We start from the raw sequence: 71,103 nt of genomic DNA on the forward strand, positions 1-71,103 counted from the left end.
GCAAGGCAACACATTGGAGGTTTTCCTTCTGTTGTAAAGGAGAACAAATGAAATCTGGATTAGGCCTCTAGATTAAGTAATGGTGCCATACCAGCATTGAGTTCTTGGTTTTTATAATTACTCTGTGGTTATAAAAGAGAAAGTCATTGTGCTTTAGGAAAAACACACTAAATATTTATGGGTAAAGAGACATCACGTCTGCAACTTCCTCTCAAACAGCTTGGAAAACAATGTACAATATGTGGGCGTGGGAGGGGAGAAGGGAGTGAACATACCAAGACCAAAGCAGTAAAATGTTAGCACTTGGAAAATCTGGGTGAAGAGGCCTCAGCCTCCCAAAGTGCTGGGATTACAGCCATGAGCCACCATGCCTGGCTAACTTTTGTTTTTTGAGATGAGGTCTTACTATGTTGCCCAGTCTGTTCTCAAACTCCCAGGCTCAAACAATCCCCCTGCCTCGGCTTCCCAGTGTGCTGAGATTATAGGCATGAGCAACCATGTCTGCCCCAGAAATACTCCTAAGAACCAATTTAACTAGATTTTAGAATTATGAGTAGGGTAACACAAAATTGTTTTCAATAAATGCTGTTTGGAATACTCTTTTTGGTTAAGATACTACAATTCTATATACCTGCTAGCCATTTGGGTGATCTGTTTTGATGAAGTGCCTCTTCCGCTATCTAATTCCCACATTTATTGGTAAAGTAAATGAAGTCTTTAATACCTTTGGAAGCATAATTCCATCCTGTGGTCAGTTGAAACACCTGACTTTTAGGGGAATTGGGAAGACACAGATTCAGGGAAAGAAAAATGGAGAAAGGCCAGATGCAGTGGCTTTTGCCTGTCATCCTATCACTTTGGGATGAGGCGAGCCGATCTCTTGAACTCGGGAGTTTGAGACCAGCCTGGCAACATGGCAAAACCCCATCTCTACTAAAAATATAAAAATTAGCCAGATGTGGTGGTGCACGCGTGCCTGTAGTCCCAGCTACTTGGGGAGGTGAGGTAGGAGAATTGCTTGAGCCCAGGAGGTCGAGGCTGTAGGGAACCATGATTCTACCACTGCACTATAGCGTGGGCAACAGAGGGAGACCCTGTCTCAAAAACAAAAAAGAAAAAACAAAAAACAAACAACAACAACAACAACAAAACAAGAAACAGAACTTTGCCAGCACCCTTCTAATTATTACCCTCCCCAAGAGAAACCATGATTCTGATTTCAAACAGCAGGGAGAAGTTGTGTCTCCTTTTTTCCTGTAATTATAAAAACAATCATATGGTGTGATCTCTCGTGTCTGGGTTATTTTGCTCAACACTATGAGTTTCATCCATATTGTTTTGCGTAGTTGTAGATTTTTCATACCTATTACTGTTGGTATTTTACGGTACTGTGAACGCCACAACTTATTTGTTTGTTGATAGGTAACTGAGTTTTTTCCATTTTGGGGCTACTATGACTAAACATTCTTAAGCATGTCTTTTGGTAAATAAACCTTTGGTAAAATATCTAGGCCAGGCGTGGTGGCTCACGCCTAATCCCAGCACTCTGGGAGGCCGAGGTGGGCGGATCACCTGAGGTCAAGAGTTCAAGACCAGCCTGGCCAACATGGTGAAACCCAGTCTCTACTAAAAATACAAAAATTAGCCAGGCGTGGTGGCAGGCACCTATAATCCCAGCTACTCGGGAAGCTGAGGCAGAAGAATCGCTTGAACCCCAGAGGCAGACGTTGCAGTGAGCCAAGATCATTCCATTGCACTCCAGCCTGGGGACAAGAGTGAGACTTCGTCTCAAAAAAAAAAAAATTGAAAAGTGGGACTACTGGTTATGCAGATGTCTAGCTGTAGTACGTATTGCCAAACAGTTTTTTTTTTTTGAGATGAAGTCTTGCTCTGTCACCCAGGCTGGAGTGCAGTGGTGCAATCTCAGATCACTGCAACCTCTGCCTCCTGGGTTCAAGCAATTCTCCTGCCTCAGCCTCCTGAGTAGCTGGGAATACAGGCGTGTGATCCCACGCCCAGCTCATTTTTCTGTTTTGTTTTGTTTTGTTTGAGACAGAGTCTCGCTCTGGCTCTGTCGCCCAGGCTGGATGGAGTGCAGTGGCGCAGACTCGGCTCACTGCAAGCTCCGCCTCCCGGGTTCACGCCATTCTCCTGCCTCAACCTCTCAAGTAGCTGGGACTACAGGTGCCCGCCACCATACCCGGCTAATTTTTTGTATTTTTAGTAGAGATGGGGTTTCACCATGTTAGCCAGGATGGTCTCGATCTCCTGACCTCATGATCCACCCGCCCTGGCCTCCCAAAGTGCTGGGATTACAGGCGTGAGCCACCGCACCTGGCCTAATTTTTCTTTCTTTTTTTTTTTGTATTATTAATACAGACGGGGTTTCACCATGTTGGCCAGAATGGTCTCGATCTCCAGACCTTGTGATCCGTCCGCCTTGGCCTCCCAAAGTGCTGGGATTACAGGCATGAGCCACCACACCTAACCCACACTGTGGTTTTAATTTTCATTTCCTGATGAGTCATGATGTTGACTCTGTCTGCCTGTTGGCCATTTGGATATGTATTTTGGTGAAGTGCCTGGTCAAGTCTTTTGTCCATTGTCTAAACCCCACATTTGTTGGTTAACTAAACTGATCCTTAGAGAAGAAGTTACTTTCCCCAGGTCACCTGCATTACTCCCAAAGACACTGAGACCTAGTGAGATTCAGTGACTTGTCTGAGGTCACACACAGTAAGAAAAAGAGAAGAGATGGCCAGGTGCAGTGACTCAAGCCTGTAATCCTAGCATTTTAGGAGGCTGAGATGGGTGGATCGCTTGAGCCCAGGAGTTTGAGACCAGCCTAGGTAACATGACAACACCCTGTGTCTGTGAAGAACTACAAAAAATTAGCTGGCCGTGGTGGCCTGTGCCTGTACTTGGGAGGCTGGGGTGGGAAGATCACCTGAGCCTGGAGAGATGGAGGCTGTAGTTAGCCATGATTGCACCACTGCACTCCAGCCTGGGTGACAGAGTGAGACCCTATCTCAAAAGAAAAATAAATAAATAAATAGAAGACCCTGAAATCGGGCCTGATGACTCCAGGGTAATTTTTTTTTTTTTGGAGACAGGGTCTCATGTCGCCAGGCTGGAGTGCAGTGGCGTGATCTTGGCTCACTGCAATCTCCGCCTCCTGGGTTCAAGCAATTCCCCTGCCTCAGCCTCCGATGAGCTGGGACTACAGGCACACGCCACCATGCCTGGGTAATTTTTTGTATTTTAGTAGAGACGGGGTTTCACCACGTTGGCAAGGATGGTCTCAATTTCCTGACCTCAGGTGATCTGCCCACCTTGGCCTCCCAAAGTGCTGGGATTACAGGTGTGAGCCACCGCGCCCGGCTCTTTTCCTTTTTTAAAAATTAAAACCATGGTTCATGCTTGTAATCCCAGCACTTTGGGAGACCAAGGCAGGCGGATAACCCACGGTCGGGAGTTCGAGACCAGCCTGACCAACATGGAGAAACCCTGTCTCTACTAAAAATATTAAATTAGCCAGGTGTGGTGGCGTATGCCTGTAATCCCAGTTACTTGGGAGGCTGAGGCAGGAGAATCGCTTGAACCCAGGAAGCAGAAGTTGCAATGAGCCAAGATTGCGCCATTGCACTCCAGCCTGGGTAACAAGAACGAAACCCCCTGGGGAAAAAAAAAATTATAACCAACACAAAGCCATAGAGAGTGATATAATAAACACTGGAGTCTCAGGATCGGGGAGGATGAGTGGAGGATGATGGATTAAAAAAAAAACACTGGGTACAATATACACTACTCAGGTGACAGGTGCACTAAAATCTGAGACTTCACCACTACACAATTCATCCGTGAAACCAAAAACCACTTGTACCCCAAAAGCTATTGAAATAAAAAAAAATAGATTTTAGAAAGAAGCCAAGTGCTGTGGCTCACGCCTGTAATCCCAGCACTGTGGGAGGCCGAGGGGGGCGGATCACTTGAGGTAAGGAGTTCGAGACAAGCCTGGCCAACATGGTGAAACCCTGTCTCTACTAAAAATACAAAAATTAGCTGGGCATGGTGGCAGGCACGTGTAATCTCAGCTACTTGGAGGCTGAGGCAGGAGAATCTCTTGAACATGGGAGGCAGAAGTTGCAGTGAGCTGAGATGGCACCCCTGCACTCCAGCCTGGGTGATAGAGTAAGACTCTGTCTTAAAAAAAAAAAAAATTAAAAATAAATGGAAAAAAAAAAAAAGAGGCCAGGTGCGGTGGCTCACACCTGTAATCCCAGCACTGTGGGAGACCGAGGCAGGTGGATTGCTTGAGCTCAGGAGTTTGAGACCAGCCTGCGAAATATGGCAAAACTCCATCTCTACTAAAAATACAAAAAAATTAGCGGGGCATGGTGGCACGCACCTGTAGTCCCAACTACTTGGGAGAATGAGGCAGCAGAATTGCTTGAGCCTGGGAGATGGAGGTTGCAGTGAGCCAAGATTGCACTACTGCACTCCAGCCTGGGTGACAGAATAAGATGAAAGGAAGGAAGGAGGGAAGGAGGGAAGGAGGGAAGGGAGGTTGCGAGGGGCCAGGTGTTCAGCCTGGGCAACAAAGTGAGACCCTGTGTCTACAAAAATTTTAAAAAGAAAATTAGGCTAGGCAGGGTGACTCATGTTTGTAATACCAGCACTTTGGGAGCCCAGGTGTTCAAGACAAGCCTGGGCAACATGGCGAGATCCTGTCTCTACCAAAAAATATGCAAACATTAGCCGAGTGTGGTGGTATGCGCCTATAGTTCCAGCCATGCAAGAGGCTGAGGTGAGAGAATCACTTGAGCCTGGGAGGTTGAGGCTGCAGTTGGAGCCGTGATTGCGCCACTGCATTCCAGCCTGGGTGACAGAGTGAGACCTTGTCTTTAAAAGTTAAAAAAAGAAAAAAACCCATCCTAGTAGGTAGGAGGTGGTAACTCCTTGCGGTTTTGATTTGCATTTCCCTAATGACTAATAACACTGAGAATCTTTTCAAGTGCTTGCTGGCCATTTGTATGTCTTCTTTGGAGAAGTGTTCATCAAGTCCTTTGCTCATTCTTAAATTGAGTTGTTCATCTTGTTGAGTTTTAAGAGTTCTTCATTCAAGACATTTATATCCTCCCTCCATTTCTTTTGTATATTAAAATAAATATATGGGGCAGGCACAGTGACTCATGCCTGTAATCCTAGCACTTTGGGAGGCTGAGGCGGGCGGATCACTTGAGGTCAGGAATTCAAGACCAGCATGGCCAACCTGGTGAAACCCTGTCTCTACTAAAAATACAAAAATTAGCTGGGTGTAGTGGTGCCTATAATCCTGGCTACTCGGAAGGCTGAGGTGAGAGAATCGCTTGAACCAAAGAGGCAAAGGTTGCAGTGAGCCAAGAATTTGCCATTGCACTCCAGCCTGGGCAACAGAGCAAGACTCCATCTAAGAATAAATAAATAAATAAATACACAGCCACATTACTCCTCTTGGTTGGCTGTGTCAGGCACTGTGCTAGGCCCTGGGGGCGCAATGGTGAGCAAGAAAGCCTGATCCTTGCCCTCCATTCCTGCCATGTATCTAATCCAGTGGCCTTTCAGCTTAAAACAGTTGTTCTAAATTGATGCATAATAATTGTACAAATCTACATGGTGCTTGGGATTTTAAAACAAATTAAAATAAATATATGATCTAAAGATTCCCTCCTCTCTTCTTTTGCACATTTATTGGGCGCCAACTGTGTGCCAGGTGCTACCCTGGGCTCTGGGAGTACAACAGAAGACCCTGGCTTGGCATTGGCGAGGGAGCTCAGGTGGATGGAGGTCACAGACAGGTGATGGTTGGTACAATGCAGTGCAGAAAATTCCGTGGCTTTCTCATCAGCTGTTTCCGTACAAAGAAACCTTGCTCTTTGCACTGATGTCATTTGGGATTCAGGCTGGAAAGAAAGAACTCTGTGCTACTAATTCCTCCTTTGCCATGCTTGTTCTATACAGATCTGGTGTGCATTTTAGAAAAGTTTTTCCAGGGGCCCAGCTTGGTGGCTCACGCCTGTGAGTCCAGCACTTTAGGAGGCCGAGACTGGGGGTTGGGGGGTGGGGTATCGCTTGAGGCCAGGAGTTTGAGACCAGTCTGGGCAACATGGTGAAACCCTATCTCTATAAAGAATAAAAAATGTGATTTTTTTAAAAAGAAAAGTCCTCCCAGACATTTGTACCTCCCAGAGTGTAGCAAAACATTACTCACAAATAAGTCAATGATATTACCAAGGCAAGTTCAAAGTACCAGAGTTACTTGTTTTTTTTGTTTTTTGTGTTTTTTAGTTGAACCATAACTGGCTCCTTTCACTTATAAAGCCATGAGCTTCCATCATGGTTTTCCACAATAAGCTGATTTATAACCACCTTAACTGTGTTTTGGCAGTCTCTATTTCTCTGTCTTCCAGGTGGCAAGATTCCATGTGCTTATGGAGAACAAACTCATGTAAAAGGATCCACAGCTGATTTCGAATTTCTCTCTTTTTTTTTTGAGACGAAGTCTTACTCTGTTGCCCAGGCTAGAGTGCAGTGGCACAATCTTGGCTCACTGCAACCTCTGCCTCCTGGGTTCAAGTGATTCTCCTGCCTCAGCCTCCGAAGTAGCTGCGATTACAGGCACACACCACCACACCCATCTAATTTTTGTATTTTTAATAGAAATGGGGTTTCACCATGTTGGTCAGGCTGGTCTTGAACTCCTGACCTCAGGTGATCTGCCCACCTCGGCCTCCCAAAGTGCTGGGATTACAGGTATCAGCCATTGCGTCTTTTATTTATTTATTTATTTATTTATTTATTTATTTATTTATTGAGACAGGGTCTCGCTCTGTCACCCAGGCTGGAGTGCAGTGGCGCAATCTCAGCTCACTGCAACCTCCACCTCCCAGGTTCAAGTGATTCTCTTACCTCAGTTTCCCGAGTAGCTGGGACTATGGCGCACAGCTCCATGTCCAGCTAATTTTTATATTTTTAGTAGAGATGGGTTTTTGCTATGTTGGCCATGCTGGTCTTGAACTTATGACCTCAGGTGATCCACCCACCTTGACCTTCCAAAGTGCTGGGATCACAGGCATGAGCCACCACACCTGGCCTCAAATTTCTCCTTCAACTCAAAAAGATGAAAATACTTGGCCGGGCGTGGTGGCTCACTTTTGTAATCCCAGCACTTTGGGAGGTCAAGGTGGGCGGATCACGAGGTCAGGAGTTCGAGACCAGCCTGGCCAAGATGGTGAAACCCCATCTCTACTAAAAATACAAAAATTAGCTGGGCACGGCGGTGGGTGCCTATAATCCCAGCTACTCAGGAGCCTGAGGCAGGAGAATCATTTGAACCCGGGAGGCGAAGGGGTTGCAGTGAACCAAGATCATGCCACTGCACTTCAGCCTGGGCAACATGAGCGAGACTCCATCTCAAAAAAAAAAAAAAAAAAAAAGAAAAAGAAAAGAAAAGAAAAGAAAATGCTATGTTTGAATAACTCCCTGGCAGGACAGATATGGGATGCTTTGCCTTATCCTTGTCTTTAGAAACTGAAATATTTAGCAACCACACCTGCAGAAGCATGCTGGCTCTTGATGCGGGTACTTATTTTCAAGGCTGTAAACAGCCATATAACCCCCCTTGGCACTGTGCTAGGCCCTGGGGGTGCAATGGTGAGCAAGAAAGCCTGGTCCCTGCCCTTCATTCCTGCCACGTATCTAATCCAGTGGCCTTTCAGCTTAAAATAATTGTTCTAAATTGATGCATAATAATTGTACAAATCTACATGGTACATGAGATGTTCTGATATATGCACACGACATGTAATGATCAAATCAGGGTATCTAGGCGATCCAGCACCTCAAACATCTATTATTTCTTTGTACTGGAAACATTTCACATCTTTTCTTCTAGCTATTTTGCACTATACAACAGATTGTTGTCAACTATAGTCACCCTACTGTGCTATCAAATACTAGAACTTATTTCTTCTAACTATATTTATGTGGTGTCTTTTTGTGTGTGTGTTTTTTTTGTTTCTTTGTTTAAGACAGGGTCTCCCTCTGTTACCCAGGCTAGAATGCAGTGGCATCCTCACAATCACAGCTCACTGCAGCCTCGACCTCCCAGGCTCAAGAGATCCTCCCACCCCAGCCTCCTGAGTAGCTGGGACTACAGGCACACACCACTATGCCCAGCTGATTTTTTGTAGTTTTGTTTTTTTAGAGACAGGGTTTCACCATGTTGCCCAGGCTGGTCTTGAACTCCTGGGCTGAAGCCATCCTCTCACCTTGGCTTTCCAAATTGCTGGAATTACAGGAGTGAGCCACTGTGCCCAGCTCCTAACTGTATTTTTGTACCCATTCACCAAACCTCTCCTCACCCCTCCCCACCCTTCCCAGCATCTGGTAACTACCACTTGACTGTCTACCTCCGTGAGATCAGCTTTTAAACTCCTACATATGAGTGAAAATAGGCGATATTTGTCTTTCCGTGTCTGGCTTATTTCATTTAACATAATGACCTCCAATTCCAACCATGTTGCTACAGAGGACAGAATATCATTTCTTTTTAGGCTGAAGAGAATCCTATTATGTATATATGTACCACATTTTCCTCATCTGTTCTTCCATTGAAGGGCACTTAGGTTGAGTCCATATCAGCCTTTTTTTTTTTTTTTTTTTTTGAGGCGAAGTCTCACTCTGTCGCCCAGGCTAGAGTGGCACAGTCTTGGCTCACTGCAACCTCCACCCCCTGGGTTCAAGTGGTTCTTCTGCCTCAGCCTCCCAAGTAGCTGGGACTGCAGGCGTGCACCACCACACCCAGCTGATTTTTGTATTTTTAGTAGAGACGGCATTTCACCATGTTGGCCAGGCTGGTCTCGGAACTCCTGACCTCGGGTGATCCACCCACCTGGCCATCCCAAAGTGCTGGGATTATAAGTGTGAGCCACCGTACCTGGCCCATATCAGCTTTTTTGATCACATACCATTCAGAATAAGAAAATAGTGACCCTGCATCATCCCCAATATATGTATTTATCTGAACTATGTGTATGTTTACATATGCTTCAGTGCTAATAGATTATCTACATTGCAAAGTGAAATGTACATTTAAAAGAATAAGATTGGCCGGGTGCGGTGGCTGACACCTGTAATGCCTGCACTTTGGGAGGCCAAGACGGGTGGATCATTTGAGGTCAGGTGTTTGAGACCAGCCTGGCCAACATGGTGAAACCCCATCTCTACTGAAACTACAAAAATTAGCCGGGCATGGTGGTGCATACCTGTAATCCCAGCTACTTGGGAGGCTGAGGCAGGAGAATCTCTTGAACCCAGGAGGCAGAGGTTGCAGTGACCAGAGATTGCGCCACTGCACTCCAGCCTGGGTGACAGAGCCAGACTTCATCTCAAAAAACTAATAATCAGAATTTAAAAAGGGAAAAGATTATAAAACGTAAATAGATTTTCTAACCTTTTCTTTCTGCTCATTCATATTTTATCTCATCCCCGCTCCCCATTTTTTGGAGATTGGATCCCAGCAGACAGACGACTCCTGATGCTTTGCTTTTCTGCCTGAGGATTCTGGAACTTTTGCAGGTGAGATGTCACCGTGTCCTTTAGCACCTATGACATTTTGTACTGTGCCATTGCCATTTGTTTCATCTGGGAGAGGTGCGCTTTCCCTCTCTCACTCCTCCTCTCTCTAACAATTCATCCACGTTTGATGAATCTTGTATCTCTCACACCGCAATATCTTGATGTTCAAAACATTGCTGTTAAATGATAGAAACAGATTTTCTCTTTTTCCTTAGCTTAATTATATTTTATTTTTTGATGTTTAGGCATAGTTCTATTCTTCCACAACTTTTCTGGAGGTGTGAATAACAAGCCTTTCTGGATGTGAAATGATTTGAAAGGAAAATCTCACGTTAACAAAAAAGCTTTGCTGGATGTGGTGGTCCACGCCTGTAGTTCCAGCTACTTGGGAGACTGAGGTGGGAGGATTGCTTGAGCCTAAGAGTTTGAGTCCATTCTGGGCAACATAAAATTTTAAAATAACAATAATAATAAAGAAGTTGTTTGTAGCTTTGGAAACATTCATTTTTATTTGTTATTTTATTTTATTTTATTTTATTTTATTTTATTTTATTTTATTTTTTGAGAAGGAGTCTCCAGGCTGGAGTGCAGTGATGCGATCTCGGCTCACTGCAGCCTCTGCCCCGCAGGTTCGTATGGTTCATGTGCCTCAGCTTCCCAAGTAGCTGGGATTAGAGGCGCCCGCCACCACGCCCGGCTAATTGTTGTACTTTTAGTAGAGATGGAGTTTCACCTTCTTGGCAGGGCTGGTCTCGAACACTTGACCTCAAGTGATCTGCCCGCCTCAGCCTCCAAAAGTGCTGGGATTACAAGCGTGAGATACTACACCTGGTGTGATTTTTATTTGTAATTTCGAACATGTCTTGCATAGCCATGAGGAGTATTTTTTGAATGGGCTCGGTGGCTCATGCCTATAGTCTCTGCACTTTGGGGAGGCCAAAGTGGGAGTACTGCTTGGCCCAGGAGTTGTAGATCAGCCTCGGTAACATAGGGCGAGGCCATCTCAACAACAACAGCAACAACAACAAAAATTAGCTGGGCGTGATGACACATGCCTGAAGTCCCAGCTACTCTAAAGTGGAAGGCTAAAGTGGGAGGATCACTTGAGCCTGGGAAATTGAGGCTGCAATGAGCCATGATTGTGTCGCTGTACTCATCCTGGGCAACAGATCAAGACCGTATTTTTTTTAAAAAAAGTAATTTTTTTCTTTCGTATCTGTGGTCACAGATTGTTAAAATCAATCCTTAGAAAAATGGTAATGCACTTTGGTATTGCAACAAGGTAAAGTTGCTCTAAATTCTTTGACTACTGTCAATTTCCGCAGTATTTCCTTGAGAGACTGGCATCAGCCCATGGACCGCACATTGGGCAGCACACTTCCTGTCATCCAAGTCCTGGGTTTAGAGTCTTAACCTTATTGTTGGACACGTAGGCAAATCCTTTGACCCAGCAATCCCACTTGTAGGGCTTCATCATGCAAACATACCTGCATGAAATGTCAGAGACAAAGTGTCCTTTGTGGCACTGTTCATCATAGCAAAAGACTGGAAATAATCCAAGTGTTCGGCAACATAGGGCTATTCATGTAGCTGTAAAAAAGAATGAAGGAGAGCTCTCCATACTGACACAGAGAGAAGTCCATGGTATTAAAAGGTAAAGTCCCAGGCCAGGTGCAGTGGCTTATGCCTGTAAGCCTAGCATTTTCGGAGGCCAAGGTGGGTGGATTGCTTGAGCTCAGGAGATGGAGATTGCAGTGAGCCCAGATGACGACACTGCACTCCAGCCTGGGCAATAGAATAAAAGAAAAAAAAGGATGGCCGGGTGTGGTGGCTCACACCTGTAATCCCAGCACTTTGGGAGGCCAAGGCACGTGGATCACGAGGTCAAGAGATCGAGACCATCCTGGCCAACATGGTGAAACCCCATCTCTACGAGAAATACAAAAATTAGCTGGGCGTGATGGCGCGTGCCTGTAGTCCCAGCTATTCAGGAGGCTGAGGCAGGAGAATTGCTTGAACCTGGGAGGCGGAGGTTGAAGTGAGCCGAGATCGTGCCGTTGCTCTCCAGCCTGACGACAGAGAGAGACTCCATCTAAAAGAGAAAGCAAAAAAGAACACACTCATTTTTTTTTTAAGGTAAAGTACGAAAAGCACATATGTGTTACAGGGAAGAAAATAATGACATGTATTTGTATTTGCTTCCATTTGCATGATGAACCATTGAAAGGATAAACAAGGAAACGGTATAAAGCATTGCCCACTATGGGCTGAGTGGGGTTGAAGCAGGAAAGAGAATTCTCAGAGTGTACTTTTTAATTTGCCTTGATTTGTGAAGAAAGGAAATGAGTTAACTGTTTATAAAACAGAAAGGCCAGGCGCGGTGGCTCACACCTGTAATCCCAGCTCTTTGGGAGGCCAAGGCGGGAAGATCACCTGAGGTCGGGAGTTCGAGACCAGCCTGATCAATATGGAGAAACCCCGTCTCTACTAAAAATAGAAAATTAGCTGGGCATGGTGGCGCACGCCTGTAATCCCAGCTACTCGGGAGGCTGAGGCAGGAGAATCACTTGAATCTGGGAGGCTGAGGGTGTGGTGAGCCAAGATTGTGCTATTGCACTCCAGCCTGGGAAACAAGAGCAAAACTCCGTCTCAAAAACAAAAACAAAAACAAAAGCAAACAAACAAAAAGGAAACAGAAAGAATGAGTTGCCTGGGGGAGAAAATGTCAAAGAGGAAAGTAGTTCTATAGAGTGATGAAAAAAAAGAAAAAGAAAAGAGCTAGATGCTTTAATTTACATGCCTTGAAGGTTTCCAAAGTTCCTTCTAGCATCAATCTTTGGAAGTTTAGAAGAGAATTTAAACTGTCTTTTGACAATCTGCCAGTGGGGCATTGGGCTACCTCCCTGGATTTATCTCAAGCTTCCTCTAGAAAATTACGAAGTAGAAGTGTTAATATGGCTTGTTTATAGTGCAGAGGAAGACCAACTCAGAGTGAAATTCAAAACCTGTAATCCAGCCTCACTGGGCTTCCCAGACTCCAGGGAGTGGCAGAGATAACTCTAGGGTGGCCAGGGATTGTGCCAGAGTGGGAACAGTTTTCTTTCTTTTCTTTTTTTTTTTTCCATCACAAATAGCACTTTTTATTTGCCACTATTTGAAGTCTGAACTTTAAACAGATTCTTGGACAGGTGGTTCATATCCATTAGCTTGTTCAACTTTAGCACCTGTCTCATCCCCAGTGGCTTTTCCAGAGCTACTGCCTTCACCATGAAGCTCCATGAATTTTCCCAATTCAAACTTTGGCTTCATACTTGGGAACAGTTTTCTGAGCTGTCTGAAGGACATCTTATTCAACAGAGTAAAATTAAAGAGTAATGCCGGGCGCGGTGGCTCACGCCTGTAATCCCAGCACTTTGGGAGGCCGAGGCGGGCGGATCACAAGGTCAGGAGATCGAGACCACGGTGAAACTCCGTTTCTACTAAAAATACAAAAAATTAGCCGGGCGCGGTGGCGGGCGCCTGTAGTCCCAGCTACTCAGGAGGCTGAGGCAGGAGAATGGCGTGAACCCGGGAGGCGGAGCTTGCAGTGAGCCGAGATTGTGCCACTGCACTCCAGCTTGGGCGACAGAGCGAGACTCTGTCTCAAAAAAAAAAAAAAAAAAAAAAAAAAAAAAGAGTGGATTTTTCTGAATACAATTACTCAAGTAGATCCCAGATCCTAGTGATAAAAATATCATTGCCTTTTTTTTTTTTTTTTTTTTTTTTTTTTTGACAAGGTCTCGCTCTGTTACCTGGGCTAGGCTGGAGTGCAGCTCATTGCAGCCTCAACTTCCTGGGCTCAGGTGATCTTCCTACCTCAACCTCCAGACTACCTGCGATAACAGGCATGCACTACCATGCTCAGCTAATTTTTGTATTTTTTTATAGAGACAGGATTTAGCCATTTTGCCCAGGCTGGTCTCGAATCCCTGGACTCAAGCGATCCACCCACATTGGCCTCCCAGAGTGTTGGGATTACAAGTGTGAGCCATCGCATCCGACATCATTGCCTTTTAAATGGACACTTTACAAAAGCTTTCTAAGTATGTGTACTTGATTTCTTTAGATTTCAATAAGAATCTCTGTAGAAGAGGGAAGATTCAAAGCTAGAGGACTTGGAGAAGGGCCTTTACTTATCATTCTAAATAAAGATAATTACACCACCATGTAAGCCACCGGGTGGCTTAGAAGTAGCTGGAGAAGTCTCACATGTGTCAGGGATCCTCAGAACAACCCCTTTTACAGGATGGGATAAGTAAGGCTTGGGGTCTCAGGTTACCTAAGTAATTATCAATAGAGTCAGGATTTCACTTCTGGATTGCCTCACTCAATCCAAAGCCTGCTCTCTCAGGCACTCTGTAGTATGAATGCTGGGTGCTGTGGGGTCTGGATAACATGTTTCTTAGAGCATTCGCCACAGTCAAGACTGACGCCAGCATGTGCCTCAGAGGGCCAGAGCTGAAATGTATTTAATTGCTTTGATTTTCCTTGGAATCAAAGGGCTGTGCACTGCCCTTTGCAAGTTAGGAGGCCTGCAGAAACAGTTCAAAATTGAATTAAAAATGGGGAGAGGCCAGGCATGGTGGTTCACACTTGTAATCTCAGCACTTTGAGAGGCTGAGTGGGAGGATCACTTGAGCTCAGGAGTTCAAAACCAGCCTGGGCAACATAGTGAGACCCCCTCCATGTCTACAAAAAAAAAAAAAAAAAAGTAGCTTGGCATGGTGGCACACACCTGTGGTCCCAGCTGCTTGGGAGGCTGAGGCAGGAGGATTGTTTGAGCCCAGAAGTTCGAGCCTATAGAGAGCTGTGATTGTGCCACTGTACTCCAGCCTAGGTGACATAGCGAGACCCTGTCTCAAAAAAAAAAAAAAAAAGGTAATTTGTATGATCAAAGGACTAAGTCAAACTTTAGGTGGTGGAGAAGAATGTAACTTAAGGATCTCCAAGAATCTTTTTTTTTTTTTTTTTTTGAGTAAAAGTCTTACTGGGGCACCCAGGCTGGAGTGCAGTGATAAGATCTCGGCTCATTTCAACCTCCACCTCCACCTCCTGGGTTCAAGTGATTCTCCTGCCTCAGTCTCCCGAGTAACTGGAATTTCAGGCACACACCACTGCGCCCAACTGATCTTTTGTATTTTTAGGGGTTTCACCATGTTGGACAGGCTGGTCTGGAACTCCTGACCTCTAGTGAGCTGCCCACCCTGGCCTTCCAAAGTGCTAGGTGGATGAGCCACCGCACCTGGCCTGTAACTAAAATCTTTTGGGGGAGAATTCAGGTTAAAGGAAAGGATCCTGGCTGGGTACAGTGGCTCACACCTGTAATCCCAGCACTTTGGGAGGCCAAGGTGGGCAGATCACAAGGTCAGGAATTCGAGACCAGCCTGGCCAATATTGTGAAACCCCATGTCTACTAAAAAATACAAAAATTAGCCAGGCATGGTGGCGCCCCTCTGTAGTCCTAGCTACTCGGGAGGCTGAGGTAGGAGAATTGTGGGAACCCAGGAGGTAGAGGTTGCAGTGAGCCGAGATCGTGCCACTGCACTCCAGCCTGGCAACAGAGTGTGATTCCGTCCCCAACTCCAAAAAAAGAAAAGAAAGAAAGGATTCTATATGACTTTTTTTTTTTTTTTTTTGGAGATAGGGTCTCACTCTGTCGCCCAGACTGGAGTGCAGTGGCGCCATCTCGGCTCACTGCAACCTCTGCCTCCCAGGTTCAAGCGATTCTCCTGCCTCAGCCTCCCGAGTAGCTGGGATTACAGGTGCACACCACTACCACCCAGCTAATTTTGTATTTTTAGTAGAGACAAGGTTCCACCATGTTGGCAAGGCTGGTCTTGAACTCCCGACCTCAAATTATCCACCCACCTTGGTCTCCCAAAGTGCTGGGATTACAGGCGTGAGCCACTGTGCCCAGCTTCCTATACCACTATTAAGGATGTGACAGCCACAAAGGCAGAGCGTTTTGATGACCCAAATACCAGGACTGGCATTGCTTTTGGCGAACTCCATTATCCAAAACGGTGAAACTCTCTGCAAAGTTCTGTGCAAAAAATATTAAATGTTTTCAGCAAAGATGAAATGATTTACAATACCCATTGTATTAATGAATTTATTTCATAGCATTTAGCTTTAAAATTCTTTGAATTTCAAAGCTACATTTACTTAGGTCAAGAAGGTCAGGAATAAATTGTGGAAATTTTTTCTTTTCTGGTTTGTTTTTATTATAGTCCAACTTCAAAGAGTCAGAATTAAAGTCTTCAAAAGAAAAGTAATCAAAGTTATCTAAGTTTGCCATCATGGAATCAATAAAAAAAATTATTGCAAAACACACTGATCTTCTTGGTACCTAAATACATAAGGATATAAAGTAAATGTTTAACTAGTAATCGAGGTTTATCTTGTTTTTTAAATTAGCTAGCAATGTAGTATTCTTTAAAGAAATACTGCTGCTCATTCCTTACATTTTTATTAAACATTTTTATTTCAACCTTTTTTTGTTCTTAGTCAAAATTCTTACTTCTGATTAAATGTCTCAAATATGGAACACATGATTGGTAGAACACACAGTTTCTTGGCTGCCCCCGTGACCCATTTCGTAACACTGATGGGGGCCCTTTACCTTGGAATCTTGGATTGGATTTCTCTGCCTTTAAAAGAGTTAGATTAGGTTTTTTTTTTTTTTTTTTTCTTTTTGCGACAGAGTCTAGCTCTGTCACCCAGGTTGAAGTGCAATGGTGGGATCTTGGCTCATGGCAACCTCTGCCTCCCGGATTCAAGCGATTCTCCTGCCTCGGACTCCCCAGTAGCTGGATTACAGGCATTTGCCATCATGCCCAGCTAATTTTTTTTTTTTTTTTGTATTTTTGTAGAGATGAGGTTTCACTATGTTGGTTAGGCTGGTCTTGAACTCCTGACCTCAGGTGATCCGCCCACCTTAGCCTCCCAAAGTGCTGGGATTATACGCATTAGCCACCAAGCCTGGCCTAGATTAGGTTTTAAAGTGTCTATCTCTAAAATCTATTCTGTATTTGCATCTCTAATGCTTATATTCATAAGAAAGAAAACATATTATTTTTCTTTCTTTTTTTTTTTTTTTTTTTTGAGATGAAGTCTTGCTCTTGTCCCCCAGGCTGGAGTGCAATGGTGTGATCTCGGCTCACTGCAACCTCCGCCTCCCAGGTTCAAGCGATTCTCCTGCCTCAGCCTCCCGAGTAGCTGGGATTACAGGTGCCTGCCACCACGCCCAGCTAATTTTTGTATTTTTAGTAGAGATGGGGTTTCCTCCTGTTGGCCAGGCTGGTCTGGAACTGCTGACCTCAGGGGATCTGCCCGCCTCGGCCTCCCAAAGTGCTGGAATTACAGGTGTGGGCCGCTGCACCCAGCCAACATATTATTTTTCAATATTGAGACTTAGCTGACTTTCACAGCTCCGTGAGCATAATGGCTTTTTACATGTTTGCTTTTGGGCTAATTTGAATAGCCCTGACCCCGCCACTTGGTGAATTGAATGGGCCTGGTCCTCCTCTATCCCTCTGCTGGTATTTTCTGTTCCCCCCACTCCCCTGTACCTAGTCTTTCAGGCACCCAATGTCCTCTGGCCTCAGCCCCCGCATCTCTCAAGATCCTCACAGAGGCTCCCCTCCAGATCTCATGCCACATCCAGAGAACTGTACATCTCCTCTCCGGACAACTGCAAACGTGCCAGGCCCGGGCAACATTCCTTCAGCGGGACAGTTAGCAAAGTGTAAATGGGCAATAATACTTTGGAGTATCCTCCTGCCTTCAACTCAAGCTTCTGGGGCTTTAATTTGAATAGCTGTCACTATTCTAGGGTTTAGAAGAGGCTTTTGGAATCTCAGAACCACTCCCATAATGACTACGTGCTCTGCCTCTAATTCCTGTCCACAGGAGTAGTGGACAGGAGTAGTCCTGTCCACAGGAGTAGTGACAAACGAGTGAGAATAGTAATTTCTACTAGAGCCATGTAGAGATGGGCGCTGGGAGGCTGTGAAAATCCTGCAAGACAAGCTCTACCTTTAAGAACTTAAATCTGGTTGGGAAGATAAGACACTGTCAACCTTAAATAAGGAGACTCAGAAAATACGGTGAAGTATTGAGTTTATTCAAGCCCAAAGTTAAGGATGGCCACCTGGGAGCATCCATTCAAATTGCCCTGACCATACACTGTGATTGACATCAGTTACGAGTGGGTTTTTTTGTTTTCGTTTTTGTTTTTCGAGACAGAATCTTGCTGTGTCGCCCAGGCTGGAGTGCAGTGGTGTGATCTCAGCTCACTGCAACCTCTGCCTCCTGGGTTCAAGAGATTCTCCTGCCTAAGCCGCCAGTGTAGCTGGGATTACAGGCGCGTGCCACCACGCCCGGCTAATTTTTGTATTTTCAGTACAGATGGGGTTTCACCATGTTGGCCAGGCTGGTTTCGAACACCTGACCTCAAGTGATGGCCTGCCTTGGCCTCCCAAAGTGCTGGGATTACAGGCGTGAGCCACTGTGCCCAGCCCCAAGTGGGTTTTCAAGGAAAAAAGAAAAGGCAATTCCTAAATTGTTTACCAAGAATTAACATTAAAATAACAAGCTACTGATTGTCTATACATTGTTTTTTGTAACGTAAATTCCAGGAACATGAAGATCATGAGTACCTTAGGTAGTCAGGAACAAAAATGCCTTTAAACATCTATGCCCCGGGGCATGAGTTGTGGGGGTTGTAACTGATGTCGGGTATTGGTGTTTCTCTGGCCTGATTTCGCAAACCTTGCATATCTGCTATGAGTTTTTGTTTCTTTTCTTTTCTTTTTTCTTTTCTTTTGAGACAGAGTTTCACTCTTGTTGCCCAGGCTGGAGTGCAATAGTGTGATCTTGGCTCTCTGCAACCTCTGCCTCCCGGGTTCAAGCGACTCTCCTGCCTCAGCCTCCTGAGTAGCTGGGATTACAGCTCCACCATGCTCCACCATGCCTGGCTAATTTTGTATTTTTAGTAGAGACAGGGTTTCTCCATGTTGGTCAGGCTGGTCTCGAACTCCTGACCTCAGGTAATCCGCCCACCTCAGCCTCTCAAAGTATTGGGATTATAGTCATGAGCCACTGGGCCCGGCTGAGTGAGTTTTCTTTTCTCAACATTGATAGACAGAGCTAGAGATCTAGAGAGATACTGTAGGTTCAAAAATGACTGCAGGCCAGGCATGGTGGCTCACACCTGTAATCCTAGCACGTTGGGGGGCCGAGGCCGGAGGATCGCTTGAGCCCAGGAGTTTGAGACCAGCCTGAGCAAGATGTCCAGACCGTGTCTCTATGTATATTTTTAAATTAAAAAAAAAAAAAAAAAAAAAAAAAGACTGCAGGCCAGCCTGATGTGGACAGGAAGTGCTCAGGAAGAGGAGGAGGCCCCTGCAGTCTCAGGCATCAGGGAGGGTCTCACCTGGGGGAAGGGAAGGGGTTGCAGCCAGAGTTCTTAGGTGGAGCTTAGCTCAGGGGAGAGAAAAATTAATACTCCCGTCAGCCACAGCCTCATATGAGGACCCATAGATGAAGAGCAACATTTCTAAGTCTCTGTCTATCGTTCTCAGTTCAGAACTTTTACCATCGATCCCCCTCCCACTGTCCTCCATGCTTTGCTTAACCTGCTCCTTCTGGATCCCTGCCCTTCTGGACTTAAAGGAGGTTTACTCTCCACCAGACCTAAATACCTGCCCTGACTTGGTGCACTGGGAGCAGGAAGGATGCGTTACACATGCCGCCCAGACTTCTGCTGCGACGACATCTTTTTAGGTTGAATACAATCTGGGAAACAAAATTTCTCCTGCTGAGTAAAAATCACCAAACACTTATTTTCTCTGTGTCATTAACAGTTTTCCTCCTTGGCTGTCAGCTTGGATTTTCCTTTTTAATCATTTGAAGCCCAGGTATATGCAGGCTATACTAATAAGAAGTCAGGACAAGTGGGACGATGAAGGAAGCAATGCAAAGCAAGAGACCTGCATAGCCCATGTGTTGTTTTTCTAGCCACTAAAAAATAGAGGCTTGTCTGTATAAGAAAATCAATGCTGCTTTCCTTTTTAAAAATACAGTTGCAGCTTTTTTAGATTCCCAACGTTGCAAGGTTTTTGTTCACGCCTGTTAAAGGAACGTTTCTGGAACTTCTCCCTCCTTACTGAAGAAACTAATATGGGTCGGGCAAGGTGGCTCATGCCTGTAATCCCAGCACTTTGAGAGGCAGAGATAGGCAGATTGCTTGAGTCCAGGAGTTCAAGACCAGCCTGGACAACGGTGAAACCCCCCGTCTCTACCAAAAAGATACAAAAATTAGCTGGGCGTAGCGGCATGCGCTTGAAGTCCCAGTTACTCAGGAGGCTGAGGTGGGAGGATCCAGGAGGCAGAGGTTGCAGCGAGCCATGACCATGCCACTGCACTCCAGCCTGGGCGCCAGAGCAAGACTCTGTCTCAAAAAACAAACAAGCAAACAAACAAAAGGACTCACATGGTGTTGCCTGATGATGTGAAACCTCTCGCAAGGTCAGGCACCTGAGGCACTCAAGGGACATTTGTCGAATGAACTGATGAAATGAATTTAGGTCTTGGATGTCTGTTATGAGAGCCACGGAGTTTCGCTCTCGTTGCCCAGGCTGGAGTGCAATGGCGCGATCTCGGCTCACTGCAACCTCCGCCTCCCGGGTTCAAGCAGTTCTCCTGCCTCAGCCTCCCCAGTAGCTGGGATTACAGGCATGCACCACTGTGCCCGGCCTGAGGGCCACTCTTTATATCCTCAGGTTTTCTGGCCCCCATATAGTTAATTACTTGAATTATTAATAGTTTTATTATTATTTTTTTTATTTTTATTTTTTTTTGAGACGGAGTCTCGCTCTGTAGCCCAGGCTGGAGTGCAGTGGCCGGATCTCAGCTCACTGCAAGCTCCGCCTCCCGGGTTCACGCCATTCTCCGGCCTCAGCCTCCCCAGTAGCTGGGACTACAGGCGCCCGCCACCTCGCCCGGCTACTTTTTTGTATTTCTTAGTAGAGACGGGGTTTCACCGTGTTAGCCAGGATGGTCTCGATCTCCTGACCTCGTGATCCACCCGTCTCGGCCTCCCAAAGTGCTGGGATTACAGGCTTGAGCCACCGCGCCCGGCCCTATTAATAGTTTTAGAGACTCAAAAATCTTTGTAATGTACACTTTAACTTTATGTTTCTAGATTGTACAAATAAAATACATACAAATAAAGCAGCTCTGTTTCTTGGTTGAAAAGAAGCAGCTTTCAAGTTCAGATCTCCCTGTCAAGGCCACATTATGCTGAAAAACAACTCTAGTACTGAAACCATAAAATGTTATCATGCTCTCTGGACCTATTGCATTTTTCTGATAAGAGGAAAGAGATAAAACCCAGACATTTCCAGCAATTTCTTGCACATGAAACTCCTTAAAGAGCACCTTATCTGTGAGCCCAAAGACATTGTAACGTACTTTGTGTTACCCCTGGATCCTGGGTGTCATGTGCTTCTCCTGAACTCACCTGCTCCTCCTCGACAAGGCATAACTGGGGAGTCTTGGGCTTTATAAGAGTTCCAAGAGCTGGGCATGGCCCCACATACCTGCCCAGGTTTATAGAGCACGACCCTGGAGAAACCATTCCTTTCTGACCCCTTTGGTGGAATAACCTAACTTCCAAGAAGTGAATCACATTGTATTGGGTGCTGTGGAGGAACATCAGAGAAATAACAGGCAACGTTCTGCTCTCAGTGAGTTCCAGAGAGCCCATGGCCACAACAGTCTGAGAGAATGACCTTTGTCTAGGGCAGATGGAGCCCAGGAGGACTGAATCCCTTTTGGTGTCTTGTTCTGTACATCTGCAGATGTTGGCTCTGCTGTTCACAGCTCTGCACCCGTATCACTTTCTTACCCCTACCATTTAGCATGGACTTTACTTTCTGCTTAGCAACGACTTATCTTAGCCAGTTATGTGTGTTGAATGTCTTCCAACTGATTCCCTACCCTGTCTCCACCCTTTTCCACCCTGCTGTGTGTCCTAGGAGGCTGACCTGTCTTAAAGGGCTCCCCTGGCCTCTGGCCTCCTAATGGCTTCAGCCCATGTGGAAGCCTGACAAGAGATGCTCATTATCCAGCTCCTTCCCATGCAGTTGCTGATGACTTTGGTGACCAGATAGCCTTTCCCACACTCCTCTCTTTGGGTTCTGGAATTCTGGAAACCCCTCTTGGAGGCCGTTAGGCCTAGGGTGGATAATGGCCCTCCCTGGTGCATGAGATCCTGGTTATTTCTCCATCCCTTGTGGTTTACTTGCCTACACTGATTGATGGATTGGTTGATTAAGATGGTCTTGCTTTGTTGCCCAGGCTAGAGTGCAGTGGTGCAATCATAGGTTATGCAGCCTCAACCTCCTGGGCTCAAGTGATCCTCCCACCTCAGCCTTTGGATTAGCTGGGAACATAGGTGTGCCACCACACCAGATTAATTTTTAATTTTTTTGTGGAGACGGGGTCTCACTGTGTTGCCCAGGCTGGTCTGGAACTCCTGGGATCAAGCAATCCTCCTGCCTCGATCTCCCAAAGTGCTGGGATTACAGGCGTGAGCCACGGGCCCCCACCACCACGTTTTAGGAAATGTTCACATTGGAGTGTGTTCTCTGTTTCCATCTGGGCCCCTGACTGGTCACTGTGGTCTAATGGAATGTGGTGCCAGCAGCTGCCGGCGCCTGCCCTCTGAGAGGGGTGCCGAGGGGCACACAGGAACAGACTGCCCCTACTGTTGGATGACTGGGTTAAGTCGCTTCCCCTCTCTGGGTCTCTGTTTTCCAATATTTAACATAAATGTTGTGGGCTAAGTGAAATCCAAGTCCCTTCCAATTCTAACATGAGATTGTCCCGGAATATCTATTTTGTGTTCTGAATGTAATAATCGGTTGCAGAGGGCACCACAGGCAAACCTGTACTCTGAGTGGGTTGCTGCCACTCAATTATCTGACAGCAGCTGCGAACAGGTGGGCAGTGTGTTTTCCACAGGCAGCGACGACTTTTGGAGGTGGATTCAGAGGCACAACTAAGCTGCGCGGCGCATCAGGGTTCAAGGGCATGGGGCTCCCGCAGCTGTGGCTGGGGCAGAGCTGGGGCTGGTCCCTCCCTCTGGGAGCACAGGGCGGGCGGTCCAGCCTCACGTCTCTCGGTCTCCAGCCACACCCGGCCCGCGCAGGGGGCCCAACAGACTTTTCCTTTTCGGGCCTCAGTCTTCTAGTCGGCAAGGGCGGACAATGACCCTTCTCGTCCCGCCAGAGGAGGCGACCGAGGGGCCTGAGCTCAGAGACAGGCCTTCGGGCTCAGGAGGCGCGAGCGCGGATCCAACCCGCGGGCGGAGCAAAGATCCCTGATGCGCGGCGGAGCAGGCGGGGCGGAGGACGGGGGCCACGCGATTGGTTCCCTGCCCTCCGCCCCAGCCAATGAGCGGCGAGGGCGACTTGGGGGCGGGACGGAATCAGCCTTTAAGTTGCAGTGACGCGCTGGCGTCGCCGCTGCGCTTCGTAGACGCCGCGTGTCCCGGGTTGTAGTCAGGCGTCGTCAGGTACCGCCCGGGCGCCGCAGTCTTGGGGCTCTGGCTTGGGCCCTGGCCGGGGTTCCCTGACGGCGGCGGGGGAGGTGGGCGGGCTCGGGGTGGCCGCGGCCGGGGTTCTGGGGATGCTGGCTGACGGGGCGCGCTGGGCCTCGGCCGGGGAACGAGTGCCGCTCCCGCGGCCGGTTTACTCTGCGGGCGGCTCGGACCCGGGAGCCCTGGAGTCGCCGGCAGTCGCGCATCTTCAGGTGGCAGGGGCGTGGCGCCCCACGGCTTGCAGGCCCGAGTACTGGTTCCAGCCCAGAGCGGCCGACTGGCGGGCGGGCGGGTGGTGGGGCGGGAGGCAGGGAGAGGCTGAAGATGTGGCAGCTCCGCCTGCCAGACCAGGCGGAGCCGCCGCCCCCTGCGCTCGCGGCCTGTGGAGGCCAGGACTCGGCTCACCCGGCCCGGAGACCCCGAGGCGCCCCGGGGTTCCGGGGAGGAGGCCTTTGGGCACTCTCGGTTCCTGGGGTCGGCGGGGAGGCTGCGTTCTGGGGACGTGCAGTAAACAGGTGGCCCTGGTCACGCGGCGGGGGCGCTGATGCAGCCTTGGAGGGCTGGGTCCTCCTGTCCTGCTTCTGCGCCCTGCAGATCGGCCTGCCCATCGCTCCCCTCTTCCAGCCTATGGTTTTTTTTCTCCAGCTTCTGTCGAAATAAAGAAAATTACGGAAGCAGAACCTTCTTTACAGTAATGTGCAGGTTAATTAGATGGTGGGGAATGGGGGGCAACAGGATTTTCAGCATGAAAACCTCCCTTTGAGGGCTTTTTGCAAATCCTGCTGGGCATCAATAAATGGGCCTGACCGGTGCCTTTCCTCGGTCGCCTTCCCGGGCCGGACGGGAGGGGTCATTTTCCACCCTTTGCTGGCGAGAGGACTGAGGCCCGAAGTCACCTGGGCACTCGCCCTGTGACCCACCGTCTCCTTTGTCACTCTACATCTTACCTTTTTGGTGTTGTTTTACTTCTTAGATAAATTATGGTGATAAGGGGGAGAAGAGAGTGACTTTGGAATGAAGTGGCTTTACCTTAAGAAATGACTAATGTTCAGTTTCTAAATTCTAAATTTCTTCGTCTGGGATTGAAAGGGTTTCTGTGGATAAGCTAGTTCTTTCAGTTAACCCCGGAACTGTTCTTTAGATTGTAATCCATCACTCTTATCCATGTGAAATAACAATAGACTCCTTTCATTAGAGTATCCTGGTTCTGTCTTTAGATGAGTCTTTTCATAAAAACAAGAGTTAAATTAAAAAGCTTATTTTTGGCCAGGCACGGTGGCTCACACCTGTGTAATCCCAGTACTTTGGGAGGCCCAGGCAGGCGGATCACCTGAGGCCAGGAGTTTGAGACCAGCCTGGCCAACATGGTGAAACCCCATCTCTACTAAAAATACAAAAATTAGACAGACATCGTGGTGCGCGCCTGTAATCCCAGCTACTCGGGAGACTGAGGCAGGAGAATTGCTTGAATCCGGGAGGCAGAGCTTGCGGGGAGTTGAGATCATGCCACTGCACTCCAGCCTGGGAGACAGACTCCGTCTCAAAAAAAAAAAAAAAAAAAAAAAAAGATTATAGTTTTGGGTTTGCAGTTTTTCATGGTGTTTAAGATTAGTTTTGCATCCCCCCTCCCAAAGAAAAACCCAGTATAACTTTAAATAGTAAACATTTTTAAAAGACATTTTCTTTTCCTTCAAAGCAACTGTCTTAATTTGTATTATCCCATAGCTTGCCTTTATTACAGTTATTTGTGTGCATATTTTATGCCCTTTAGTGAGTTCTTGAGGACCAGTCAAATCTCAAACATTTACAAATAGCGATGAAAGCACCGAATTTGGATGTGTGTGGAGGATGTGCTGTAGTTGACCCCAATCCTTTCTGAGTAGTAAAACTAGTTGTTTGCCAATGATGCACTTGACTTGAATTTTAGCCAGAATACTGATTATGTAAAAGAGACTTCTGTTGGTAGAACTTTTTTTTTTTTAAAGGCCTGTGTTTGTGAATGGTTACCTCAGGAAGCGTAAATATTTGTCAAAATAGCAAGAACAAATTTACTCCTCAAGTTGAATATTTTAAGTGGCTTTTGGATGACTTTACACTGACTATTCTTTTAGAGTAAGAAAATAGTTTTTGAGAGCATAGGCTAAATTAACTTCAAAATGGAGCCTTTTGTGGAAATTCTACTGTAGGTATGTTCTAATGTAGATGGATAGGCTAGATGGAGAGAGTAATGGTAGCCTGAAGGACTCTGTTAATTATGTGGATGAAACCTTCAGTGTTAAAATTCTAGCTTGCCAAGAGCAATTTGTTCTCATTTCCGGGACCTGAGTATGGGCCTCAGGTAGATGCATGATAGCAACCTGGAACACATTATTTTGACCTTTAAAGGCCATTAGATCTAATGAAGTAAACTCTTGATGAAGAGATGAGTTCTTCTATATGAGGTCAGACAGTGAACACCCCCTCTTAGAGTTAGACTCAAGTTGGTCAGGGATAGGTGATCCCATAGTCTTGATCACTTGCTACCTTGACTCCCTCAGGAGTCCTAAGTAAGACTGACCTCGTTTATTTGACAAAGGCCCACAGGATGCCCAACCTGGGCTAGGTTCTAGGAATGCAAAGTGAATTTTACTGTTTTTTAAAGGAGCTTAGAGTATAGACTTACAGGCATAAAAACAAGTGGCCTGAAGTGTTAGGACCCGTTACAAGTCTGCACAGTCCCGGGGAGTCTTTAGGAGGCACTTAAATGGTAACTTCTGTAGGGAAGGGTGAAAAAAAGCTAATGTGGATGCTAATTATGCCTAGAAAAAATAACCAAATGTTAATGGTTATCATGCAAGTGTATAATTGCAGGTAATTTTCTTGTCTGTGTTTTCTAATTTTTTATCAACTGAAAAATGGTGTGTGTGTGTGTGTGTCTTTTTAAACAGTTTTAAAAAGAAATCATGGCACTGTTGATTCTGATATTTCAGAAACTGGCTAGTTTTAAGGGCAAAAGGGAACTGAGTGGCCATTTTTTGCTGGATTTGGCACAATAACATTAACCCATTTAATCCTCAGTAACGCTTCAACCTCATTTTACAAATGGGGAAATTGAAGCTCAGAAAGATTGACAGCGTCACCCAGAGTTGCTCTTAAGAACCACAGACAGAATTTAAAATCCTGGTCTCCAAACTCTGTATTTTCCACTTGATTCTCCTGGTTTTGAAACCTCTGGGGAAGAGGATATTATTGATGTTGGCTATTTTCAAGTCCATCTTAATTCTGCTGTAAGATTTCTCATACAGTGCCAAGCACAGTAACTTGAACACAAAAGGTTCTTTAATAGAAATGCATTTACAGGATTTTGATATGTCAAGGCGCATCTAGTTTCTGACCTTTCCCAGTCGAATTAAATATCCAGACTTCATCTTAAAAACCTTAAGAATAGCTGACCCAGTGGTGTACGCCTGTGGTCCCACCTCCTCCTGAGGCTGAGGCAGAAGGATCCCTTGAGTTTGAGGCCAACTTGGGCAACATAGCTGAGACTGCATCTGTAAGTGAAAAGAAGCAAAAACCTTGAGAATGAGTATTAGTAATGTTTTGAATGTTATTATTTTGTCACCAGTTATTCTTTAATAAAACTGCCTAAACTTGACAGGTAAATGAATTTTTCATTCCATTTCTGTTGGAAATTAGCTGTGCAGATAACTTTTATATAAAATAAGAATGTTGAATTTAGATAATCTCAAGATATATATATATTTTGAGACACGGTCTCACTTTATTGCCCAGGCTGGAGTGCTGGTGGCATAGATCATGGCTCACTGCAGCCCAGAACTCAAGGCTCAAGAGATCTTTCCACCTTAGTCTCCTGAGTACTTGGGACTACAGGTATACGCCGCCACACCTGGCTAATTTTCGTATTTTTTATAGAGACAGGGTCTCCCCATGATCTTTAACTTCTGGGCTCAAGTGATCTGCCTTGGCCTCCCAAAGTGCTGGGATAATAGGCGTGAGCCACCATGCCTGGCCCTAGAAAGTTGTTTCAGTTTAGAGCACCACTAAGCATTGCCTGAGTGTTTTACTGCTAATTTGATAGGCCAAAATTAATGTTCTAATTTTTTAGTTGATCAAACAATTCATACTGAGTAAAGCATAAAGAGCTCAAGAAGGAAATCATATATGAGTATTTTAGACTTCGCAGTAGTATTTTGGGAAAGCTCTGTATGGTACGATTAGACATTTTCGCTAGCAGCTACCTCCAGTTTGATGATTCTTACATCACTTTTTTTTTTATTGTTGGTACCCACCCCTTTGAGATAAAGTCTGATGAAAGTTATGGACCTTCCTCTTGGAAAAATATGAGTCTGCATATAATTCTGCATTTTATTTCAGGAGATTTTGGACTCTCTGCAGACTGTCCCTGGATCGTGGGTTAAAAATCTGTATTCTGGTCTGAACCGTGGGAAGAAAAAATAGTCGGTGAGTCTTTGGCAAACTGGAGTGCTGGATTTTGTTTAGTAATTGCAAATTCTTGAACGTGCTGGATTTATTGGGTAGTGCCAAGTTTAAAGGGAAGTAAGCCAAACTCCAAGTATTATGTTTTGCTAATTTGGCAGCTCAAATCAAGAGTGCTGTGAGATTATACATGGTTTGACTTGTCATTGGTAGACTTCTGTTGAAACATGAATGAACTAGTCTTTTAGAAAGTAAGTATAGATAGAATAAGTATGCCTAGTTTTTGGCAACTTTCTCCTAATCATGAATTTATCTTTAAGCTTTTTTTTTTTTTTCTTCCTTCCAGAGGTGATTCCTATGCACGTGCTCTAATTTCCTTTTAATTGTTAGTTTCTTTCATAGTTTAGTTTTTACTTCATGGCTTATCAGGATGCTTAATGGTAAATTGGGTACAAAGAGGTGTGTGAAGCCTTGTGGAGGGGCTGGTTTTAGGGCTGGGGATGACTGAGAGAGTAGCCCTGACTCTGCCTTATGTGATGGGGTGGCAGGGCAAACACCAGCCTGCTCAGTGATGTTTAGATTTTAAGGCTCATACAAGTAACAGATTGTAGTTTGTAGTTTGACACTCTGTAGTTCTCAGTTACCTTTTGCTAACAATAGCTTTTTTTTTTTTTTTAGACAGAGTTTCACTCTTGTTGCCCAGGCTGGAGTGCAATGGTGCAATCTTGGCTCACTGCAGCCTCGGCCTCCCAGGTTCAAGCGATCCTCCTGCCTCAGCCTCCTGAGTTGCTGGGATTACAGGCATGCACCACCACGCCTGGCTAATTTTGTATTTTCAGTAGAGATGGGGTTTCTCCATGTTGGTCAGGCTGGTCTCAAACTCCCGACTTCAGGTGATCCGCCTGCCTGGACCTCCCAATGCGCTGGGATTATAGGCGTGAGCCACTGCACCCGGCCAGCAATAGCTTTTATGCTACAATTTTTTGAGGATAAGTTTTGTAGAAACAACCATCCTAGCAGAATAGATTGTTTTGTTTGGGAATCTTATATATATATGTGTGTGTGTGTGTATGTGTATATTTATGTACGTATGTATGTGTTTGGTCTAATTCAACTTACTGTGAACACTTTAAAGCTATTATAAGTTAGCATTCTTTTCCTAGTCTTTTTGCCTTTCACCTTTATGATAAATTTGACCTACAGAAGTTTTAGATATTTGTGGCTAAATAAAAGACTTTAGGCTGGGCACAGTGGCTCACACCTTTAATTCGAAAACTTTGGGAGACTGTGGTGGGCGGATTGCTTGAGCCCAGGAGTTCAAGACCAGTCTGGGAAACATGGCAAGACCCCCATCTCTATGGAAAATACAGAAATTAGCTGGGTGTGGTGGTGCCCGCCTGTAGTCCCAGCTACTAGAGAGGCTGAGGTCGTGTAATTGCTTGAGCCAGGGAGATTGAAGCTGCAGTGAACCGTAATCATACCACTGCACTCCAGCCTGGATGACAGAGTGAGACCCTGTCCTCTCCACCCTCGGAAAAAAAAAAAAAAAAAAAAAAAGATTTGACTTTTTGTAGTTTAGATCTTTGGTGTTAAGCAATTCCCATACCCCAGAAGTCAACTTTTTCCTCTCCGCACCTGTTGTTTTTATTTTAGGATGGTCCCTTTTATTTTGGTAGAAACCAAATTCTACCTTAATTGCTTCACTCTCCATATAGAAGGACAAACGAGTTGTCAGTCCCGCTGTCTCCTGCCCCATGCCTAGTCTCTGGCAGTCTTCTCTGATTTGGTTTCCCTGCCTCTGGTCTCTGCCCTACGATTGTAGCTGTCTCATAGCATCGTGCCTGATGGTATTGAACTGTGGTAGGCGCTTAACAAATACTTAGTGTTTAGTAGCTATTCAGTCAACACACAGTTCATTAGCTCTGGAAAGAGTCTTACTCTTACTGATTGGTTGATTGATTGACTGATTGACAGGGTATCACTCTGTTGCCCAGGCTGGCCTCAAACTCTTGGGCTCAAGTGACCCTCCTGCTTCAGCCTCCTGAGCAGCTGGGGGCTACAGGCACAAACCACCAAGATTCTCACTCTTTTTTTTTCTTTTATAGAGACTGTGTTGCCCAGGCTGGTCTTTAACTCCTTGGCTCAAGCAATCCTCCCATCTTGGCCTCCCGAGGTGCTGGAATTACAGATGTGAGCTACTGCGCCTGGCTATTTTTTTTTTTTTCTTGATACTGGGCCTTGCTCTGTCTCTCGGGTTGGAGTACAGTGGCACAGTCTCAGCTCACTGCAGCCTCAACTTCCAGGCTCAAGCAATCCTCCCACCTCAGTCTCCCAAGTAGCTGGGACTACAGGTGCACACCACTACACCCAGCTAATTTTTCAATTTTTTGTGGTAATGGAGTGTTGCTATGTTGCCCAGGCTGGTCTCAAACTCCGGGGCTCATGTGATCCTCTGGCCTCAGCCTCCCAAAGTACTAAGATTATAGGCATAAGCCAAGGATTCTCACTCTTAATGCATTCTCTTTTCTTTGGACAGATCTGGTTTTTCTGCTTGAAGGACACAATGTTTTCCAAACTAGCACATTTGCAGAGGTTTGCTGTACTTAGTCGCGGAGTTCATTCTTCAGTGGCTTCTGCTACATCTGTTGCAACTAAAAAAACAGTCCAAGGCCCTCCAACCTCTGAAGACATTTTTGAAAGGGAATATAAGTATGGTGCGCACAACTACCATCCTTTACCTGTAGCCGTGGAGAGAGGAAAAGGTACGTTTCAAATTAATCCGTCTCTTCCCTTTTCTTGAAACCTTTTATTAAAAAAAATTGCTTCCATATTTTCTCAATATACATTTTTCCAGATGTATTTAATGTATATATTGCAGACACAGTTAATTCTTTTTTTTTGGTTTTGCTTTGTTTTTTTTTGGGACGGAATCTCACTCTGTCACCCAGTTTGGAGTACAGTGGCACAATCTGGGCTCACTGAAACCTCCGCCTCCCAGGTTCAAGCGATTCTCCTGCCTCAGCCTCCTGAGTAGCTGGGACTATAGGCATGCGCCACCATACCCGGCTAATTTTTGTATTTTTAGTAGAGATGGGGTTTCACCGTGTTGGCCAGGCTGGTCTCGAACTCCTGACTCTGTGATCCTCCCACCTTGGCCTCCCAAAGTGCTGGGATTACAGGTGTGAGCCACTGCACCCGGCCAGTTAATTCATTTATTGAGTGTGTAGTGCTGCTGTGTTAGGTGCTATGGAGGCTTCAAAGAGGAACCATTGTCTTTGTCATGTGGACCTTACCAAGAGGGAATACAAGAGAAATAAGGAAAGTACAGTCATATTGCTGTCATTTTTTTCTTTTAACTTTTATTTTGGCGTAATTTTAGACTTAAGAAACGTAACAAGTAGTACTAATATTTTTCTTCTACTCTTCTCCCAGATTTTCCAAGTGCTAACGTTTTACTGCTTTGGTCTTAGTGTGTTCACTCCCTTCTTTTCTCTCCTTCCACGCCTGCATATTGTACATTGTTTTCTGACCTGTTTTGAGAGGAAGTTGCAGACATGACTCTCCTTTTTTGAGATGGAGCCTCGCTTTGTTACCCAGGCTGGAGTGCAGTGGCACGATCTTGGCTCACTGCAAATTCTGCCTTATGGGTTCAAGCGATTATCACACCTCAGCCTCCAAGTAGCTGGGATTACAGGCACGTGCCACCACACCTGGCTGATTTTTGTGTTTTTAATAGAGATGGGGTTTCACCATGTTAGCCAGGCTGCTCTCCAACTCTTGTGACTTCAGGTGATCCACTCGCTTCGGCCTCCCATAGTGCTGGGATTACAGGTGTGAACCACCATGCCTGGCCATACATGACGTCTCTCTTTTTTTTTTTTTTTTTTTTTTGAGACGGAGTCTCGCTCTGCCGCCCAGGCTGGAGTGCAGTGGCCGGATCTCAGCTCACTGCAAGCTCCGCCTCCCGGGTTCACGCCATTCTCCTGCCTCAGCCTCCCGAGTAGTTGGGACTACAGGCGCCCGCCACCGCGCCCGGCTAGTTTTTTGTATTTTTTAGGAGAGACGGGGTTTCACCGTGTTAGCCAGGATGGTCTCGATCTCCTGACCTCGTGATCCGCCCGTCTCGGCCTCCCAAAGTGCTGGGATTACAGGCTTGAGCCACCGCGCCCGGCCTTTTTTTTTTTTTTTTTTTTTGATAAGAAGTTTTACTCTTGTTGCTCAGGCTGGAGTGCAATGGCGTGATCTTGGCACACTACAACCTCTACCTCTTGGGTTCAAGTGATTCTCCTGCCTCAGCCTCCCGAGTAGCTGGGACTACAGGCCCACACCACCACGTCCAGCTAATTTTTATATTTTTAGTAGAGACAGGATTTCATCATGTTGGCCAGGCTGGTCTTGAACTCCTGACCTCAGGTGATCCACCCGCCTCAGCCTCCCAAAGTGCTGGGATCATAGGCATGAGCCACCGCGCCCTGCCACATGACATTTCTTTACCCATAGATACTTAGTGTGTCTTTCCTAAAACACAATGACTTTTTGAGATAGGGTCTCATTCTGTTGCCCAGGCTGGAGTACAGTGGTGCTGTACAGTGGCGATCATGGTTCACTGTAGCCTGGAACTCCTGGCTTCAGGTGATTTTCCCACCTCAGCTTCCCAAGTATTTTTTTTTTGTAGAGATTAGATTTTGCCTGTGTTGAGATCACTCCTGGTCTCAAGTGATCCTACCGCCTCAGCCTCCCACAGTGCTGGGATTGCAGGTGTGAGCCACTGTGCCCAGCTGACTTTCTCTTTTATAACCATAGAGTAATTGTAAAAATCAAGAACTTAACACTGGTACAGCACCGTGAGTCTGGAGACCTAATCCAGATGTTGTTTGTTCTCTTTTATAACAAAAGAAAAACCTCCGATGAGTTGCATTCAGTTGTCATGTTTAGTCTTCTTTAACCCAGAACAGTTCCTCAATTCTTCTTGGTTGTCTTGGTCTTCTTTCCCTTTGTGTTAAGTATCTTGTGGGGACAGAGTGTAAAACTCTGTAAATACCCAGTTACTCATGAACTTTTACACACAATTTTAGCATCCACTAATGATTCTTGCCTGAATAAATGATTACTGTGATAGTTGCCAAATGGTGATTTAATCTACAATTTGGAATAAATAACAGCCTTAACCAAATAAAACCAAAATTTATTACTTAGCTTTGTACCAGAAAATGACAATATAAGAGTATCACACTTTTTTGTCATCTGCCTGTATTTTATTTGGTGCCAGTATTATAGACATATCTTCTTTTGAACTATGGAAAATCTGTTTCATATTACATGACACGGCAACATTGTTTTACTTTCCCACTAGCAATGTGTGAGAGTGCCAATTTCTTCATATCCTGTCAAAACTTGTTTTTTTTAATTATAACCATCTCAGGGAGTGTGAGATGGTATCTCATTGTGGTTTTAACTTGCATTTTCCTAATGATTAGTGACGTTGAACATCTTTTCATGTATTTCTTAGCCATTTGTATATCTTCTTTGAAGAAACAGCTATTCAAGTCTTTCTTCATTTCTTAAATTGGGTTGTTTGTCCTTTTGAAATTGAGTTGTAAGAGTTCTGGAAGTTAGATCTTATCAGACACATGATTTACAATTTTTTTTTTCCATCCTAAGGGTTATTGTAGACGATTTCTCATAATTTTTGTCTGTTATGTATAACTTCTGCTTTTTTATTTTAAAATTTTATTTATTTATTTTATTTTATTTATAGGCAGGATCTTGCTCTTGTGCCCAGGCTGGAGTGCAGTGGCACAATCTCAACTCACTGGATCCTCTACCTCTCAGGCTCAAGCAGTCCTCCCACCTCAATCTCTGTAACTGGGACCATACCCATGCCCGGCATTTTTCTGTAGAGTCAAGGGTTTTGCTGTGTTGTCCAGGCTGATCTGGAACTTCTGGGCTCAAGCGATCCCTGCCTTGGTCTCCCGAAGTGCTAGGATGACAGGCGTGAGCCATGGCTCCTGGCCTAACTTCTCCTCTTAAATTTTAATTTTGGGTCCTAAATTTTAGAATTAGGTAAAGGTTTACTCCAGAGTTTATAACCTTTTTGTGTTATTTTTGTTAAATGTGTATTTTGAAGCCAGGCAGACAAAATACAATTCTTAATAATTCCTTACAAATCAAAGTTTATTATGCCTGAGCTAAAACAAGCTTTAACTACAAATATATAAATACGACATATATATATATAACTACATATAACTATAACTATATATATATATAACTACAAATATATAAATAGAGGTTCATATGTAGGCATTCAGCGGGCTTGCTAGCACTCTTAATCTTTGGACTTCATGCCACATAGTAATTGTCTAAAATAATTTTCCTTTCATATGTATTTAGGCATTTACTTATGGGATGTAGAAGGCAGAAAATATTTTGACTTCCTGAGTTCTTACAGTGCTGTCAGCCAAGGGCATTGTCACCCCAAGATTGTGAATGCTCTGAAGAGTCAAGTGGACAAATTGACCTTAACATCTAGAGCTTTCTATAATAACGTACTTGGTGAATATGAGGAGTATATTACTAAACTTTTCAACTACCAGAAAGTTCTTCCTATGAATACAGGTAAAACATTTCCTTTTTTTGTTAAATACCCTCAAAAATAACCTTTTTATTTTTTGATAGTTTAACATTTTAAAAAATCCGAACATTTTTCTCTCCTGATAGGAGTGGAGGCTGGAGAGACTGCCTGTAAACTAGCTCGTAGGTGGGGCTATACCGTGAAGGGCATTCAGAAATACAAAGCAAAGATTGTTTTTGCAGGTATGTGAAATTAAATATTAACTTCTATGACTGAAACATACAATATAATTTACTGTGGCCAGGCATGGTGGCTCATGTCTGTAATCCTAGCACTTTGAGAGGCCAAGACAGGAGGATTCCTTGAGCCCAGGAGTTCAAGACCAGCCTTCTGGGCAACATAGGGAGACCCTGTCTCTATTTAAATAATAAAAAAAAAATATATATATATATATACACACACACACACACACACTTACATATTTTATATATAAAAAACATATATAATTTATTGTTTTAATTTACTGATGAAATACTTGTAATATGTTTTGCCTAGTACATGGTACGTATTGCTGAATGTTTCATAACAATTAATGAGGGATTTCCTGTTCTTGGAGATTATTTCTTCATGTATGGGTTTTTCTTTCTGAACTCCCTATTCCTCTCATTTGCCTGTCAGATTTTTTTTATAGCAGTTATCCAGTTAATTAGATAGTCTTACTGGTGGAGGGTTTGTGTTGGGTGCTGGGGTTGGGTGAAGTTAGTGTGGGGCCATGGCCTACATAGAGTGTGGTTTGAATCTTGATATTGGAGGTGCTGTTATGCCATGTTCCTCTTAGAAGCTGTTGGAAAGAGGAGGCTTGGAGTTGCCCTTGTTAGGCTTCTGGGACTGGTTGAAAGGAATAACTTGAATTTTGGTTAGGGAGACTAATAATTAATTGAGTAGATGTAGTTTGACTGTTGGATTCTTTATATGATGTTCACTTGTTTTTTAAGCTTTATTTTTTTAAAAACAGGTATGTATAGATTTGTCGCTATAATGGTCAAAGTTCATTCTTGTGATCATTGAAATCATTAAATATTCTGCCGTGTGAACGCATGCAGTTAAATGATAAACCCCATAACGTAATAGAATCCAGAGTTCAACTGAAGGCCAGAGGTAATTGGTATTTGAGGGGACAGATTGGTATTCCCAAAGAAGAAATCTTTGCAAAACTCTGTAACTTGCCGTTTAAAAATCTTGTGCTTTCATTATAGGACAACATAACTGTCTCTTGCAAACAAAAATGGTGTTTCTGGTGACTTTCATTCTTATAGACTATGTCCAGTCTCTTTCTTAATAGCAAAGGGTGCAAAGATGTTTTCACCTGAGTATTGAAAGAAGCTGGTGAGTCAGTGGGGTGGAGAGACAGAGGAAGACTGTCCCTAACTGTAAGTCCCTTATACCTGCAGGGTAAGTGACCGAGGATGAGGTTCCTGAGGCTAGGCAGGGGAAAGAAAATAGGCTTATGGTCTAATCAGTGCATTTCTTCTTAAACAAACCTAGTCAAAATCAATGTGCTATTGTTTGTGGACAAGTAAAAGAAGAGATTACTTGTAGGTAAGGGATGCTGATGAAAGAGGCTTTGTAAGAATAGTAATTAGAAACAAGATGAAGCCAAAATATGATAATCCAGCACTGATTAATTGAGTTGCTGCTGGCAGAGATGGTAAGAAGATAAAAACATTCATGATGTCACAAACTCCCAACCTCTCTGTTATTTTACATGGTGTCTTTCCTTCTTGAATTTAACCCTCTCTGAAACTATCCAGCTCACTTTACTGGTTTATGTTAGGTGTTTTTTCCCTACTAGAAAGGAAGCTCCCTGAGGACAGAAATCTTGCCAGTTGTGATCCTGATCTATTTCCCAACATTTTTTTTTTTTTTTTTTTTTTGAGACAGAGTTTCATTCTTGTCACCTAGTCTGCAGTCTGGAGTGCAATGCGCAATCTTGGCTGACTGTAACCTCGCTTCCAGGGTTCAAGCGATTCTCCTGCCTTAGCCTCCTGAGTAGCTGGGATTACAGGTGCCCACTACCAAGCCCAGCTAATTTTTTTTTTTTTTTTTTTTTTTTTTTGAGACGGAGTCTCACTCTGTCCCCCTTGCTGGAGTGCAGTGGCCGGATCTCAGCTCACTGCAAGCTCCGCCTCCCGGGTTCAGGCCATTCTCCTGCCTCAGCCTCCCGAGTAGCTGGGACTACAGGCGCCCGCCACCTCGCCCGGCTAGTTTTTTTGTATTTTTTAGTAGAAACGGGGTTTCACTGTGTTAGCCAGGATGGTCTTGATCTCCTGACCTCGTGATCCACCCGTCTCGGCCTCCCAAAGTGCTGGGATTACAGGCTTGAGCCACCGCGCCCGGCCTAATTTTTATATTTTTAGTAGAGACAGAGTTTTGCCATGTTAGCCAGGCTGGTCTTGAACTCCTGACCTCAGGTGATCCGCCTGCCTCGGCCTCCCAAAGTGCTGGGATTATAGGCGTGAGCCACCACACCTGGCTTCTCCAACATCTTTATTATTATTATTATTTTTATTTTTTGAGACAGAGTCTTGCTCTATCACCCAGGTTGGAGTGCAGTGGTGCGATCTCGGCTCACAGCAACCTCTGCTTCCTGGGTTCAAGCGATTCTCGTGTCTTAGCCTCCTGAGTAGCTGGGACTACAGGTGTGCACCACTGTGCCTGGGTAATTTTTGTATATTTAGTAGAGATGGGGTTTCACCATGTTGGCCAGGCTGGTCTTGAACTCCTGACCTCAGGTGATCTGCCCGCCTCAGCCTCCCAAAGTGCAGGGATTACATACATGAGCCACTATGCCCGGCCTATTCCCCAACATCTAAAACAATGCCTCACATAGTAGATCCTCAGTCACCGTTATTAATGGATAAAAAATGTTCCAGAAGAAAGGGAAACCTCTGTCATTTAGCATCATAAAGGATTATAATATCAAGGAAGGCAAAATGGAAACATGTTTGGATTGCTTAAAGATCTTTTCTCCAAAAGAAATTGGAAATGCATTCTGTTGTTAGCCTGCAGTATTGGAGTTTTGAAAGGAAAGCTGCTAATTGTCTGTGAAGGATATTCTCTTTCTCATATCAGTATCATAAATGCACCTTCTCTAGAAAACTCGCATTGAAGACCTCAATTACCTCAATTGTTAGGGCTTGTTACTGGGTTGGGGATTATTGAAAGAAAAGTAAGTTATCTATCTGCAGAGGCTATATATTCCAGTCAAGAGGCTCAGTAGAGAGAAAAGACTAAAATAGGAATTACAAGGCCAGACCTAGTGGTCTTGTGTCATAGGAGCCATGGTGTTTAATATCAGACTTTGTTTTAACAATTGAAAGCCCACGGAAGGTGCACTAAGGCAAGCCCTTGATTTATTTTTTGAGTCAAACTTCTTGTGGTGTTTTGTGGGGATAGTGCTTATTGAATTTTGGGTTTCTTTGAAATAATCGCTGTTTGTTTCTCCTTTCTAGATGGAAACTTTTGGGGTAGGACGTTGTCTGCTATCTCCAGTTCCACAGACGCGACCAGTTACGATGGTTTTGGACCATTTATGCCGGGATTTGACATCATTCCCTATAATGATCTGCCTGCACTGGAGGTATTTCACTAGCGTCACGGTGCTTAGCTCATTGTGAACAGAAATTAAAGCTGTTGAATATATGAATTCTAAATACATTATATGACAGTAATGCAAATTTATCTCACTTAAGTTAGGCCACGATTTCAGACTTGTTCTCAGTAGCGAGCAATTAGTTTCCAACACAGAGAAAGCTGAGTTCTGTGATCTGCTCTGAACAGCCCGCCAGCTGCTTTAGATGTGTGTCCTTCATAACAATTAACTTGGGCCGGGCGCGGTGGCTCAAGCCTGTAATCCCAGCACTTTGGGAGGCCGAGACGGGCGGATCACGAGGTCAGGAGATCGACACCATCCTGGCTAACACGGTGAAACCCCGTCTCTACTAAAAAAAAAAAAATACAAAAAACTAGCCGGGCGTGGTGACGGGCGCCTGTAGTCCCAGCTACTCGGGAGGCTGAGGCAGGAGAATGGCGTGAACCCGGGAGGCGGAGCTTGCAGTGAGCTGAGATCCGGCCACTGCACTCCAGCCTGGGTGACAGAGTGAGACCCCGTCTCAAAAAAAAAAAAAAAAAAAAAAAAAAAAATTAACTTGGGTGTACCTGCTTACTTGCTAGATAAAATTTCTGTTTTTAGCTAGCTTTTTAAAGTGGAAGTGGAAGGCTTTTAAAGAAAGCCTTAAGTTGGCTTTAAAAGGCTATTTACTTTAGATTTAATTTAAGTAATTAATTTCTTTTTTTGAGACAGAGTCTCACTCTATTGCCCAGGCTGAAGTGCAGTGGCACAATCTCGTCTCACTGCAAACTCCGCCTCCTGTGTTCAAGTAATCCTCCTGCCTCAGCCTCCCAAGTAGCTGGGACCACAGGCACACACCATCACACCCAACTCACTTTTCTATTTGCTTTAGAGACATGGTTTCGCCCTGTTGGCCAGGCTGGTCTTGAACACTTGACTTCAAGTGATCTGCCCACCTTGGCCTCCCAAGGTGCTGGGGTGACAGGCATGAACCGCTGTGCCCAGCCAGATTTAATTTATACTACATTTATATATTAGATTACAGGCATTATACATGCCTGTAATCCCAGTGCTTTGGGAGGCTAGGGCTGGAGGAGCACTTGTGTTTAGGAGTTCAAGACCAGCCTGGGCAGCATAGGGAGAGCCTGTCTCCACAAAAAAATTTGAAAATCAAGGTCAGGCACGGTGGCTCACGCCTGTAATCCCAGCACTTTGGGAGGCCAAGGCAGGCAGATTGCTTGAGGTCAGGAGTTGAGACCAGTCTGGCCAACATGGTGAAACCCTGTCTCTACTAAAAATACAAAAAAAATTAGCTAGGTGTGGTGGTGCGTGCCTGTAATCCCAGCTACTTGGGAGGCTGAGGCAGAAGAATTGCTGGAACCCAGGACACAGAGGCTGCAGTAAGCCAAGATCGTGCCGCTGTACTTCAGCTTGGGTGAGAGAGTGAGACTCCATCCCCCCAAAAAAATAAAAAAACCAAAATAAATAAAAAATTAGCTGGGCATGGTGTGCAGCTACTTGGGAGGCTGAGGCAGGAGGATCACCTTGAGCCCAGGAGTTTGAGACTTTAGTGGGCCCTGTTTGTGCCACTATACTCCAGCCTGGGCAACAGAATGAGGCAAAAAAGGAAATGTAGGCTAGTGTAACTTAAAGGTGAAGTGTTTGGAGCTTCTGATAATTGAATGGCAGTGAATTTGAAGTCTTCCACTTCAAATTCTTGTGAAGTCAGAATTTATGTTAGTGCAAAAACTTGTTTTGCATACTTCGTAGAAAATACATGTGGTGTACGCTTTCAGATTTCCAAGTGTGGTAGAAAGAAGATTTATTAAAACCTATTCCTATTTCTTTTGCAGCGTGCTCTTCAGGATCCAAATGTGGCTGCGTTCATGGTAGAACCAATTCAGGGTGAAGCAGGCGTTGTTGTTCCGGATCCAGGTTACCTAATGGGAGTGCGAGAGCTCTGCACCAGGCACCAGGTTGTCACGTTTGCTGCCTGTGATAAGACTGAATGGGCTCCTGCCCTTAAATTACTTTCCACTAGAGGGCGATGGCATTCTGAGAGCTTAAGTACTTTCTAGTGCTTAGAAACGACTTTTTCCTGTCTCTGGCCTTGTCCTGGGTCCTGTGCAGAGCTGCAGATTTGGCCTTAACAGCGTTTCCTTCCTCGCTGCTCTAAGAACCTTTCACTGTGAGCCCCTGCAAGCCCTTTGTTGTATTCTCTCCTCCTTTCTCCCAGGGCTGATAGTAGTGTATTTTGTTTACCATTTGAGAGTTCTTGTCACATATTAAATGTTTGTGAAACAAACAAATAAATTAATTTGTTCCCAGAGGGTAGTTATGTCCAGAAAAGCCATACAAAACCCTCAGCTTTGCATCAGCACCTTTTCACCGTGTAGAGCAGGGCAGAATGGGCCTCTAGGGAGACAGTGGCCTGACAAAGGAAATCGTTGGTGAGTCTACAGGATTCTCATAGAATAGTCTTGAAATTGTGTGTGTAGTTAAAACATTTTTACAAATCCGAGGGCACATCAGAATTACACATTTATTGTTGGTAGGAGGACAGTGGAATAAAGATGGCTATTTTCCCTGTGGAAATGAAAATGATCACTAATGGAGTTAAGTTTTTTTCCCCAATAGGTTCTGTTTATTGCTGATGAAATACAGACAGGATTGGCCAGAACTGGTAGATGGCTGGCTGTTGATTATGAAAATGTCAGACCTGATATAGTCCTCCTTGGAAAGGCCCTTTCTGGAGGCTTATACCCTGTAAGTTTCATGTCCCCCCTCTTTCCATTTCCTACTCTTGTAAAATATACCCCTGAAGTATTTATACATCAGCTGATTGTGACAATAATGCCTTTCAGATGGTTTGATTTTACCAAGTGTGCTGTAGGCCACTTGGAATATCTGTAATAAAAACATTTAAGGTACCAGTGTGTGACCCACTTACTTATTGCCTGAAGAATTGAGTGTGCCTTGGAATTTGCTATGACACTGGATTTGGGTGGGAACAATTTATCCTCAAAGGACTCCTGTAGACTCCTGTCCTTTTTTCCAGTGTTCAGAAGCATGGCATATTACTAATTGTTTAAAACCATGACTGGTGAACATAGAGACTGAAAAAATTAATGTTTGTTGTAGTTCATGTCTTGGGTTTGCCTTTCAGAGCCAGTAATTGTTACTGCATCAGAAGTCTCTGAAGTATAGATGGTTTTGCTGAATAGACAAAACTTTTGCTAAAAAGAATTGCTCAGCTTTGTTTTTTAAGCATTTAAACAAAGCATTTCATCTCGACATTGGAAGGAATTGTGAAATTACATCATTGCAGAAATAGCTTTTCTCTTTTAGTTGCAAAAGTATATTGTTTTGTGCCATTTGTACCTGAAGTATTTGTAATGTTTTAGGGTATGACTTAGTTTGTTGCCAGTAGTTTTAGGCTGGCTGATGTAAACTCTTGTTGAAGTCATTAAATATCAGCTTCTTGGCTGGGTGCGGTGGCTCACGCCTGGAATCCCAGCACTTTGGGAGGCTGAGGCAGGCAGATCACCTGAGGTCATGAGTTCGAGACCAGCCTGGCCAACTTGGTGAAACCACATCTCTACTAAAACTACAAAAAAAAAAAAAAATTGCGTGTGTGGTGTGGTGCTGGGCACCTGTAATCCCAGCTACTTGGGAGGCTGAGGCAGGAGAATTGCGTGAGTCTGGGAGGCAGAGATTGCAGTGAGCTGAGATCACGCCACTGCACTCCAACCTGGGTGACAGCGAGACTCTGGGGATAAGAATGCTTAGTAGAATGCTTAGTGCTGAGAAATGACGTGGTGAATTGACCGTCTTTCAGGTGTCGGCAGTGCTATGTGATGATGACATAATGCTGACCATTAAACCAGGGGAGCATGGATCTACATACGGTGGCAATCCACTAGGCTGCCGAGTGGCCATCGCAGCCCTTGAGGTAAAAGCTGACACAGCCACACCGTGTCTATTCTTTAAAGCAATGTTGAAGTGATTTTTAATTTGGGCCCACTGGTATAATAAGACATTCAATAAGAATGCCAAATATTAGAAAACATGAAGTACAGAGGAAAAATTTTAGGAACAAGATATTCTCAAAAAGTAATTTAAACTTGGCCTAGTAGACTGGATTTCCTCCGTGGGCTTCCTGAGTTCACAGACACCTGGTGCTTTGGGTTCTTTGGCCCTGGCTGGCCCTCACAGAACTCTCAACTGTGACCCACCTGCCAGCCCCATCTTTTTGCTTAGCAAGCAAGTCTTCTTTTAAGTGTGGATTTATAATGTTTTCAGACTGATTTTTTTAAGTGCCTGCTGAAGGCATGCAATTATTATGTAATCTCTGAGGATAGATCTTTGTGGAGGGGAAGAAACTATTGCAGTTTAAGAATTACATTTCCTCCATTGATGTATTCAATTAATGACAGTATGTGAGTTGGATTAAATAATCTTTAATCCTTATTTTACCATGAATGATTGGCAATAGATTTGTGACAAAGGCAAGGCTCTGAGCTAGTGTATGTTTAATTAGAAATTAATACAGGCTTTGAAAAATAGCAATGAGAGTTAAGTTCCTCTGGTCTTTAGTCATGTTTTTCCTGTGCTTACAGTCCCCATTGTCCTCCAAAGAACAACAAAAAAAAGGACAGTCTTAACATTTATATAATTTTTTTAAATGTAGGTTTTAAAAGAAGAAAATCTTGCTGAAAATGCAGAAAAATTGGGCATTATCTTGAGAAATGAACTCATGAAACTACCTTCTGATGTTGTAACTGCCGTAAGAGGAAAAGGATTGTTAAACGCTATTGTTATTAAAGAAACCAAAGGTATGGAGATAAAACATTTACTCAAGATAATTTTTTTAGAAAGACCTAAAATACACTTGGTATTTTATTTAATTAATTAATTTATTTTTCGAGATGGAGTCTTGCTCTGTCTTCCAGGCTGGAGTGCAGTGGTGCGATCTTGGCTCACTGCAGCCTCTGCCTCCTGGGTTCAAGCAGTTCTCTGCCTCAGCCTCTTGAGTAGCTGGGATTGATTACAGGTGCGTGTCACCACGCCCGGCTAATTTTTGTATTTTTAATAGAGACGGGGTTTCACCATATTGGCCAGGCTGATCTCGAACTCCTGACCTTGTGATCCGCTTGCCTTGGCCTCCCAAAGTGCTGAGATTACAGGCGTGAGCCACCATGCCCAGCTACACTTGTTTTTTTTTTTTTTTTTTAAGATGGAGTCTTGCTCTGTCGCCAGGCTGGAGTGTAATGGTGCCATCTCGGCTCACTGCAACCTCCAGTGCCCTGGTTCAAGTGATTCTCCTGCCTCAGCCTCCCAAGTAGCTGGTATTATAGGCACATGCCATCATGCCCAGGTAGTTTTTGTATTTTTAGTAGAGACGGGGTTTCACCATGTTGGTCAGTATGGTCTCGATCTCCTGACCTCGTGATCTGCCCGCCTCGGCTTCCCAAAGTGCTGAGATGACAGGCATGAGCTACCGTGCCCAGCCACACTGGGATTTTAATTGGTTGTTGGTTCTGTTTGAAACTGTTGACTGACATAAATGGCCAAGCCTTTTAGATAGATTATTGTCTGATTTATAATTACATTAAGAGTATTAAAAATATAGCTCTTTTCTAAATGAAGGCACATTTAACTAATTTGACTCTTGTTCCTTTAAGACATTTGTTTTTCTGCCTTAAGTTAGTCAGGCAGTATTTAGAGAGTTCAAGTTTTTTTGTTGGTGAGTCTGGACTAGAAAGTGTCCTCTTTGCTATCCTTCCCTCCCTCGCTTTCACGCTTTGTGTCAGTAGAGGTTATAGGAGCAGCAGTAATGATGACATGAATGACAGTGATGGTGTCAATAATAAAAGTAATGCTGGCTGTCACTTAATTGGGTGTTTTAGTACATCCATTATAACCCTTAAGTGTTCCTTGCTGGATTTTCTTGTGATAACTCTTCCTTTTAAAGCAACTATTCCAACCTCCCAACCTTGGCTGCACTTAAAGAATCACCTGGGGAGCTTTTTAAAAAAATGAGTCAAAGCCTGGCCTTACCCCAGGGATTCTGATTTGACGCATCTGGGGTGGGGCACGGGCATTAGCAGTAGCCTTTAAGGTGATTCTGATGTGTAGCCAGGTTGAGAATCGTTGCCATAAAATGTTGAGCTCAGGAAGCGAGTCCTTTTTCAGAATGTGTAGTGTTCACTGGGTTTTGAGTATTGCCTATTTTATGTTAGTTAATCATCTGTATCATATCCAAGTTCCTTTTTTTCTTTTTTAAAATTTTATTTATTTTATTTTATTTATTTATTTTTTGAGACAGAGTTTCGCTCTGTGGGGCTCGAGTGTCTGTCACCAGGAGTACAGTGGCGTGATCTTGGCTCACTGCGACCTCTACTCCTGGGTTCAAGCGATTCTCCTGCCTCAGCCTCCTGAGTAGCTGGGACTACAGGCACGCGCCACCACGCCCAGCTAATTTTTGTATTTTTAGTAGAGGTGGGTTTTCACCATGTTGGCCAGGATGGTCTCGATCTCTTGACCTCGTGATCTGCCCACCTCGGCCTCCCAAAGTGCTGGGATTACAGGTGTGAGCCACCGTGCCCAGCCCATACCCAAGTTCTTTTGCATTAGTTCCTTGTGTGATTAATACAGCAGCCTTAGCACTTTTGTTTGTCTTTTTTTTTGGCCTGATCTTTTTCATTTATGAAACACTATGATATGTCTAATCATATCATTCAAACCTAGTTATGTGCTTGCTGAAAAGTGAAAAGTAACTTCATTTTTAGGAGTAAAAACAAACCAAGCTTGCAACTCCAAGCTTTCCTTCCTTTTTTATCTAAAAAAAATTTTTTTTAAGATGGTGTCTTGCTTTGTCACCAGGCTGGAGTGCAGTAGCGCGATCTCTGCTCACTGCAACCTCCACCTCCTGGGTTCAAGCGATTCTCCTGCCTCAGTCTCCTGAGTAGCTGAGACTACAGGTGCACGCCATGACACCCAGCTAATTTTTGTATTTTTAGTAGAGACGGGGTTTCATCATGTTGGCCAGGATGGTCTTGATCTCTTGACCTTGTGATCTACCTGCCCCGGCCTCCCAAAGTGCTGGGATTACAGGTGTAAGCCACCACTCCCAGCCCAAGCTTCCCTTATTTGAGCAAGTTCTGGGAATTTTGTTTTGCCAGGCTGCACTTTGCCCATACATATGGCAAGGGATGTTTAAACATTTATCTTTGAGCGTGTATATTTTACTATTTTTCTTTAGATTGTGATGCTTGGAAGGTGTGTCTACGACTTCGAGATAATGGACTTCTGGCCAAGCCAACCCATGGTGACATTATCAGGTTTGCGCCTCCGCTGGTGATCAAGGAGGATGAGCTTCGAGAGTCCATTGAAATTATTAACAAGTCCATCTTGTCTTTCTGAGGGTAGCCAGCTGTTTTCAGAGCGAGCTGGAGACAGGTGGTCCTGTAAAAGCTTTGTCCTTAATGCGGGCACATTCCACTCCCATGAGTCTTCAAAAACTTTTTTTTTGGAATATATGTTTTTTTCAGTTGATACATAATAGAACAACGTTTCTGACCCTGCCAGTTGCTTTGTAATGTAACTAAGAGAATGTAATGGCATATATATTCAGTGAAAGTGTTTTGATGTGCATGTGTACTTTCTAAGTGAAATGCATCTATGTACAAACAGCCTCTAAATCAAGTTCTTCAGTATAATTTATATATGTTTTTATAATTTCCTCACTGGTATAAGTGTTTCATATTTGAAAAAGTTATCTCTGGGGTATTACATAAAAGGCTTCACCTTATAAAATGAAATCATTTTTACTGAATTTTAGGAAGGATTAATGGTTAAATGTATGCAAAATACTAACATTAAGTAAACTTCATATTGGCCAACACCAGGGTTGTATTCTATGGATGTCATTATTTTGAATGAAGAATTAGTGTTTAACATTCCTAAATTTGTTTGAGTGCTTGATTATAATTTGTAAAAAATGTTTATTTTCAGTATTTCTTTAAATTTAAAATAAAGCTTATATTTCAGATGTCTGTTTTGTGATGAGTATTAACCTTAAAAAGAAGAAGCTGAGGCAAAATTAATACAGAATGTTTAGGTCTGCCAAGGCTGGGGACTGCCGCTCAGGACACACTTCCAGGTTGCCCTGGAGAGTTCTCCAGAGAACATTTTTTAAAGAAAAAAGGATAGATCAGCTGCTCTTATGCCCTCTACTGACACAAGGTGAAGGGGTGATTACAAAAGTTGTTTGTCAGGAATTCTCATTGGTTTACAGAACTAACCTTGGTTAGTGATTGGCTGTATGCTGTTGAACTGTAGGGTGTATGGCATTTGATAGATACTTGGTTTCAAGAGGTAATTATTTAGCTTGGGAGAGAGTGACCTGACTACAGTTTCATTCTAACGCCTCTCTGGGCCTGATAATTTAGTTTTTATTTATTTATTTATTTTTTGAGACGGAGTCTCTCTCTGTCACCCAGGCTGCAGTGCAGTGGTGTGATCTTAGCTCACTGCAGCCTCCACCTCCTGGGCTCACATGATTCTCCTGTCTCGGCCTCCTGAGTAGCTGGGATTACAGGTGTGTACCACCACACCTGGCTAATTTTAGTATTTTTAGTAAAGATGGGGTTTCATTAAGTTGACCAGGCTGGTCTTGAACTCCTGGCCTCAGGTGATCCCCCCCACTCGGCCTCCCAAAGTGCTGGTGTCAGCCACCATGCCTGACCTGGGCCTGATAGTTTAAAGGGGCTCACGTTCTTCAGATACAAGATTTCTTTATTCCCCATGTCACTGTACTATTACTGCAGTATTATCAGTTACATTTTTAACCGTTTTAAGACTCTTCTTTATTCCATGTGTTCTTTTTTTCTTCTTCTTTTTTTTTTTAGGATAGAGTCTTGCTCTGTCACCTAGGCTGGAGTACAATGGTACAATCTCAGCTCACTGCAACCTCCGCCTCCCAGGTTCAAGCGATTCTTGTGCCTCAGCTTCCCGAGTAGCTGGGACAATAGGCCTGCGCCACCACACCCGGCTGATTTTTGTGTTTTTAGTACAGACAGGGTTTCACCATGTTGGTCAGGCTGGTCTCGAACTCCTGACCTCAGGTGATCCATCTGCCTCGGCCTCCTAAAGTGCTGGTTTACAGGCGTGAGCCCCTGTGCCCGGCCTATTCCATGTGTTTTCTAAGAGCATTTCAGCTCTAATCTACAGAAAACCAGAAGTTATAAAAAGAATACATCTAAAAGGTCTTTTATACTTCCCTTTCAAAACAGCGTGTTCCCTGTGCATATACTAATATTTATCATTTTTAAAAAGTTATCCTTTTTATATGTGTTGCAACTTTTTTTTTTTTTTTTTTACCTGAACAGGGTATTTTGGTTGTTTTTCTGTGTCTCCTTCTCAGATAACTAGCATTTCATCATATGTGGGTATACTGTAATTTCATCTCATATCAGGGGACCTTTGACTTGAATAAAGCTTGTGACCACTTCATATCATTTCACGATGGTGCAAAAGTGCACAGTGTTTCTATGGAGTAAATGCCTAGAAGTGACTTGCTTTTCAAAGAGAAAAAACTTCTCAAGTTAATGGTGTCACATTCCTCCCTCCCTCCCCCAGGTTCTAAAAAGTTACCTCTTAGCAGTATGAGAGCTGGGTCTTTGGTACTCTGTCAGGGTAGTGTTCCGTCACTGAATGACTACGTTTAAATGGGTGAGGCCTCCTCATGCCAATTACAACTGGGGTGGCACCCAGGCCGGGCAAGTTCTCCAGGGGATTCAAGGTTGAGAACCGGTCTTAGGAATCTTATTAAGATGGAGATTTTGTTTTTGGAGACTCACTGCCACCTAGGTTGGAGTGAAGTGGTATGATCTCGGCTCACTGCATCTTCCACCTCTCAGGCTCAAGAGATTCTCCCACTTCAACCTCTCTACTAGCTGGGACCATGGCCAGCACCAGATTTGGCTAATTTTTTGTATTTTTGGTAGAGACAGGGTTTTGCCGTGTTTCCCAAGGTGGTCTTAAACTCCTGAGCTCAAGTGGTCCACCTGCCTTGGTCTCCCAAAGTGCTGGGATTATAGGTGTGAGCCACAGTGCCCAGCCTTAAGATGCAGATTCGAATTCAGTCCCTGTGTGTACTGGAGATTCCACATTTGCAGGTTGCCTTAGGGCATACTATTATTATCAGGAGTCAGTTTAATTTGCATTCAGCTATTCTCACCAGAGATGACCTTAGGGCCAGGTGATTTTTAACAAAACTATCATCCTGCTAAATTCTTTGAAGGCTTTAAAAGTCAGAGAGGACCCAGAGGTAGCAAAGCACAGGGCGTTGTGGAGAATGTGGCTAATGACAATGAGGGCCTTGGGTAATTTTGGCTTAATTTGTTGAGCAGTGGGGTCATTGAAGGAGGGGGTTGAAGCAGGGGCGGGGCATGACCTTGTTAGAAAATCCTAGGCTGGGCGGGGTGGCTCACGCCTATAACCCCAGCACTTTGGGAGGCTGAGGTGGGCGAATCACCTGAGGTCAGGAGTTTGAGACCAGTCTGACCAACATGGAGGAAGCCTGTCTCTACTAAAAATACAAAAAATTAGCCGGGCGTGGTGGTGCATTCCTATAATCCCAGCTACTTGGGAGGCTGAGGCAGGAGAATCACTTCAACCCAGGAGACGGAGATTGTGGTGATCCGAGATCGTGCCATCGTGGTCCAGCCTGGGCAACAAGAGTGAAACTGTCTCAAAAAAGAAGCAAACAAAAGAAAATCCTTTCTGGTTGATGGTTTAGGGCTTACTCATGCAGTACACACTGGTTGTAGGGCCTCAGGGCCTATGCCCAGTGGTGAACAGGCGGGCAGGAACCTGCTGACTGCACTTAGTGCCCTGGGGATGAAGTGGAGGGGTGGTGAAGTGGGAGGTGGGAGGCAGGGAGAGTCAGACACAGGCTTTGGATTTGGGGTGGAACATCAGAGCTCTTGCTGTGGTTAGAGACTCCCTTTCCTTAGCTGTGAGGAAGTGGGATGCTATCTACCTTTCAGGGGAGTTAGGAGGATTAAAAAAGATGGAGTAGTTCATGCTCCTGGTGGAGGACCTGGCACAGAGTTGCAGATCGATAAATGAGTTGCTAGCTCCCGCTCCCCACCCCCAACACACATAGTTGGAGGAGTTTGGGAGAGAGGAAGCTTCTGGAGAAGGAATCTTTCAGGTAAGGGTGACATCTAGATAAGGAAGAGATGGTATAGAGCTGATAGGCTGGCTGTATCACAAAGGGGATGTCAACTTAAAGGAAGAAGCTGAGGCAAAATTAATAATCAGAGTTATTTGTGATAGCAGGAGGCAGACAAAATGCCTAGGCCTATAGGGGTGGGTCCCCAATGAAACCCCATCTTCAAGCCAAAAACAGCCTGAAGTCTGAAAGACTGGACTGTTGGTTCTGGATGAAACCTGTGACCCAGAGTGAGAACTTCTGTTCCTATTTGCCCACCCTTTTCCGATGGGTTCTTTCTGAATAATGCTTTTTGACCAATTGAATGTTGCCTTTTCTGATACTACCTATGGCCTGCCTCTCCCCCATCCTGTGCCTATAAAAACCTCAGACTTAGCCACAATGGAGGAGACCACCTTCCCATCTCCTCTCTGCTGAGAGCTGTTTTGTCACTTAATAAAGTTCTCTGCCCTCACCACCCCTACGTTGCCAGTGTGACCTCATTCCTCTTCGATGTGGGACAAGAACTGCAGACTCACTGAACATGGGTACTCATAAGGCTGTAACACTGTGGCCCTCTGCCCTCCACTGGCGGAGGGCAGCTGCCTCACGTGATGGGAAGTAGTAATGGGGCTGAGCTGGCCCCAGAGCTGTGGGCTGGAATGGGGCAAGGGGCTGAATGAGCTGCTAACATGTCACTGTTGGGCTGTGGATGGTGGGACTAAAAGAGCTAATGAGCACATTGTAACACCCTTTGGGGCCTTTGGGGTCATGGGCACCCCTGCCTGGGAACCACTGCATTCCCCTTGGGGTGACATACCTGGTCCAGCTACAAACCCTGCATGGAGCCTGCCCCTGTGCCACCATTTGGAATGGCTGGCCGGACCCCACACTACTCATTCACACACCCCCTCCCACCAGGGCCTGAGCATGCAGTAGCAGCTGCTGTGGGATCTGCACCGGAGTGGCCTGGCAGGCCCAGTAGATGGGGTGCCCCCTAGTGCATGCCCGGCAAAGGGGCCAAGAAAAATCCTCTGTCATTTGGGCCAAGTTTGAGAACTGCAGCCCAGGATACATCATCAGTTTGCCTTGGGGAGTGCTCTGGAGAATATTTATAAAGAAAAAAAGAGATCAGGAGAAGGTGTGATTACAAAACTTATTTATTAGGAACTCTCATTGGTCTAGAGAATTGGCATTGGTTAGCGATTGGCTATTCATTGGTCTAGAGAATTGGCATCGGTTAGCGATTGGCTATTCATTGCTGAAGTACAGGATATTTGGCGTTTTTGTGGCCATTTGGCTTCAATTAGCCTAGAGCTGCATGGCGAGGGGCTTCAAGAGATAATTATTTAGCTCAAGGGGGAGTGAGACCTGACTGCCGTTATATTTTAGATACTTTTCTGGGCCTGATAATTTTAAAGGGGATCACATTCTTCAGAGAAAGTTAGAAGGTCTTTCTTCTTCGGGGAGGAGTGGTTCAAAGTAGAGGAGAACTCATAGAGTATGTGGTGTCCAGATGCATAGTTAGATATGTGCGAAAGAAGGATGATAATCTCAGTACATTTTTGCACTTTAAATAGTCACCACATTCACTCTCCACAACCCCTAATGATAACGTGTTCTTTGGATTCTGACCTTCCAGAATACCTCATCTAAATTACTGCACATATAAGAAAATTGAGGTTGGGACAGGACATCTGACGTACCCAGAATAACAGAGGTGAAAGTGACAGTGTGTGTCAAGCACTAGGACTGTGAAGCTCCCAGCATGCTCTCTGCAGCATACCCGTATGTGATGGGGGAGCACCACGGCGGTGGGGGGAGACATATAGGGGACATTTATAGGTTTAGATCTGTGCTGCTCAATGCCAGCCGCACTCGGAGTCACCTGGCTTGCTTAAAAATTTAGTATAGCCGGGCGTGGTGGCTCATGCCTGTAATCCCAGCACTTTGGGAGGCCGAGGCAGATCACAAGGTCAGGAGATCGAGACCATCCTGGCGAACACGGTAAAACCCTGTCTCTACTAGAAATACAAAAAATTAGCCAGGCGTGGTGGCGGGTGCCTGTAGTCCCACCTACTCGGGAGGCTGAGGCAGGAGAATGGTGTGGACCCAGGAGGCGGAGGCTGCAGTGAGCCGAGATTGCGCCACTGCACTCCAGCCTGGACAACAGAGCGAGACTCTGTCTCAAAAAAAAAAAAAAAAAAAAATTTACTATCGGCCAGGTGCAGTGGCTCATGGCTGTAATCCAAGCACTGTGGGAAGCCGGGGTGGGTGTATTACCTGAGGTTAGGAGTTCAAGACCAGCCTGACTGACACGGTGAAACCCCGTCTCTACTGAAAATGCAACAATTAGCTGCGCGTGGTGGTGCACACCTGTAATTCCAGCTACTCAGGAGGCTGAGACAGAAGAATCGCCTGAACTTGGGAGGCGGAGGTTGCAGTGAGCCGAGATTGTGCCATTGCACTCTAGGCTGGGCAACAAGAGTGAAGCACTGTCTTAAAAAAAAAATTAAGGCCGGGCGCGGTGGCTCACGCCTGTAATCCCAGCACTTTGGGAGGCCGAGGTGGGCGGATCACGAGGTCAGGAGATCGAGACCATCCTGGCTAACACGGTGAAACCTCGTCTCTACTAAAAAATACAAAAAACTAGCCGGGCGTGGTGGCAGCGCCTGTAGTCCCAGCTACTCGGGAGGCTGAGGCAGGAGAATGGCGTGAACCCGGGAGGCGGAGCTTGCAGTGAGCTGAGATCGTGCCACTGCACTCCAGCCTGGGCGACAGAGCGAGACTCCGTCTCAAAAAAAAAAAAAAAAAAAAAAAATTAATATTGATGGCCAGACCTCACCTCAAATCAATTACATCAGGATCTCCTGGGATGGGCCTTGCACCTGGATACTAAATGCTCCTGGGGATTCTAATGTGCAGTCTTTGCAAAGTAGGTATTGAGTGTGAGGCAGCGTGTCATTCACCCAACCATGCTGGGGCACTGATGGCTACTGGTGAATAAGGCACACGATTCCTGGCATCAAGGGGCTTTTTAACAGGTACATTTATTTCAAAAATGTTTATTGAGTACCACTTGGCTGGTCCCGGAGGATAGACAGTGGTTCAAATAAATAGCATTTATTCAGCAGTCTGTGCCAGGTACTATTTCAAATGCCTTAAGTCTCACCCCAGGTATTGTTACTTCCATTTACAGATGAGGAGACCAAGGCTCAGAAACACAAGCTTGCTTTAGGTCATTGAAATAGTGCTGATGCCCAAGAGCCCTGGATGGGCTGGACAAACCTTCTGAGGGAGCCAGTAGGTGGTCCTGGTACCTCAGAGACTGGGGGCTTTGAGGACAGCTCCTCCCTTTGCCTCAAGAGCTTGGCTGAGAGGCTCCTGCAGCCTGTAAAAGCATTTCAATTTGTTTTGAACTTGGGGGATGGATTCTTAAAATACCAGCAGGAGGCATCAAAATGAATAATATATATATATATATATATATATATATATATATATATATATATATATATGTGTGTGTGTGTGTATATATATATATATATATAAAAAGCAGCTTGGTCCATTTAGTAAAAAAACCCCCCCTTTTTTTTCTCCCCAGACCGAGTCTTGCTGTCTCACCCAGACTGGAGTGCAGTGGCACGATCTCCGCTCACTGCAAGCTCTGCCTCCCAGGTTCACGCCACTCTCCTGCCTCAGCCTCCCAAGCAGCTGAGACTACAGGCGCGTGCCACCACGCCCGGCTAATTTTTTGTATTTTTAGTAGAGATGGGGTTTCACCGTGTTAGCCAGGATGGAGGAAAAAAGCTCTTTAAAATATATTTCAGGGCTCACTCCAGTGTTCCATGCATGTACAATGGCTCAGAAGAGGTTATTAGTTCCCTAGCCTTTATTTTGATTAACTTGCAAATGAGATTTCTTCTCTATACATCAGCCTAGTCCTTCAAATTGTTAATGAGATATCTGAACTAATATGGCTTTTATAATTTGCATCACAATGCTTAAGAGCCCAGCAGATGATTGCTACAAATAAGGCTTGTGTGGAATGGCTGAGCATGGCTCAAGGCAGGGTTCAGGAGGACTACTGACAGCTCAGGCTTGCACATCCATGGGGATACAGGGGCTGGGGGCCTTTGATCTTGGTGGCTTTCTCCTAGGCCAGTCTCTGAGATGGGTGGTGAAGGGCAAGTGGGATCCACCAGCCCCTAATCTCTCCTGCCTTCCTTTTTATCACAACATCTCTTTAATTTATGGCCCCTGAGTGCCAAGCCGTGTACCTGTGAACAAATGGAGTAATTACCCCTGGAAGAAATATAAACCATGGATGCAGACCATACAGAAGGCTGCCGGCTTTCAGTGGGGTGACCTGGGAGTGGGCACCGGCTGTGGGTGTCCTGCCAGTGTTCTAGGAACCCTGGAATCATGGAGGGTCTCCTGCCAGTGTTTTCATGTTGCTGGAGGCTCAGAGGGTGGAAGGGACTTGTCCACCGGCTGCGCTCCCTGGGGCAGAAACCTGGGGAGGCCTCCTGATGATGATGGGAGGGGGTGCGGTGGGTGACTGCTGCGAGGCGCAGAGCTTCAGTTTTGCTTTCGCCTCTGACAACCAGGAGACCTATGGCAACTCAATGTCTCTCTTTCCTTTATGGAATGAGGGGGTTGAATTAGGACACAACAGTCACGTGTGGTTTCACAACAGGTGTATGTACTGAGAAATGCGTCCTTTGGCGATTTTGTCGTCATGTGAACATCATGGCGTGTACTTACACAACCCAGATGGCACAGCCTGCTACGGCACAATGCTAAGCATTTGCATAGGTAAACACAGAAAAGACACAGTAAAAATACAGTACAATCTTTTGGGACTCCGCCATATTAGAAGGGCATGACTGCCTGGTCTCTGGAGGTGGGAGCGAGGACTCACCAGGTGAACCTGAGCCCCCATCCAGTGGGCACCGGGCTCAGGTGGGCGCTCAACGGGTCTTGGGAACTGACAGAGGAGCCAGGGTCTGAGGACCCTGGCAGGTTTTATGTAGAGATGGCCAGAAAAGCGCCCCCACATCCTGTGGGGTTCCCATTCCCCCGTCTTGGGTTTTAAGATCCCCTTGAGACTTAGTTTCCCCCAAAGTAAGTTTCCCAAGAAAAGGAGGCCCCATTTCAGCAGAGAGGGGCTTCGAGCTCTAGGGAGAGGACGGGAGTGTGGCGAGTTGTCCCCTCGCCTCCAAGACTCAGCGCCCACGTGCAAGTCAACAACCCCAGGGCCGGGTCCTGGGGCTTTTGGCCCGAACTGCTCGCAGCCGCAGGGCCCCAGGCGCATATGGACTGCAGGGGGCGCTGCCCGCAAAGCGTTGCTTCCCGGCCGACCTGCGAGCCGCCGAGACGCGCGTGCGCGAGGCCGGGGCTCTGGGACTGGGGCGGGGCCGTGGGCGGGGCCAGGAGCCGGGCTGGGGGCCGTCCCTCCTTCGCCGAGGCATGTAGGGCGCTCGCTGTTCTCGGGGCCGAGTTCCCCCCGCGCTGCAGAGCAATGCACTTCTGTAAAAGTTTATTATTCTGACAGTGGAATGTGCTCCTTGGAGACAATTCAGAACATGCAGAAACCAGAGCCTCGCGGCCGCTCCCTGCGTAGACTGCGGGCTGCTGTCCCGGGCGTGGGCTGCGGCCCCGCGGGCCCATGCATGTTCTGGAGCTCTGGGGCGCTGGCTCAGCCCCGCGTGTGTGGGAGTCGCGTTCACCTCCTCAGTGCCCGGTGCTGTCCGCGCACCCCTTGGAGCGCCTCGGTTCACCGTGCAGAGGTGCGGGCTCCGGGGCAGGGGAAGGTCTACCCCACCTCCCGCGTTGCGACGAGCTTGGCAGGTGATGGTCACCTGCGCGTCCGTTGGGCCGCGGGCAGGGGCGCTCTGACCCTGTGGGCAGGGCCTCCTGGGACTCTGTCCGGAGCTCCTGGCTGTGCTGTGCTGGGAGGGATCTGAGTGGTGGTCCCTGGGCCACTGCGGGCCTCAGTTTTTGCCACTGTGCAATGGCCTTACTCATACCTACCCTGGTGATTAGGGGACCGAAGTTGTGGAATGATGTGAGGCCTGGTCCCTGCCTGTCTGGGGCCCACCTTGATCCGTGTGGCCCTGCTGGCCGCTGTCCACTGGTCACTGAGATAGTGATGGTCCTGGGCTGGGCAGGTGTGGCAGGCCCTGGGTGTGTGGATGCCATAGGGAGGAGAAATAGCTTTTCTTCACCATCCTAGGTTCCTGCCTAGGACTCATATAACAAGAGAAAAACATACACATTTATTTAACGTAATTTTTACCTGATGCAGGAGCCTTCATAAGGAAATGAAGAGCCAAAAAATGTGTAAACCCGTGTTTTTTTTTTTTTTTTTTTTTTTGGTGAGACAGAGTTTTGCTCTAGTTGCCCAGGTTGGAGTGCCATGGCAGGATCTTGCTCACTGCAACCTCCGCCTCCTGGGTTCAAGAAATTCTCCTGTCTCGGCCTTCCAAGTAGCTGGGATTACAGGTGCATGCCACCAGGCCCGGACAATTTTTGTATTTTTAGTAGAGATGGGGTTTCATCGTATTGGTCAGGCTGGTCTCCAACTCCTGACCTCAGGTGATCTGCCCACCTTGGCCTCCCAAAGTGCTGGGATTGCAGGCGTGAGCCTCCACACCTGGTCAAACCTGTGTTTTTTGTTTTTTTGTTTTTGTTTTTAAGACGGAGTCTCACTCTGTCACCCAGGCTGGAGTGCAGTGGCCGGATCTCAGCTCACTGCAAGCTCCGCCTCCCGGGTACGCCATTCTCCTGCCTCAGCCTCCCAAGTAGCTGGGACTACGGGCGCCCGCCACCTCGCCCGGCTAGTTTTTTGTATATTTTAGTAGAGATGGGGTTTCGCGGTGTTAGCCAGGATGGTCTCGATCTCCTGACCTCGTGATCTGCCCGTCTTGGCCTCCCAAAGTGCTGGGATTACAGGCTTGAGCCACTGCGCCCAGCCCAAACCTGTGTTTTTTATGCTTGATTTGATAAAAAAGTGGATAGTCCTAGAAAAGTTGGATTGGAAACAAATGTCTGATGTAACGGTAACAGATGTGGGGACTTAGCCAGGCCTATGTGTTCACAGTCTCCTCTGTCCCTGTGTCTTCAGAGGTGAGGATGTTTTTTCCGGGTATAGGGAGACTAACACCTGAATGAGGGTTTTACGTCCTGCTTCAGGGGAGAAGGGAGGGCGGGAGGTGAAAGTGACCTTTCTGCTTCTGCTGTTTCCTCAAATGCCAAGGTGCCGTATTTTGGGGTACCATGTCCTGAACCCCATCAGTGCCAAGGGCAAGGCTGGTGCCCAAGGCCCAGTCCTGGACTCACCTTGGACTTTGTGGGTGGGAGGGGAGGTGGGGGCCTGGAAGCTTGTGTCTGCATCCCAGGAGGCAAGTTACCATCTCTGAGACCTAGGACCGGTCACACAGCCTCTGGAGTCTCAGTGTCCTCATGAAGAAATGGGAGCAGCGGGCTGCAGGGAGGGTGATATTGGCTGCTTGGTCCTGCCTGTAGCTCCCTCTGCCCCCGACCTCAAACTCTCGAGCTCTCTGGGATCACCTGAGGCTTGATAAACACACAGGGGCCCTGGCCCTGCTTTGACAGGTGGCTTCATTTGGGTGGCACCAGGAATCCTGCTGGGAACAACCCTCTTAGGGTCTGGTCAGGCACCCTCCCAGCCCCCAGCATAGGGCAAGAAAGTGCCAGGGCCATGGGACAGCAGGAAGGTACCCTCCCCAGGCCCACCAGTCCCACAAGACCCTGTTGAGAAAGAAGGATTTTAGTGGTTTGGATGGGGACGCTGAATCAGTGTTCCACTTAAGAGGGCTCAGGGAAGCGAGGACACCCTGGGACACCCTGGGGGGTAGGTCCTCAAACTGGCTTCAGTTGACTGGGGCCTGGTTTCTAATCCTGGGCTCACTTGCCCTGTGCCTGTCTCTCCTCCGGTCTCAGCCTGATGAGTGAATGAATGGTGATGATCGCCCTTCCTTTATGGAGGGCCGGTTGATGCATTACATCCCACGATCCCCACGCCAGCCTTGAAAAGCCAGAGCTCGTAGGACCCAGGTGCAGGGAGTTCAGACACCTCTTAACAGAGACTTAAGGTGGGGCACTGAGGCTGGATCCACCTGGACCTGGTCCCGGACAGCCCGGACTGTGCTGTGGAGTGAAGTGAAACTCCATCCCCGTGTTCTCCAACCACGAATGGGCCTTGCTGCTTTGCTAAGTGTGGCGTGGGGATTGGGCTGGGTCCAGGATGTCTGGAGGCCTGGGGTAAGGAGAGGGCTGAGTCTATCTCCTGCTACTCCATCCCCCTCACCTGTTCCTGTTGCCTGGGGTTAGGGTTAACGAGTTGTGAGCCCACACTCCTGCCCGGGTGGGTGGCCCTCTCTGGAGAGGGTCTGCCAGCCTGCCCTGTAGAAGAGCGGGTGTGCTCTCCTGGGGTGGGAGGGGCCTCGCCTTTCTGTTTGGAGGAGTGCCTGCCTCCGTGGTGCATTCCGGGGAGAGCAGCCCCTCCCAGCTTCTTTAGGCTTCTCCACCTTCAGGTGAGCAGAGGGGCAGTGTCGGGCCTGCAGCAGCTGCGCCTGACCCCGTTTGCGAGGACTCTGCCTCCCTGGGCCCGGGCTGTTTGTGGTCTCACCTCCCAAGCATGTTTGTCTGGGTCACCACGGCCCCTGCAAACAGCCCTGTCTGGGGTGGCCAGACCAGGCCCTGCCCATGGCCAGCCACTTCTCCAGCAGAAAACTCAGCTCCACTGGAGTCCTGTACCACAGCCCTGCTTGGAGCTTTGAAGGTAGGAGCCAGAGGGGCACAGACAAAATTGCAGGGAGAGTAAACAGCTGAGGACCCAGTTTGGCCTGGCGGAGACGCTGGGTGGCTACAAAGGGACAGTGTGAGGGAAGCCCTTGCAGCAGAAGGGACCCATTCAGTTCTCCCAGAAAGGGATTCGCCTGCTAATATGCTAATTAGGCGGGGAGGACCCTGCTGGTGTGTGGGTTGCAGGAAGGGGTGGCATGTAGAGGGGAGCTGGTGACCTTGTTTGGGGAAGAACCTGCTGGTTCTGAGCTGCTGGAACCTTTCCGTCCACACCTGACCCTACAGGCCAGCTGCTCCAGAGTCAGGCAGGGAGCTCCTTAAACAATGGCGATGCGTCAGCCCGAACCCAGGCCTCCTGGCTGAGCCACAAAAACCATGATTGCCTGGGGTCCTCCGATATACCAGCCCTCTGCCTAGTGCTTTGCAGCCATCGGGCCTTCCCACTGCTGCCCCTTAACCTCCTGCACCTGAGACGGGGGTCCCTTCAGCCCTGGGGTGACCGGAGGCAGGCTTGCTCACGTACTAGGTGCACTGTGTAAATCCGTTCACATTCTCCACACACGCTGTCCGGAGAAAGGCTGCGAAGCACCAGAGTCTCTCATTTCATTTCATCCCTGGAAAGTCTATTATTAGCTCCATTCCACAGGTGAGAAAACTGAGGCTCCATGAAGTTAACCGACTTGGGCAAGTCACACCACGCTGGGGCCAGGCTTTTTCCCATGATTCTGCCTTCTGGGTATGGGTGGGGCTTGTGCATGTGAGGTTGTAAAAGGCTCCCCGGTGGTTGGACTGTGTAGATCTCTGGTCCAGATAACCTCTTGCCACCATGTCCTGTGGTCTCACTGCACATGGGACACCCTGGTTCTGGGGAAAGTGAAGAAGAATCCTTTAAAAGTGCTGATGGATAGCGTGAAGACAGGCCCAGGGAGGGACCCCCTCTACGGGATGCCCAGGCTTTGCATGTGATACTCTATTGTCCCATGTAGCAGTGATGGCAGCTGAGAGTCATTTCCAGACCCTTCTGGAGAGGTTCCTATCCCTGTAATGACAGCAGCTTGTTTGCTTAAGAATGGTCTGAATGCATGTTGGTGGGCATCACCGTGCCATGGACTGTGGGCATCTAGTGGGTTCACGGGAGGTCACTTGATTTTGTGCCCACTGTCTGTACCTGGCATGGAGGTTGGCCCCTAGAAGGCATTTGTTCTGGGATGCTGAGGAGTGAGGGAAACGGATCGCAAAAGATGGGGCCAAAGGGGCGATCAACTGTCTGCTGCTGGAGAGAGCCCTGGGGTTGAGCAGGGCTCAGTGGTCTTGCCAGAGGCAGAGAGAGGGGGACTGGGATCCGGTAGGACAGAGGGGTCTTGAGCAAGGGGGGTCCTGAGAGACTCCCTCCAGCACTGAGGTGCTGGGCAGTGCTGGGCTAACCATGGGCACAGGCCTGGGGCTTGCAGGCCAAGGCTGCCGGGGCACTGCTTGGTCCCCATTGTTCCCTGTCCTGCCCATGGGGCAGCACGCTGGCTACGGGGCAACACATTCCTCCCTGTCATGCTGCCGACTGGCGTCAGGCAGGGGGGTGTGGGGACGTCCCTACTGCAGGCCCCTCACCTCTCGCTGGGGCCTTGGCGCCATGAATTCCTGTGTGAATTATTCTGTGATGAGGATGAAGGGAGAGCTGGGATTCCCATCGGTCCTCTCTCAAGGACTCAGAAGAATGTGTTTGGACAGGTGAAAAATGGAAAAGCTTTGCTTAGCTAGCAGATTGCTCCTAAAGCAATTCAGTTTGGATTGAAAAAGTGGGTTGCTATTTCTTAGGCTGTCCCTTGGGATCCTGCCCTCTGAGCCCTGGCAGGTTTTTCATTCTGGTGAGAGAAATCTTGGCTGGGGTCCTGTGAGGCTGAATGGAGCCCAGAAGGGCCACCAGGTGTCCTGATTGCAGAGGAATTCAACATTTTTGGTTCCTTGCCTCTGCTTTGGTTTTAAATGAAGGATTGGTGGCCAGAGATTCTGGAAATAAATGTGAGTTCCTCAGCCCCTGGAGAGCTAGCCCAGGCTGGGCACAGTGGCTTACACCTGTAATCCCAGCACTATGGGAGGCTGAGGCAAGAGGATGGCTTGAGTCCAGGAATTTGAGACCAACCTGGACAACATAGTGGGACCCCATCTTAAAAAAAATTAACCAGAGTGGTGGCATGCACCTGTGGTCTTAGCTGCTGGGGAGACTGTGTAGATCAACCTGCTGAATCAGCGAGCAGATGAAGAGATGTACCGTTCACTATCTTGAGTTATTCATGGGGTAGGAGGATCGCCTGAGCCCAGGAGGTTGAGGCTACAGTGAGCCATGATTGTACCCTTGCACTTTAGCCTGGGTGACAGAGTGAGACCCTGTTACCCAGGGTCAAAAAAAAAAAAAGTCTTAAGAGACCTTGAACTGTGCCTGTCATTTTTAGGATCGCAAAGACTCGGAGTGATGGCTGTCGATTCCACACGCTGGCCGGAGGGGCTTGCGGTGGGGGTGAGGTGCCTGCCTGGGGCTGGGCATGCAGCCGACTTAGTGGTGCATGGACTGTGCTTGAGTCGGGAGAGGGCCCTCAGTCCGGTCTACCCTGGAGCCAGTAGGCAGGCAAGTTGGCCAGGTCGGGGTGTGTCAGGGAGTTCAGCTAGATGTAATTTTATTTAGAAAAACTGTCAAATGAGATATTTCTTGAGTCTGAGTGTCGTAGAGCAAACTCATACTTCTTTACACAAATAAAAATAATATTTGTGACTGGCAGCTGCTTTATAAGTCCATAGAGTGGATTCCTGTGCTTGGGGTGGACCTATGTGGTCAGTGGGGGCTTAGAGTTTTTTTTTTTTTTTTTGAGGCAGAGTTTAGCTCTTGTTGCCCAGGCTGGAGTGCAGTGGCGTGATCTTGGCTCACAGGAACCTCTGCCTCCTGGATTCAAGTGATTCTCCTGCCTCAGCCTCCCGAGTAACTGGGACTACAGGCATCCGCCACCACACCTGGCTAATTTTTTTTGGTAATTTTAGTAGAGATGGGGTTTCAGCATGTTGGCCAGGCTGGTCTTAAACTCCTGACCTCAGGTGATCCGCCTGCCTTAGCCTCCCAAAGTGTTGGGATTGAGGCATGAGCCACCGTGCCTGGCCTGGTCCCTTAGGGTTTTATGATGTCTGTTTTACAGACAAGGGAGTTAAGGGTCTGCCTAGCACTGATTTCACATGATGTCAGAGGCAGAGCTGGGACAGGGTCCCACCACTCTGGCCCTCTGTGAGGCTAGTGGTCTTCAGTCTTTGGAGCACTCCAGGGACATGTGGCCACGTTTACAACATCTCTATGCCTTGTCTGGGTGAGTCCGACACATACATGTGTGGATGTATACACGTAATTCTTATTTTTGGAGACAGGGCCTGACTTTGTCACTTACGCTGCAGTGCAGTGGTGTGATCATAGTTCACTGTAACCTCAAACTCCTGGGCTCAATCACTCCTCCCGACTCAGCTTCCTGAGTTCCTGGGACTACAGGTGTGTGCCATAATGCCTGGCTAATTAAAAAAAAATTTTCTGGCCAGGTGTGGTGGCTCACGCCTGTAATCGCAGCACTTTGGGAGGCTGAGGCGGGTGGATCATGAGGGCAGGAGATCAAGACTCTCCTGGCTAACATGGTGAAACCCCGTCTCTACTAAAAAATACAAAAAAATTAGTCAGGCGTGGTGGTGGGCGCCTGTAGTCCCAGCTACTTGGGAGGCTGAGGTACGAGAATGGTGTGAACCCGGGAGGTGGAGCTTGCAGTGAGCCGAGATTGTGCCACTGCACTCCAGCCTGGGTGACACAGCGAGACTCTGTCTCAAAAAAAAAAAAAAAAAAAGAAAAGAAAAACAGAAAAAAAAATTTTTCTTTTCTTTTGAGAAAGATTCTTACTCTGTCACCCAGGCCTCCCAAAGTGCTGGGATTATAAGCATGAGTCACCACACCTGGCCAACATTTTTTTTTTCTTTTTTTTTTTTTTAGAAATGAGGTCTTGCTATGTTGCCCAGGCTGGCCTCAAGTAATCCCCCTTTCTTGGGCTCCCAAAGTGTTGAGATTATAGGCGTGAAGCACTTTACCTGGCCTACGTGCATATTTTAACAGACTTTCCAGGTGCTTCTGCAGCACAGCCAGGGTTGAAAACGCCTGGAGCAAAGTTTCAGTGATCAAAGCAAGAAGATTCGATCGGATCAGCGAGTCGGTGAAGAGATGTGCCGTCCACTGTCTTGAGCTAGTCTTGACTTCCTCTGGTGACAGTTGTTGACCAGCTTGTTTTCCTGGGAGTGCACCAGACTGTGCAGTTGGGATTATGTGCTCAGTGCTGACCCACAGCCAGCACTGGGAGTTGAGAACCCGTCAGTCAGCCACCTTTACTGAGTACCTGCTGTGTATGAGGCCGGGGATGCTGAGGTGGGTACGACAGAGAGAACCCTGAACGCCGGGACACTCATTTTAGCTTTACACATTCTGTGGCTCTGCCAGGGGGCCCCCATCCATGGCATAGCCGGGGCAGGGCGATGACAGAGGCTTCTGGGCGCTTCTGTCTCTAGATGGGGTCTTGTCTTTACCGTCCTTGGGTGCCCATTCTGGCTCTGACATGGTTGGCTGGGAGCCCGGGGCACCCAGCTAGCCTTCTGCGCTCAGGGTTCTCTCGGTCAGTCCAGTCTGCATTGATCATAGTTCACAATCCCCTGGATGCAGACATCAATTAAACAGTGTCCTCCACAGGAAGGGCTTTGATTTCTTTCCTCAGCTCTGACGGGCGGCTTTATTGATGTCGCTGCTGCTTTCCCATAGCGCTTGCAAAGCCGTTTCTGTTCTCCACTGCGAGAGGTGCCTCTTGTTTCCAGTGATTTATTGCACTTACAACGTTGATGTTCACAAAGAACTGCATATTTATTCAAGCACAGAAGTTCATTTCCCGCAAATACACGTGTGAAGGGAAACCAGACGAGTCAGAGTGTGGGAGGCCTTCCCAACAGGGGTGGGGGTGTTGGTTTCCTTGATTTCCCCAGCACACCTGCCCCTGCCCGGCTGGGCATCCTGAATCAATTTGCAGACAACTGCCAAGAAAAGCTTGAGGTGCATTAATTTCAGAAATTGATGAGCAATTCGAAATCAAACCAGGGTCTATTGGGTGTTTACAGTGCCAGGATCTGAGCTAGGGGCCAGAGAATGAAAGCTAAGGATAGAGATAGCATCTCAAGGTCGTGTGGGAGGAGAGACAAAAAAGAGCAAAACTCATACAAGTCAGGAAGAAGAAGTGGTTGGGACAGAGCTGGGGATGAGCACTGAGGAGCTGGGGCATCAGAGGAGGAGCTGGAGTGTCAGGGCAGTGCACGGAGTTGCTGTGGAGTCAGGGGAGGAGCACAGAGGAGCTGAGAGGAGCTAGGGAGTCAGGAGAGGAGCATAGAGGAGCTGCGGAGTCAGGGGAGGGGTACAGAGGAGATGGGAAGGAGCTAGGAGTCAGGAGAGGAGCACGAAGGAGCTGCGGAGTCAGGGGAGGGGTACGGAGGAGATGGGAAGGAGCTAGGGAGTAAGGAGAGAAGCATAGAGGAGCTGCGGAGTCAGGGGAGGAGCAGGGAGGAGATAGGGAGTTGGGAGGAGCACAGAGGAGCTGGGGAGTCAGGAGAGGAGCACGGAGGAGCTGCAGAGTCGGGAGGAGCAGGGAAGAGATAGGGAGTTGGGAGGAGCACAGAAGAGCTGGGAGTCGGGAGGAGCATGGAGGAGATGGGGAGTCAGGGGAGGAGCACGGAGGAGATGGGGAGTCGGGAGGAGAACGGAGGAGATGGGGAGGAGCTGAGTCAGAGGAGGAGCATGGAGGAGATAGGGAGTTGGGAGGAGCACAGAGGAGATGGGGAGTCAGGAGGAGCATGGAGGAGATGGGGAGTCAGGAGGAGCATGGAGGAAATGGGGAGTCGGGAGGAGTTGTGGAGTCAGGAGAAGCATGGAGGAGCTGGGGAGTCAGGGGAGGAGCACGGAGGAGATTGGGAGGAGTTGAGGAATCAGAGGAGGAGCATGGAGGAGATGGGGAGTTGGGAGGAGCACAGAGAAGATGGGGAGTCAGGAGGAGCATGGAGGAGATGGGGAGTTGGGAAGAGCACGGAGGAGATGGGGAGTCGGGAGGAGTTGTGGAGTCAGGAGGAGCATGGAGGAGCTGGGGAGTCAGGGGAGGAGCACCGAGGAGATTGGGAGTCAGGGGAGGAGTTGGGGAGTCAGGAGGAGCATGGAGGAGCTGGGAAGTCAGGAGAGGAGCACGGAGGAGATGGGGAGGAGTTGAGGAATCAGAAGAGGAGCATGGAGGAGATGGGGAGTTGGGAGGAGCATGGAGGAGATGAGGAGTCAGGGGAGGAGCTGGGGAGTCAGGAGGAGCTGGGGAGTCAGGAGCACAGAGGAGATGGGGAGGAACTGAGGAGTCAGAGGAGGAGCATGGAGGAGATGGGGAGTTGGGAGGAGCACGGAGGAGATGGGGAGTCAGGAGAGGAGCACAGAGGAGATGAGGAGTCAGGGGAGGAGCTGGGGAGTCAGGAGGAGCACGGAGGAGCTGGGGAGTCAGGAGAGGAGCATGGAGGAGATGGGGAAGAGCTGGGGAGTCAGGGGAGGATCATGGAGGAGATGGGGAGGAGCTGAGGAGTCAGAGGAGGAGCATGGAGGAGCTGGGGAGTTAGGGGAGGAGCACAGAGGAACTGAGGAGTCAGGAGAGGAGCACGGAGGAGATGGAGAGGATCTGGGGAGTTGGGAGGAGCACAGAGGAGCTGGGGAGTTGGGAGGAGCACAGAGGAGACAGGGAGTGAGGGGAGGAGCATGGAGGAGATAGGGAAGACCTGGGGAGTCAGGGGAGGCTCATGGAGAAGATGGGGAGTCAGGAGAGGAGCACAGAGGAGGTGGGGAGGAGCTGGGGAGTCAGGGGAAGAGCAGGGAGGAGGTGCCATTACATCAGGCCTTGTAGCCTGGGAGGATTGCAAACCTCAGGGGAAAGGGAGTCAGGCCCAGGGGTTGGTGGTGGGACATGGCTGCTTCTGCTTGGCTGCAGAGCAGGCAGAATAGAGATTGAAGGGAGCCAGCCGGGCAAAATTCCCCGGGATTTCAACCTTTAAGGACACAACAGCATCACAGAAAATAAGCGGAATTGGCAAAATGTAAAAAGACCCTGCCCCTATCACTGCGCAAGGCTCTGGGAAGTGGAGAGAAATTAACAGCCTCTCAAAGTGCCTCTGTGGCAGTTGCCAGGCTGGAAAGTCCCATATCATCAAGCCTTTACCCTGCACACAATGTAGGCAGCATTGGTCCTTCCTGCAGTCAACAAATACATTTGAACAAATAGATGAAGAATATCAGTTGGAAGGTACCAAATTATAAACCTTGGGTACCTGCTGTGAATCTGGCTCTTTAGAGTGGGGCATGTGCCCTGAGCTATGGGAAACCCTTTGGTTCCCAAGCCGAGGGCCAAGAGGCACTGGATGGCCATCTGCCACTCATCTGCACTCCTGCAGGGAGGGGGCTGGGCAGGCTCTCCACGGCCTGTGCTGTGGAACTGAATGGCCTGGGGGAGAAGCTGGATCCACTATGGGCTGTCCTGGCTGGCAGCAGCGGCCCCTGGGGTAAGCCTGTTGCTCCCTGCAAGGCCTTTTCAGCAGCCTTCCTCCCTCTTCGACAGTCTTTTTACTGGGCTAGGACTCGTGCCACCCTTGGAAAGGCCAGGGAGGAGATTGTACACACAGCGCCTGGGATTTTTGATACTTAAAGGGGGCGAGACACTCCCCCCTTACCATCCTTGGCAAATGCCTTCTGAATGAGGGATGCCTGCTTGCCAGCTCCCCACCCTGAGATCTCTGCTGACAATTGGGAACCGCCAGCAGGAGGCTAGAGATTGGTGACTAAACCTCTTGGAAGTTTCAAGCCTCAGGTATGCCCTTGGTGTCGGAAAGGCCAAGAGAAGCAACCTTGTTTGTTGCCTACAGAATACCTCTGGGTGCCAATCGGCGGGCCTTGCCCAGCTCAGGCTCCCTTGGCTGTGGCTTTGCCCATCAGGTAGATCTGCTTGGAGTGAACTAGAGGCTGAAGGAAAATGGAAATAAAAGTAATACATGTTCCTTGAAAACCCCTTAATAATAGAAAAATACACAGGAGGAAGGAAGAATCATCCATAATCCCGTCTGGCAGATAGAACTCCTGAAGATGGCTTGCAGCTTTCTTTCCAGGCCTTCTGTCCGTATCCTTGCATAACTGTCCTTCCAAAATTGGGCACTGTGGGCACCATGGAGTCTGGGAAGACTGAAGTTAACTTACCTTCCATGGTTACTTGAAGGGTAACATTCTTGGCTGCCCTTGGCTCTTAGGCCCTCATGCTGCATGGGTGGGCAGGTGTACTGTCCACCCGCCCCTGGTGAGCCTGCGTGGGCTAAGAGGAGCGTCAGCACTGTTGGCCACACCCAGCATCTTCTTTGCATCTGTCCTGACCCTTTCCCACCTGGCCTCGTCCATACAACCTTCTTCCTTCTTGGACTTAGGGCTCCTCCATCCCTCCTCACTGCATCCTCCCTCCCATGGGGGCTGATTCTTTCCCCAAATGGCATATGCGTTTCCATGTCACCAGATTTGCAATAAACATGCAGGGGCTAGGCTGTGTTGGGCAGGCAGGAGTTGGCAGTCTTCAAGAGCACAAGCCCAGTGCCCAGTTATTCTTCCCTTCCTCTGCCCTCTGCATCTCCTTCCTTCCTTCCTTCCTTCCTTCCTTCCTTCCTTCCTTCCTTCCTTCCTTCCTTCCTTCCTTCCTTCCTTCCTCTCTCTCTCTCCTCCCTATCTCCTCCATGCTCCTCTCTCTCTCTTTCTCTCTCTCTCCCTCCCCTCTCTTTCTCTCTTTCCTTTCTTCCTTTTTGAGACAAGGATCTTGCTATGTTGCCCAGGCTGGTCTCGAACTCCTGACCTCAAGTGATCCTCCTGCCTCAGCCTCCTGAGTACGTGGAATTACAGGTGTGCACCTGGCTCCCCACACCATCTCTGAATCACATTCACTGGGTGCCGAAGTGTCAGGTTCCAGAATGGTCCTCACCATCAGGATTCCACTTCATCCTCCCAGGATCCCAAGGCAGGCACTGCCATTAGCACCACTATGTACGTGTGGCCCAGCAAGTTTGCCCAACATTGTCCTCCCGTGCTGAGAGAGCACTGCCACAAGCACTCTGTGCTGGTCGTTTGCCATGCGACATTGTATCTAAGTCTCGCAACAGCCCTGAGAAGGAAGCATTATGGCGTCCATTTCACATGTGTGCAAATGGAAGCCTGGGAGCCAAGTCAGTGCAAAGGTGACGAGGCACAGTCCCGGCCCTGGAGAAGCTCATGGTCCACCAAAATCATTCTTCCTGACTCTAGGGGACTCTCCGACCACTTCTGCAAAGAAGCAAGACAGGGCTGGGTGCTCCCACTGCCATCTTCTTTCCCCACCTCCTTTTATTCATTTCCTAAACCGTCAATTCACAGAGCAGGTGCTGGACCTGCAGCCGGTCCCCATGGACACTCAGCTGATTTAAGGCGGAACAGGGTGGGTGATGTGGTGGAAGAAGGTGGGGAGGAGAGTTGAGAAAGAAAAGGGCACCAGGAGGGTGGTCTCGAAGACTGACGTGCCACCTCCATGTGGTCTTCACTCCAAAAGACGGCACAGTGTGGGGGGCCTACTTGGTGCCAACAGCCGGGCTCCCTCTGAGACAAAGCCTGGCAGCCAAGAGGAAGGGGGGGCTACTGGCAGGGAACCCCATGCACTCTTGTCCCTTGGAGACCCCGGAAGATCTCAAAGAAAGGGGCAGAGCCACAGTCTTCCAAGGCTTCTGTAGAGCCTTTTGTGCACGAGAGAAAACTCAGGCACGACCTCTGTGAACAAGCCCTACAGGGACTTGGGCTGGGAGAGACAACATCTACCACCCCTTGGAGGTTATGCCCAGACACACTGGCTCTTTGAAGTGGAATTTTCAAAAAGTTCCTTTATACCCAAGTTCACAAATCTGTAATCTCACCTGGGATAGTGGGGTAGGGGTCGGGACAGGAGACGATCCCAGTCCTTGAGACTCCACGGGGCTTTGTCTGCCACTGGCGGGCACTCTAGGGAGGATTTGAATGGTGAATGGGCCAAGGGGATGGAGGCCTCAAATGGACTTGACTTCCACCCACCTGCTTGCAGAAGGAGGCTGATGGCTCTATAATAACAAGCCTTTGTCCTATCCAAAAACCTGCAGGAATGAATGTGGGGAAATGACAGCATTTCCCCCAGTTCCTTACCTCATCCTCTACCTCCTGTCTGGCTTGTGTGCTGTAATCTGGAAGGAGGAAATGATGTGATATGATGTCTTTATTAACAGTGCCTTCAGGAGAAGCAGGGGGAGCCCCAGGTGCTGGGAGGAACTAACTTGGTCCCACAGAACCCGAGTGGAGGGGCTCCATGGGCACCAGAAGGCAAGGTAGTCTTACAGCAGTGTCAGACCCAGGGAGAGGACGGATGTGCTGTCAGTGTGGGTGCCTATGGAGAAAGGATTCTCTTCCCTCATTGGCTGAGGTTTGCCCACCTGGGCCATGGTACTTGACTCATTCCTTCCATCTCCAGGACGTCTCTGTCCCAGACACCATCTTTATTTATTTTTATTTTTTGAGACGGAGTTTCACTCCTGTCACCCAGGCTGGAGTGCAATGGCGTGGCCCCAGTTCACTGCCACCTCTGCCTCCCGGGTTCAAGTGATTCTCCTGCCTCAGCCTCCTGAGTAGCTGGGATTACAGGCGCCAGCCACCACACCCAGCTAGCTTTTGTATTTTTATTAGAGATGAGGTTTTTACCACTTTTGGCCATCCTCTTCTAATAATTTAGAATGTGTTTCTACTGGGATATCTCACGGTATTACACAGGAAGTGTCCAGGCACCAGCTGGGGGAATTATTTTCAGGTAGGACTCCCAGTAGGAAGTGATCCCTCCCTCCCAAGAAGGTTTCAGGCAGAACAGTATAGGATTTAGGCAGACAAACCTAGCGCATATCTTGCCTTCCCTCTTTCTAGATGCGTTGCCTTCGGCAAGTTGCAAACCTTCTTTGAGCCTCAGCTTCTTCATCTCTAAAACTGGGCAATAATGTTATCCATGCAATTGGCTTGTTGTAAATGGGTGCTTACAAGAGTACCTAGCCCACAGCACTAAATGAGTGGTAGCCGTGGAAGAATTTCTGGCAGTGAAGATTGGTTAACAGTGGAATGATGCGTTTAAAAAAGGGTACAGATGCTCTTTCAAAACTGAGCCTCTCAAAAGGCATCAAGAGCTCTAAAGACATCCATGACCTACCTAGTTATTCCATGTTTAGAAATCCATCCCAGGAAAGGAATCTACAATGCAGTCAAAGACTTGTGCACAAATATGATTTAACAACACGACTTCTAAAGTAGAAAATGGGAAACAACCTTAATGTCAAATAGTAGAGCATGGCTAAAAAGAGTTATGAGAAATCCTCATTTTGGATTGTTAGACATGACAAACCAGGCCTTCAAAGAATATTGATGATATGGAAAAATGACCACAACACAGTGTGAAGCAGAATACAAAATTGTGTGTAGCCGGGGCCACAGACTGAATCTAAGCTTTGTCTAGCCCTGAGCTTGAGGCCTGGGCATGCCTGGCAGGCTGGGGGCACTCCTGGCAGCCACCTGGAGTCTACTCGAATCCTCATGTGTCCTGGAAAAGAAAACCTGGCAGATTCTACCCTGGGATCCACACTCAGCAACTCTGTGTTTTCTCATTGAATCCTGCTCACAGACTCGATGGAGATGAAGAACCCAGTTTACACCAGCTGAAGGGAAAAGAAAACTGACTGGCTGATTTTCGTGTAACTCCAAGCCCATCTGGATCCAGGAGCCAGAAGGTGTCATCAGAACCCCCTCTCCCCAGCTGCCATTTAGAGACTGGGTCACCCCAAGAGGCACTCCCTGCATCATGGCAGAGACAGCCGCCTGCAACCAGGATGCACCTCAAACTTCACACCCACTCCACCCAAAACAGTTGGTCCTGTTTAACCAGAAACATGCTGGGGGCACTTCAATGAGCCTCTTGGAGACCCATGCCCATCCCTGAATGAGTCACGAGTGAACTCCCCTCAAGAAAGAACAGGCCCTATCACCAGGAAGGAAGAAAGCATTTTCAGGGAGAAAAATCCTGAGGTTGATCACAAATCCTCAGTAGTAGTATTCTCATTTCACAGAAAAAGTTCAGAGAAGTTGAGGAGGGGAGAGAAAAAAAATAGGAAAAAAAAGTCAGAGAGGCTAAGTAACTCACCCAAGAGCCCCCAACGAGCCAGGATCTTAACCCATGCCTGTGGCTGCTGAAGCCTATACTCCAAACCACTCTCTTACTTTGCTCATGGGAAAGAGGAGAGAGCCAGCAGTCTAGCCTTGAAAGTGGGAGGTCACCCCGAGATCAGTTCCTGGCTCACTCCAAAGCTTCCCACCAGAATCCTAGAGGAGCTGCAAGCAAAAGTCGGAAGAGCTGTGTGCACGAAACTGCACGCCAATCAAGGAGCATAGCTGCAAGCAGCTGCTGGTAATTTTTGCTCATTAAAGCAAACCAGAAATGTACTAAGGGATGTCATTAGTACATCACAGGATTTCTGCATAGGTTGGACAACAAGGTTTGAAGGCTATGCAGCCTGGAAATAATGTTCAAAATCACTTTGCAGGACCAGGGGACAGGGGAGATACCCTGAGACCTCTGATGGGTACTGACACCTCCTTGTGTGCCGCTGACTCCACCAGTGTAAGGACTGGCCATCACTGCTTCAACCCAATTCTGGAAGCCTCTAGAACTGACAGTGGGTATCTCTGCTACCCCAACACCCCAAAACTGGCATCCACACAGTGACAGACTTTTTACGTTGCTGGCTCTCACATGCATCTAATTGACAGAACCCTTATCAAATGTCTGTTTCCCTGGCTGCAAGGGAGGCTGTGAAGGTAGGTTTCCGGCATTTTCAGGCTTTATACATGGGTTGGGGTTTCTGCCCTTCCTCCAAGATACATGAAGTGGGGAAGGGGTATATCAGGATGCTGGGTGGCCAAAGAGAATGACATGTGTCACTCAAGTCTCAATTGGAAGAGAAGAACC

General features: G+C 47.1%; 1 protein-coding gene across 1 annotated transcript; it reads left to right on the plus strand.

Moving 5' to 3' along the window:
• Positions 1-23,147: 23,147 nt before the first annotated feature.
• On the plus strand, positions 23,148-45,958 carry LOC105470121 (ornithine aminotransferase). The gene is made up of 11 exons (XM_011721900.2): positions 23,148-23,239; positions 27,638-27,724; positions 30,237-30,462; positions 34,094-34,318; positions 34,421-34,516; positions 37,787-37,914; positions 39,759-39,881; positions 40,543-40,671; positions 41,744-41,857; positions 42,596-42,740; positions 45,170-45,958. Exons 3-11 carry the CDS (start codon positions 30,264-30,266, stop codon positions 45,328-45,330), a joined length of 1,320 nt encoding a protein of 439 aa, XP_011720202.1. The 5' UTR covers positions 23,148-23,239; positions 27,638-27,724; positions 30,237-30,263; the 3' UTR covers positions 45,331-45,958.
• Positions 45,959-71,103: the final 25,145 nt, after the last annotated feature.

This window comes from Macaca nemestrina, chromosome 9 (assembly GCF_043159975.1).
Source record: "Macaca nemestrina isolate mMacNem1 chromosome 9, mMacNem.hap1, whole genome shotgun sequence".
NCBI lineage: Eukaryota > Metazoa > Chordata > Mammalia > Primates > Cercopithecidae > Macaca > Macaca nemestrina.

Coding starts and splice junctions, on each gene's coding strand:
- LOC105470121 (XM_011721900.2), top strand. CDS start 30,264: ATGTTTTCCAAACTAGCACATTTGCAGAGGTTTGCTGTACTTAGTCGC. Junction 37,915..39,758: donor ATGATCTGCCTGCACTGGAG/GTATTTCACTAG, acceptor TTTCTTTTGCAG/CGTGCTCTTCAGGATCCAAA. Junction 42,741..45,169: donor TGTTATTAAAGAAACCAAAG/GTATGGAGATAA, acceptor ATTTTTCTTTAG/ATTGTGATGCTTGGAAGGTG.